Source organism: Carassius carassius, chromosome 11 (assembly GCF_963082965.1).
Source record: "Carassius carassius chromosome 11, fCarCar2.1, whole genome shotgun sequence".
Classification (NCBI taxonomy): Eukaryota; Metazoa; Chordata; class Actinopteri; order Cypriniformes; family Cyprinidae; genus Carassius; species Carassius carassius.
In genome coordinates, this window is record NC_081765.1 from 8,498,648 (window position 1) to 8,570,736 (window position 72,089).

The 72,089-nt window shown below is 37.6% G+C and overlaps 2 protein-coding genes across 4 annotated transcripts in view; both read right to left on the minus strand.

Annotated features, from left to right (window-relative positions):
* Positions 1-3,026: 3,026 nt before the first annotated feature.
* Positions 3,027-24,476, minus strand: si:ch211-141e20.2 (poliovirus receptor). 3 transcript variants are annotated; one of them, XR_009436498.1, is made up of 9 exons: positions 24,389-24,476; positions 8,555-8,896; positions 7,962-8,264; positions 7,454-7,559; positions 6,473-6,609; positions 6,095-6,185; positions 5,496-5,541; positions 4,436-4,863; positions 3,027-3,558 (listed from the first exon to the last, which is right to left on the minus strand). XR_009436498.1 is itself a non-coding variant. In XM_059561159.1 (8 exons), the coding sequence occupies exons 1-8, from the start codon at positions 24,471-24,473 to the stop codon at positions 4,711-4,713; spliced, it is 1,263 nt and encodes a 420-aa protein (XP_059417142.1). In that variant the 5' UTR covers positions 24,474-24,476; the 3' UTR covers positions 4,297-4,710. The 3 variants fall into 3 exon arrangements, 2 of the variants coding, with proteins under 2 accessions (XP_059417142.1, XP_059417143.1); XM_059561159.1 differs by lacking the exon at positions 3,027-3,558 and having other exon boundaries at positions 4,297-4,863; XM_059561160.1 differs by lacking the exons at positions 3,027-3,558; positions 5,496-5,541 and having other exon boundaries at positions 4,638-4,863.
* Positions 24,477-71,812: 47,336 nt separating this feature from the next.
* LOC132152387 (uncharacterized) overlaps positions 71,813-72,089 on the minus strand; it is a 1,885-nt gene continuing 1,608 nt past the window's right edge. Inside the window, exon 5 of the mRNA XM_059561161.1 lies at positions 71,813-72,089. This exon is cut by the window's right edge and continues 146 nt beyond it. The gene's annotated coding sequence lies outside the window, so the exon portion shown is untranslated.

The following is a 72,089-nucleotide window of genomic DNA, read 5'->3' on the forward strand; positions in this document are numbered from 1 at the left end:
CTCAGTAGAGCAGCAATGCCTGAGGGCATGAAACATCCAGTCATTTTAGCTAAAGACCAACATATCTCCACTCTCATTCTTCGCCACATTCATGAGCACATAGGACATTGTGGAAGAAATCACCTGCTTTCTCGAGTTCGTCAGCGGTATTGGATTACCAGCGCAAATGCTGCTGCTAGAAAGATTCTTTCATCTTGCGTCATTTGTAGACGTTTTAGAGGGAGGCTGGGTGAACAAAAGATGGCAGATTTGCCAAAAGACAGACTTCAACCTGACCTCCCACCATTCACAAGTGTGGGTGTTGACTACTTCGGGCCTTTTGAAGAGAAGAGAGGCCGCAGCTTTATAAAACGCTATGGTGTTATCTTTACCTGCATGGCCAGTAGGGCAGTGCATTTGGAAATGGCATATTCATTGGATAACAGTTCTTGCATCAATGCACTGCACAGGATCTAGTTTTGGTTTCTTAATAAGAAAAAAGTTTGTACCCTTGCTATTTGCTATTTGTACCCAAAAATACACATGAACTAGACGAAATGACTGGCAACATGGGCATTATTTTCTCTAATACATTAGAAGCTGTTGCCCCCATCAAATTGAAAAAGGTTAGAGAAAAACGTACTGTGCCATGGTATAACAGTAATACTCACTCTCTCAAGAAAGAAACTCGTAGTTTTTAAAAAAAAGTTTTTAGAATTGCATGGAAACACAGTATATGTCCAGCTATAGACCGGCTCTAAAAACTGCCAGGGCAGAGCATATACACAAACTCATAGAAAAGAACCAAAACAATCCAAGGTTTTTATTTAGCACAGTGGCTAAATTAACAAATAACCAGACGCCACATGATTCAAATATTCCATCAACGTTTAATAGTAATGACTTTATGTATTTCTTCACTGATAAAATAGATAACATTAGAAATACAATAGCGAATGTACATTCTACAGCGTCTAACACTTCAGTTTCATCCATCGCACCCAAAGATAAACTGCAGTGCTTTACAACTATAGGACGAACTAAACAAACTTATCACTGTATCTAAACCAACAACATGTTTATTAGATCCTGTACCTACTAAATTACTAAATGAGTTGTTAACTGTAGCCAAAGAACCGCTTCTCAATATTATTAACTCGTCTTTATCTTTAGGTCACATCCCAAAACCATTTAAGCTGGCGGTTATTAAGCCTCTTATTAAGAAACCAAAACTAGATCCTAATGAACTGGCAAATTATAGGCCTATTTCAAATCTTCCATTTATGTCTAAAATTTTAGTTAAGTTGTGTCTGCTCAATTGAGCTCCTGCCTGCAAAAAAAAGATCTGTATGAAGAATTTCAGTCAGGTTTCAGGCCCCACCATAGCACAGAAACTGCACTTGTTAAAGTTACAAAACTATACAGGTATTCAAGGGCAGGCTCTAAGATGGTTTAGATCCTACCTGTCCGATCGCTACCATTTTGTTTATTTAAATGGGGAGTCATCTCATTTATGACCAGTAAAATATGGAGTGCCACAAGGATCCGTCCTAGGTCCCCTTCTATTTTCAATATATGTTGCCCCTTGGTGGTAATATTAGAAAATACGGGATTAGTTTCCACTGTTATGCTGATGATACTCAGCTATATATCTCAACGAGACCAGATGAAACTTCTAAATTATCTAAGCTAACAGAGTGTGTTAAAAATGTATAATAATTTTCTCTTATTAAATTCGGATAAGACAGAGATATGAATTATTGGACCAAAAAACAGTACACAGAATCTTGTAGATTACAATTTGCAACTAGACGGATGTACTGTTACTTCCTCTACAGTCAAAAATCTGGGTGTTAAATTAGACAGCAACTTGTCTTTTGAAAATCATATTTCCCATGTTACAAAAACTGCATTCTTCCATCTTAGAAACATTGCCAAGCTACGAAATGTTACCCGTTTCTGATGCAGAAAAGCTAGTTCATGCATTCATGACCTCTAGACTGGACTATTGTAATGCACTTCTAAGTGGTTGTCCTGCTTCTTCAATAAACAAGCTACAGGTAGTCCAAAATGAAGCGGCTAGAGTCCTTACCAGGTCAAGAAAATATGATCATATTACCCCAATTTTACAGTCTCTGCACTGGCTACCTATTAAGTTCCGTATCAGTTACAAATTATCATTACTTACCTATAAGGCCCTAAATGGTTTAGCTCCTGCATACCTAACTAGCTCCCTAAGGTCACAAAATGCTGGACTTTTGGTATTTCCTAGGATAGCAAAGTCCACTAAAGGAGTTAGAGCTTTTTCACATTTGGCTCCCAAACTCTGGAATAGCCTTCCTGATAATGTTTGGGTTTCAGACACACTCTCTCTGTTTAAATCTAGATTAAAAACGCATCTCTTTCGCCAAGCATTCGAATAATGCATCTCTTCAATTTTGAGTGTTGCATCTGATCAAATGCACATTCTTATTCTTTAGCTTGGGTTAAACTAATTAATTTTACTTTGTTGGAACAGCAGCTATGCTAATGATGTCTCTATTTGTTTCTCTGTTTTAGGATTTACACAAGCTCCAGTCTGGATCCAGAACACCTGAGAAGAGATGATGCTGACCCTGAATCAACAACAGAACTAACAAATATTGCTACAAGTGTGACTGCATCATATAATAATTGCTGTTAATAATGTTCATTGTCTGGCTGACTACGTCTTGTATCATTTTTTCTGAAAAATCCTGTCATAAGTGCACAAACTGACAGTCACCAATCATAAGCTACTACTAAATATTTAACGTATTTTTCTGTAAAGTTGCTTTGTAACGATTTGTATTGTAAAAAACGCTATACAAATAAACTTGAATTGAATAATAAAACGTGTTGACCAACCTCTGAGAAACCTATCTGAATTTGTGTCTTTGGTTATAGATAGTTTTTTGTAATAACAATTTTCTATCCATACAGAGGCGGCATAAAATAAAAACAAAATATGGTCACCCTATCTTATATCCACAGATGTCTGTTAAACCTAAAAAGAATGGGTGGGGTTTAGGGATGTGTTAACAGATACCACAGACAGATGGCTGTGGGTTAACGGTTTAACTGTTTTTGTTCCTTTTGTTGTCCTCTCCGAATTTAGTTACTTTTCTCTTTTTTCAGTCTCTGAGGGCAATATGTGTCTGGACCTCAAAATCCATTTAATTTGGTCTTTTCTGTTTCTAGGACAATAGAGACAGGAGAGAAAAAAGGTATGAAAGAAATGGTGAGTGGGGGCCATATAGATCCAATATGTTACAACCATTTGATCATGGAAGTCTTTGGCAGAAATGCTAACATGTTCCAATACATAGGTCCTGTATTGGTTCTTTTTGTCGAGGTCCATTAATTACTAACGATTCCTGTGGCGTTTCCATACATTGGGATCATGTGATGCTGTGTTACACAGGGTCTTTGTATCTTGTAAAAAGAGTTAGTTAAATCAGGTCCTTTTTAGGGACTCAGGGTGTCGATGTCCCATTAGTTTACTCATGAGCGGGGGTATTTTGCAACAGACTTGTCCTCTGTTGTATGATCACATTATCACTTCACTTAAAGGGTTAGTTCATCGAAAAAAATCAAAATAATGTCATTAATAACTCACCCTCATGTCGTTCCAAACCCGTGAGACATCAGTTTATATTCGGGACACAGTTTAAGATATTTTAGATTTAGTCCGAGAGCTCTCAGTCCCTCCATTGAAACTGTGTGCACGGTATACTGTCCATGTCCAGAAAGGTTATAAAAACATCTTCAAAGTAGTCCATGTGACATCAGAGGGTCAGTTAGAATTTTTTTGAAGCGTCAAAAATACATTTTGGTCCAAAAATAGCAAAAACTACGACTTTATTCATCATGTTCTTCTCTTCCGTTTCTGTTGGGAGAGAGTTCAAAACAAAGCAGTTTGTGATATCCAGTTCGCGAACGAATCATTCGATGTAACCGGATCTTTTTGAACCAGTTCACCAAATCGAACTGAATCATTTTAAATGGTTCGGGTCTCCAATACGCATTAATCCACAAATGACTTAAGCTGTTAACTTTTTCAATGTAGCTGACACTCCCTCTGAGTTAAAACAAAGCAATATCCCGGAGTAATTCATGTACTCAAACAGTACACTGACTGAAATGCTGTGAAGAGAGAACTGAAGATGAACACCAAGCCGGACCAAAATGTATTTTCGATGCTTCAAAAAATTCTAACTGACCCTCTGATGTCACATGGACTACTTTGAAGATGTTTTTCTTACCTTTCTAGACATGGACAGTATACCATACACACAGTTTCAATGGAGGGACTGAGAGCTCTCGGACTAAATCTAAAATATCTTAAATTGTGTCCCGAATATAAATGGATGTCTCACGGGTTTGGAACGACATGAGGGTGAGTTATTAATGACATCATTTTGATTTTTCGATGAACTAACCCTTTAATGTCGCAAAGTCCTTTAGCCATTTGTTTCCTTGACAGGAAAGGGGTCCAGACAATCTTGAGCATTGTTTTTCCTCAGCTAATCATTAACGGTGTTCAGATAGCAAATGGGAGGAAGTAGGTTTTATAATTCCTTTGGCAGAAGTAGCCGATTCTGCAGTTATTGGCGTGACTGTTCACCGAGGTCCTACACTTTTTTTTTTTTTAAATCAAAATTAAAGAAAAACATGTTGATTCACAAAAAGGATGCGGCCATCTTGAGTGGATTAATGTATAGAGCATGAGCCTGAGACTATAAACTCATTCTGATTCATGTCCACATAAATTAAAGTGTTTTGTAACTGCACAGGAGAGACTGGATTACCACTTTCAGCCTGATCATCAGGGTCTTCCTCCGGTCTTTGTTGTTCTCCACTACCCTGTGGGAAAGTTTAGGCAAATTATAATCATGAATAAAATCTAAACAATTCACACTAGAATTTGTGGTCAATTAGATTTGTATTTTGGAAAGAAAGTATTATTCAGCCATGATGCATTAGATTGATCAAAAGCAACATTAACCACATTTATGTTACAAATTCAGCTTTGATATCACATGAATAAATTAAATTTTAAAACATATTCAAACTGAAAACAGTTATTATAAATTGTATTAATACTTCACTATATTATTGTTTTTACTGTATTTTTCATTAAATTTAGCCACGATTAGCATATCGGTGAACATAAGACAGTCCTTTTAAAAACATGAACAAAAAACAATGACTCTGTTTTCATATGATGTGATTTCAAATGTTCCTCTCTTTGGTGTGTTACAAGCTGTGAGATCTGTAAAGTTGTAAGACTAAAGTCTTAAATCCAAAGAGATATTCTTTATAAAAGATAAGCCTCATTCCCGCCCCCCTGAAACGGCTCGTTCTAACACGCCCCCACATATCTACATCACTATGTGGGAAGATTTGCATAAGCCAAAATGTTTTTGACTCTCTAATCATTAGGCCACAACAACAAATACCCACAGTTGGAACGCTGTGGTATAACAAAGACCCACCTGTTCTCCCTGATCACTGGAACACTGTAGTACTCTAATCCATTCCCTAAAATTAAAATAAATTTAACATAGCAGGACCAGTTTGACCACACGTTGCTTCAGTCTCCATGTTAATTTGACCAATAACCAAAATGCAGAACCATAAAAAGTGTTTATTTATTGTGTTAATTCTGTTTTTGACACAATGATAACAACAAACTGAACAAGCATTTTTTAAAGTCAATACTGTAATTTGACTCACAAAAATAAAATTGTGATTTTTTTTTTCATTTAAAAATGGATGTATATTTATAACACTATAATGTGTCTTATATTACATTGCCATTAAATTAATACAAACTATTTCAAACTAAATTAACATTTTTGCCAAGATAATGCTGATTGCTTGGTTTCTATTTCTGAGTTTTCACACATCAAAAAAATCAACTACACTTGTAATTGTGTCAAACAAACAGCTCATCACTGGAAAATGTTAAGTTTTTAAACGTATTTTATTATTGTAGGGCAATATTAAAATATGACCCAAAACAAACTAAACCTGAGATACAAAATATCCAACTCTCAAATCACACTAAGACAAATAAAGTGTTCAAACTCACCGCTTGTATCTGAATATCACACCAAAAACAACAACAAGAACAGCACAGCAGATGAAAAAACCAAACAGACCCCAACAGACGTTGCTGGTTTCTAGGAAAGAGGAATGGAGAGAAGTAAATGCATGCAAGTCCACACTTCTACTTTTTTTTTTGCATGCCAGTTCATTTTACTACCAGTTTTATCGAAGTGTTGCATGCATACTTATATCTTACTGTCAAACGCATAAATGTAAATGTTCTCTTAACACAAGTGAAATTGTGAAATTTTCAATTCAGTTCTGTTCAGAGCAACACACAACTTTTTCATAGCATAGTTCAAGAACATCAAACAACATGTACTATAAACTATAAGAACTATAACTACAAAAATAGACTCACCAGTATGAACACTGATATACAGTGAACCTAATGAACTTCCATATTGATTTGAAGCATTACAAATGTACAAGCCATTAATGTCAGGGGACAGTTTAGGCACCGGAAGCTTGTTGCCTTCATAATAGGGAGTACTTTCTCTGTTAATAGAGAAATATGCAAGATCAATATAAGTTCTGCTAGTACATAACAGTACACGTGATGGTCAGTAGTAAACTATCTGTAAAAAACTAAAACAAAGTTGGATAACATTAGAAAAATTCAACTAGCAACCACAGGCCAACACCTCAGCAACTTATCAGAACATCCATGCTTCTGTCTCTCTTTGAATCCTAAAAGCTTCAAGCATCTAAACCTACAACCTTTGCACTTGGCAGACAAAACAACATGCAGAATGTAGACATGAAATCAAAACTGACCTTATTTATTTTCTAAATGCACATTACTGGTCTTATTGTGAATGATTCAACCATGCATTACATTTTTTGACCTTGTAATCTTTAATCAAAATGTCACAAATTGCTCTCCCTGTGATACGACTCACTTGATGTCTATGACGTATGTACACCAATGTTGCAGTTAATCTACCTCCATTCTGATATGCAGTGCTCACTCTTCAAAATCCAATAAACAACCGATGGATAAAATCAAGTCCTTTCCTATGTTCTTGCTCCCTAAGATGTTTACTTTGGAAATATTTCCCAATATAAGCAGTAAAGACTTGGAACTTGTGAGCCTGGCAGTTCAGACAAAATATGCAAAAGTAACTTAAAATGATTAGCTTGTAGAATAAAACTGCCACTAAGATAGATATATTTTCATATAGCATGCCTTCAATAATGCATTACTTGCTTGATAATTTTCTGTCTGATTTTCAGCTTATTTAAACAGAGTGCTGAAATTAATTTGAACTGTCAGGAGCAACTCTTCGATTAAACACAAGCCATTATACACAGCCCAAAATATATTTTTTTATTTTATTACCTTGTCCAGATGTAGCTGGTTGGTTCTGGGTTACTATCCACTATACACCTGAATTCTTTAGCATTTTTTGGAGTGTCAGGAATTATAACCACTGACTCAGGAGGATCTAGAAAAAAAATAAGCAGCAAAAAATAACTATATATATCCATAAAAACAATGTACTATGTGTGAAACTAAACCCATATTTCTATATGAACTTTGGGTTACAGAGCAGGAATAAGATCAACATTTTGAGAATAGTGATGCCTCCATGTGTCAGATATGTGGAATAATATATATATATATACACACACACAAACATGTTCTCTCATGTCTTTGGTTATGGTTATCTTCTCCATTTTTTATTAGCTGTAATAACTGAATATTCATTCTTCACAATCAAAAAAGTTATTCAAAAAACAAGCCTTTGTTACTTGTACTTGAAACACAAAGTTTTGGTTTTATATGAATGGTACATAACAGTCATTTGTATTTAAGCTGTCGGTTGATACACCACATGTGTACTTACAATGAATGTTTATTCTGTAGTTCAGCACAAGTTCCTCTTCTTGGGTGTTGTGTTTCACAACACACTGGATGTTCTTCTTATTTAAATGTTTTAATGGGACACCAAGTAGGTAGGACACAACAGTAATGGTCCCATCTGGGTTTATTATATGATTGGTTTCAGTCCTAAGAGAGTTTTCCAGATCTCCTAATCTCCACATCACTTCTGCTGCAGGCCACGCATTAGAGGCAAAGCATGATGCCAACTTCACCTCTAGATATCCAGCAACAGGTGCCTCCCCTTTGACAGTACCCACAGGACGAGCTAGATTTGAAATGGGAAAAAAAGCTAATGGATATGCATCATTAAATGTGAACGGTGGATACTGAAAAGTAGCCCAGCCCAACCCTTTCAAAATTTAAATCGTTTAACTCGTTTAATTTTTACAGTTCTCGCATAGCACAAACCATTTCTGTAGGAGGAAAGTCTGAAATATTGAAACATAAAAATGAAATATTTTAAATAACTTACTGAGTTCCATCACTGTTAGGAATAAATTCACAGCGATATCTGCAGGCAATGTGCCATATAATAACATGAACAAGCCATCTTACCAAAAACGGTGACATTGATGTCAGTCTCTAATGGCCCACTAGGGTATAGGTTGAAGGTACATGTGTAGATCCCTTCATCCAGAAGCCTCATTCTGAGCAGCTGAATTGATCCATTTTTCTCTGCAAAGTTCCCAATAAATTGTAACCTGGTTATCAATCCATTCTTGTGTTCAGTTTTGTCCCCTTGGCGAATGACAAAGAACAGGGTTTCCTCAGGGTTTTCTCGTGTCTTTTTCTTCCATATAATACGAGTTAGATCATCATCTGTTTCAGTCAGATGACACAACAAAGTGGCATTTTCTCCATTTATGACTGTTGTATCCTGACCAATAACCTTTCCATCTGGAAAATATATATAAAAACAATAATTAACAAACATTTTAATAAACTGCGAAACCTGGAAGTGTAGAGGTAGAGTTCAATGAAAGAGAATGGATTGTAATATAAATCAGTAAAATTATGTGTACTCTTAAAGGCTAGATCTTACAATACTACACATATAGCTTACACATTAAAACTATGTTTGTATTTGGGTTTTAGCAGACAATGTGTATAGCTGAGATGGTTCACTACAAGAAAAGAGAATAAGGACAGACGTATAATAATAATAATAAAAAGCTTATTTGTATATTGGAATATACTTGATCAATCAAGTGTTACTTAAAAGCATCATCAGCTGCGCTCAAGGGATCCGCCCTTATGTTGTTAAATTTTGGTTATGTAACATTCATAATCAAATTTAATGCAAGATGCCCCGTTGAAATAAATTAAATGTACAGTATAGTTAATGTAAAAGTAAAGTAACTGCAAAAGTAAAATATAAATGAAAATTATTAAGACCAATGTGAATGGGGAGGACAATTTATAAATGTCTCAGGTTGTTCGACAAGAAAGACTTCTGCGTATAGGATACACCTGTGTATCTTTGCTCATAGCTCCTATTAAGCTTCCTTGCTCGTTGTTCCTTGCCTCTTCGCGGTGCAATTATAGTATTGAGATGTCCTTCAAGATGGGTAACTTTGATCAGTTTCCTGGGTTTAAGGCTGGAAGATGGAGGAGCAAGGAAATGAGGAAGCATAAATTTGAGTATTAGATATTTCCAAACACCATCTTGTCTTTGCATTTGACCATTTGTCTATTTACATTACGTATTTCCTGTATTTTGCCCAGGTGTTCAAGTAAGCATGAAGACCACAAGCGTGGATCGAACTTTTTATTATCGCAGTGGGACACACTTGTATTGCAGTAAAATTGCAGAGCTTTATTTTGTTATATAACTTTATATCATATATTTTAAATTTTTAAATTACTAGCCCATATAACTAACAGGTGACAATCTAAATACAATTTAATATGCAATGTTTCTAATTAAGTGATTAAAAAAACAGTTGCACAAATTACACATAGTCATCTTTTCACCAATAAAATGTGCAACACTTTATGTTTTATTTCCAAATTGCAATATCTAATTATTATTAATGTTTAGCTTACACTTGAGCCTTCGTTCTTTCAAGGTACCCTGCGTAGACGGATCTCCACAAGAATGTGAGTCTGTATACTTTGCTTTATTAAAAAATTGAGAAACAGCTATGGACAGCTTAGTTATCAGTTATGGTGAATGCAGGCTCCAGCATGTTTGCTTGATACACGAGAATGAATGAATTTCATTAAAGTGTGTGCTATACAGCAAGTTTGATTTTCTGGAAAAACCAACAAAGTTTGTTATTGCGTGTCAAGCATGTACAGCTGAACTTTTGTTTATATTTTCTGAGCAATGTAAATATGTGAATAACTAAATCGCTCAATTCATATACTAGTCAAAAAATGTCAACAGCGAGATACGTGATCATTTTAGTTCACGCTGACAGAAGGAGCACAGAAGTCATGTGAACTACTCAGATATTCTACACAAAAGACTCAACTAAGACAATAATTACTGTGTATTGGGTTAATATACACGTATATATACATATATCACTGATTCTTGAGAAGTGGGACAAAACGGTGCAAAATTAAAAAAATAAAACCTTGTACACGGACAAATGAAACTACATTTATGTATCTTATGTGTACTAAGCTTTGATTCAACCTCCCAACGTTTCTCTTTTTTTTGCATCGTGATGTACGTAATGACGTCACTGCGAAATAACATCACGTTATTGTGTTTTATTTCTCCTCTTTTTTTTCTAACTTATATCTTCTTTTATTTGTTTATGTTCTCCTGAAGGTGATTGTATATTTTAATCCTATTTTTAAAAAAAAGCAACTTTCAGCAACAAATCAACCTTCCTTTAGCAACTTTCTCTGAAAAATTGTTGGCAACACTGAGTGGAGTTAGGACCGAGCGGCAACCTCCCGCTCTCTTTCCTGAAGCCAACAAGGAATGACTAAAACTGTAATTCATCAGGCCGCTTGAGGCTGACTGCAAAAGGGAATCAGTCCCATAGACTCCCATAGCGCAACTTGCGCTCTCTTCATCAAGCTTTAAAACAAAAAGGGGACAAAAAGGTCATATTGTCTTTGTGCATGCATATAAATGAATATCTAAATGCATGCCTAGCCGCCTACGGTATATTTTTAGAACTTAGAAAAACAAGCTGCAGGCAATGAGCAGCTGGCGGGGGCTGGTTGCAGGACGACTCAACCTCAGCAGACAGTTTTTAATGTTTATCTGACAATACCCAGCAAACATTGGTCCGACGGCGACGTCGTGTGCCCGGCCAAAAATAGTCGAGGTAGGACGGCATAAATCGGTAGAAATATGTAACACAGAACATTTCCTAAAAAAGCATTCAGATATGTTTGTACATGTCTATAGTTCTATGGGGTTGCATGTATAATTGTTACTTTGAGTTTTAGCTGCGTGTAGTTCAATATTTACCCGTGTTGTGAATCGGTTGTTGGATGACGTCACTATTTGACATCTTTTACACGTGCATTACACGTCCATCGTGACCCTCTATGAAATCCTTGTTGAATATGCAAAAGCTGTGCTTACACCTTGATTAATACTGCAATAATTAATTTAAGTGCACCAAGTAGTTTTTAAGAGGTTTTAAAGAGGTTGTGAATAGACGTCCACTGACGTCTTTTACACGTCTTGTCACGGTTGTGAAAAGACTCCAAGCAAGACTAGCAGGAATTTTTTTTTTTTATACAAAGTAAATATATTTACTTTATCTTGTTTAAATAAATTATAATGACAAACTGCCCAGTGTGGTTAAGTGATTACCATGCTACAATTTAGTCATCATTTCAACCTGTTTTATGTATTCGTTATTATTTTTATGGAATCTATGCATATACATGTAAAACAGATATATATCCGGTCACCATTTGGTCTGAGTAGTATGCAATTGCCAAAACGGTGCTGCCAAGATGTAGACACAAAACATAGTAATATATTTCGTGATATTACAAAATCCCGCGATAGGATAGATTATCTCGCGAGATCTCTGGAACATCCAGCAGGCAACCATGAGGAAGAGGACTCGAGGAGGGAGATGTATCGATATATATTAGTGATGCACCGAAATGAAAATTCTGCGCCGAAACCGAAAATTTAGGATGCACTTGGCCGATAACCGAGACTGAAGCCGAAAATGGCTTCTTTTAAAAACGTATATATATATTGCTTGGATTTAATGGATCTGAATTGAAAAAATCACAATATAATAATCAAACTTTTATTAACAGTTACATAACAAAACATAAAATATTTTTTACAATAAATATAAATAATAATTATTCTTCAAGTTTTATGTTCCATCAAATAAAATAGTTTTCACAATTTTGGAGATTTTTGCAGAACAAATGTTACATATTGCAACCTTGGTGTCCTCTCGTATAGGGCTGTCACTTTTGTGAAAAAAAAAAATCCTGTTCGATTTTTGAGACATAGGCAAAGTTTTCATTGAATCGTTAGTAAATTGCCTATATTTGGCGTTGATCCGTTTTTCAACGCCAAATATAGGCAAATCCACCGACATCTAAACAGGCATTAGGGCGAACGTAAAGAGGGGCGCTTGAGACGCGCACAAGTGAGCAATGTGGACTGCCATAACATCAATGAAAAACATTACTGAAGGCTACATTGATATTATGCACTAATAGGCTGTGTGTGTGTGTGTGTGTGTGTGTGTGTGTGTGTGTGTGTGTGTCAGAACCTGCAGTTGCTGTGTGACGCGCGTTCGCTGCGAGCGTATAGTGACGAGCTGGACGCGCTCCGAGAGAAGGCCGTTAAAATCGATTCCGTTTTCGTAACTTGTGTTGGTTGGTCCGATCGATTGTGCAGCTTTTGTGACAAGCTTTTTTTGATTGTGACAGCCCTTTGACATGCTTAATCTTTGATAGGCAGACGCGTGATAACAGCTCGACCGTGAGTGAAACCTAAGCGCTTGCGCACGGATGGGAGGGGCGGGTGAAATTCATTTTCGGTTTACGTTTTCGGTTGTTTTGTTTTTTTCGGCCCGAAACCGATAATGCCATTTCGGCCGAAAATTTTCGGCGGCCGAAATTTCGGTGCACCCCTAATATATATTATATAAAATCTACTGTTGCGTAAGTACATTTTGTATTATTTGATTAACATGCTTGAGTTTTACTTGTTTGACACAAAGGAACCGAGAGAAATGATGCCCACGTTGTCAACTGAAGTTCACTGAGTATGGCTAAAATTCGCTAACGTTAGTAGGCTAAAAGTTACTTATATTGATGTAATTTTTATTGGTACGCTTTAATTATTCAGGGGACATCACAGCCCTCCTGTCATATCAGAAATGTCCTGTTCACTTTCTCACCGTTACACACCCAGTTAAGAGTGTTTCTCAACGGCAACACATTAAAACACAACATCTTTTATTCAATAAAAATAAAATCCAATGCATGTTGATTACCTTTTTCTAATGTTTCATTCATGAATCATTCATTTTGTTCCAAGGTTTTTATTTATTTATTTTATTTTTTTTAGCTGTAGACCATAAAGATATTTTGAAAATAAGTGCATGTCATTTATCTCAAATTTTTTATTTTATTTATTTTACAAATAAATATATTCTCTTCCCTCAGATGCTGTGAAGAGGTAGTCTCTGAGACTGATGCAGCGATGGCAGAACACCTGAAGCCTGCTCCAGGAAGAGATGAGGGTGGAGGTTACAATTTTTTCACCCTCATGTTACGATCATAATCATTTTTCCTACAATGGCAGTTAATGGATTGTGAGATTTGCTTGGTTACAAATATTCTTCCAAATATCTTTGTGTTTATAAGACAACTGTGTAAGTCAGTGACAAGATTAATAAAGACATGATAAAAAGAAATGTAATATTTGAATTCAAATGGTTCCTGCAAGGTGGTTATGCCACGTTCAAATATAATATTCTTAATATTATTTATATGATTAAAGTATTTAAAAATAAATGCAATTAATAAATACATTAATAAACAAATTTTGCGAAAATAGAAATTTTTGACAATAATAATGGACTTCAAGACTGAGTATTTCAGCACTTTTTATTCAGTGATGACCCTCATTAAATCATATTTCTGATGAAAATGGTAGGCCTGTAAACTTATTTCAGAAATACAAAATGGATACAAAGATTACATTGAAAAACAAATTTTTTAAAGAGTAACTAAACCCTAAACCAACTTTCTTTAGTTAATGATCTATAAGAATGGGGCTTTATTAGTGCTGTTCATTGATTCGAGTAACTTTTTTGACATTTGAGTATAAAGTGTTTTAATTCTACAATATATGGTGTAAAAACGTGTGAGTGCTGCACTCTTCAGGTTGAACGGTGGCTACTGCAGTTGATTTTTCCTATTGGATGTTGCGGTGGCAAGTGACGTAAGCGGTGGCAGGTGACGTAAGCGGTTTCCAGCTCACCACGCCCCTTGGTACGAGCTACCACGCCCTTGGCAGTATAAAACCATCTTGTTCCGTCAAAATCACTGTAGTGAGTCAGGAGTTGGAATTGCGAGTATTGGTAAGGACCAGGATAGACTAATATAGCATCTATTTAGCATAGCAATTATATAGTTATTTAGATCTTCAAGTTAGCATAGATTTATCTGTATTTAGTACAGTGGTCAGGATGGTATGGAGGTGTGTTGCTGGTTGCGACAGCACTGCTGGACTGCATAGTTTTCCAGCAGACTTTAAAATTAGGAGCCAGTGGTTGCATGCATTTGGCCTGGAAGACCGCAAGTTCCCGCCTAGAGCGGGAGTGTGCAAACTGCGTTTTACAAGGGATTGCTTCTCCAACGCAATGGAGGTGGAAATGGGCTTCTCCACACAGCTCGCGCTGAAAAGCGACGCGGTGTGGTAGGTAAGACCGCAGTTTGAGCCAGCGGCTCGAATTGATATGAACAGACACCTCGACACCCTCCACTTCAGGTAAAAGTGGGGGAGAAAAGTCCTCTACTTCAAATGATCGCTCTGTTGCAAAGCTACTTGCGTCATTACAGTCACTCTCCATTTTAACGTCTCTGACAGCAGCTGTCAATCAATCCGTCACTGCGGGTCTCGGTATCACGCCGCTCTCGCTCAGCCCCGCCCTAGGTTCGTCCATCTCCGCTGTGATCTGCCCACTTTTCAGCATTTTTCAAATATTGTCAGTGGGTGGAGTCAGGCTCTAAGCAGGGGTTTAGTTACACTTTAAATAGATTTTAATCATCTTGAAGATTCTTTTTTGTCATTGACCCAGTAAAGCAAACGTGAAAACAATATTGTCAGAACATAGAAAAGTATACAGGTTTGAAACATGAGGGTGAGTAAATGACAGAATTTTCATTTTTGGGTAAACTATCCCTTTATATAATAATTCAGTATTTTTTAATTGGTATTTTAGTTTGGTTAACAGATGCTAAACTGTTCAAAAACAATAAAATGTGCTAAATCAGAGCATGCTTCTTTTTTGCAAATGTCCACAAATAATGTGTTATTGTTTGTGATGTACACTTGATTAAGATGTTTTATGGATGTTAAGGTCTGACTGGACCGATCTAGAACTTTTGTCAAGATGTGTTAAACCTCAAGATATAATTGATTGCCTTTCACGATCTTACACAGTTGGTGTGTGATTATTTTATATGCAGGCTTATATATACATACACTTAAACTATGCAGCAACGCATTTAAACATGTAAACGACGACGTCCAGAAATCGATGCATTTGGACGTCCAGAAGACGTGCAGAAAAGACGTGCAGTTCACGTCCAGAAGACGTCAATGACGTCGGTTCAACTTTCATTTTGGAACTATTTTTCAACCATGACGGAACGTGTCGGACGGACGTCTTTTGACCGTTGAAAAGACGTCCGTCCGACACGGATAATGTTTGCTGGGAATTGATTGCCTTTCACGATGTTACACAGTGGGTGTGTGATTATTTTATATGCAGGCTTATATATATTCGATTTCGGGACTGTCACGAATTTTTCGGGACGTCTGGTCACCCTAGACTGACTCCCTTTTGCAGTCAGCCTCAAGCGGCCAGTTGATGAATTACAGTTTTAGTCACTTCCTTGTTGGCTTCACGAGAGAGAGCTGGAGGTTGCCGCTTGGGTAGGACCCGGATAGCACAAATAGCTGTGTCCCAAAGTTAAGTGTATAGACTACGGAGTGTGCATTTGAAGTGCGAATGCGTCACAGTGGCGCGACGAAGGCTGTCCCAAACTGAAGTGTGTGGACTCTTTTTTTTTTATTAAGTTCAAAAACGGAATGCAACAAACTGGCATTAATTAGTATACAAAAAAGATTCTGGTATGGAAGGCTCAACACAGTAGAACCATAATAAGCTCCAGAAAAAAATAAAAATAAAAACATATGTGGCCAAGTAGTGTAAATATACCTCGTTTCTATTTTGCATTAAAAATGTTCATGGCCCCTTTAAGAAATTCCTCTTTTCTCGCGATACTATTCACTTGCGCTGAAATGCCTGCGCGCGACCAGAGAAGCCATTTTGATTGTACAGAGGAGTTCCATGTGGTTGTGCTTGCATTGATCGAATTTACTGCGTTTTATAATCATCTTTCTTTGTAAATATAACTCACAAAATCTTTATTATGCACAAATAAGTTGTGCAGCGGAGTTTAAAAGAACATTTGGTGTGTACATTTGTTTATAGATTTATTTGAAGTGCATGTGTGACGAGTGAACCTTGTGGTGATTGGTAAAGGATTGGGTATGTATGTTTCATGATTTATGGTGTAAAATGCTGATGCCATGTTTATTTGATAAATCGTTCCATGATTTTAAGCTATATTCTGTGATGTATACAGTATAACTGTTTGGTTTAAAGCATATTTTGGGTACTGCTTGATTAATTTGTGAAACGTGGGTTGTGGCTTTGTTAATGTGCTTTTATTTCTCTTGTACCTCAGCCACTTCCGTATTCCAGTTTGTGTTATCGTATTCCAATTAGATTGTACTTTTTTTTTTGTTTGGAGAAATCGATTTACATCTGATCTGTTGGGAGTACATTACACTGTATCTCAGTTTGAATATTCTGTGGATTAGTGCATCGATCTAAAGGTTGAACTTGAGTTTTGTTTTTTGTGACATTTGATTATATGTCATCCTCAAATTTACTGTAAACTGTTTCCATGATTTCTGTTTTTTATTTTTTTAAATTAGTGAAATCAAATTTTTTCCTTGTGAAATCCTTTTTAACAAGGCAAGCTTTATTTCTTAATTATACTTTTATCTGTTTAATTGTGCTCCCATTGACCGCTGTCACTTACTTTAAACAGCAGTCAGAATAAAACCCCCATTTCAAAAAGCATATTTTGCTTCCGGTGTATATTTCTTCCATTACACCCGGTTACAAATATAACATAAAATTTCAAAAGAGACAAATTATACTATAAAATCATTTAAATAAATAAAACTAAATATATAATTACAACAAATTATATGATACAAATGTAATGATTTAACTGCTTTTGGATTTTTCAGTTTACTAAGGATATTTGAGAAGTATTTTAACTAGGAAATTTAAATATCCCATTTTTAAATAGACTGTTCCGGCTTAATATTTACAGACATTATTCCATATCGTGATTTGATGTAAATGCAATGACCTATTTTTTATTAATTCATTTAAAATTTGGCAAATTCCGTTTTTATGACTGGATTCCGTGATTCCGTCCACGTTTTCTGCATCGCGGAAATCATAGGGCCCTAGTTGTGGTATGCCAGCTCTATCTCGCAATGGACACATGCCACAACGTTCTCTTTACGTTTGCCCGCGCCCTCAAATTAGGGGTGGGCGGATCGATCTATATATCGATAGTATCGATGCCAACACTGGTATTGGTATCTGATTGATACAATTGTAATTGAATCGATATTTTAATTTAAATATCTCTCATCTACGTTCATTATACTTTGCTCGTGTCTTCTACCTCTACAATCCTGAACAAACGCTGCTTTCACATCCTGGTCCATCCATTTGCTACTCCTCCCCCTCCTGCTGCTCTGTTGTGATTCGTTGTGTCGTCACGTGACTCACTGACACAACGTGCCAAGGAGCAGCGAACAGAGTGAGCGAAGCTGATAGCACGTTGAAGTCCAGAAGGGAGGCTCAGGTAATGTAATTGCACAGGACTGGGGCAAAGTCATATTCTCCGATGAAGCCCCTTTCCGATTGTTTGGGGCATCTGGAACAAGGCTTGGCCCGACAAGAAAAGGTGAGCGCTACCATCAGTCCTGTGTCATGCCAACAGTAAAGCATCCTGACACCATTCATGTGTGGGGTTGCTTCTCATCCAAGGGAGTGGGCTCACTAAAATTCTGCCCAAAAACACAGCCATGAATAAAGAATGGTACACCCTCCAAGAGCAACTTCTTCCAACAATACAACAACAGTTTGGTGAAGAACAATGCATTTTCCAGCACGACGGAGCACCGTGCCATAAGGCAAAAGTGATAACTAAGTGGCTCGGGGACCAGAATGTTGAAATTTTGGGTCCATGGCCTGGAAACTCCCCAGATCTCAATCCCATTGAGAACTTGTGGTCAATCCTCAAGAGGCGGGTGGACAAATAAAAACCCACTAATTCTGACAAACTCCAAGAAGTTATTATGAAAAAATGGGTTGCTATCAATAAGGATTTGGCCCAGAAGTTGATTGGGAGCATGCCCAGTCGAATTGCAGAGGTCCTGAAAAAGAAGGGCCAACACTGCAAATACTGACTCTTTGCATAAATGTCATGTAATTGTCGATAAAAGCCTTTGAAACGTATGAAGTGCTTGTAATTATATTTCAGTGCATCACAGAAACAACTGAAACAAAGATCTAAAAGCAGTTTAGCAGCAAACTTTTTGAAAACTAATATTTGTGTAATTCTCAAAACTTTTGGCCACGACTGTATATATATATATATATATATATATATATATATATATATTTATTTATTTATTAAGGATGGCACGGTTTGCAGAAAAAAAAAAAAGAAACATTCGGTTCACCCCACACGGATCGGCACGTGCTGGGACCGCGGTTCAACTTAAATCTGACAAAGCATCTGCAATACGGTTTGCTATAAATTACACGAAACAAACAGGGTTCAGCTAATATATGTTTCTGTTGATGCATGCGCATTCTGGATTCCCAGACATAAAAAACGATGTCATTTATTCCGTCATCACCTGATAGCGCACGCGCACAAATGAGACCTGAACAGCACGTGTTAAATTAAAAATTAAATTTATGCATTTAGCAGATGCTTTTAACCAAAGGGACTTACATTGCATTCAGGCTAACAATTTTCTCCTGTCATGTGTGCCCAGGGATTCGAACCCCCAACCTTGCACTTGTTAAGGCAATGCTCTACCACTTGAGCTACAGGAACACTAAGTATGTACATACATACTAGAGGTGTGAACCTACACTGGTCTCACGGTTCGGTTCAATTACGATTATCAAGTCATCGATTCAGTTCGATTCGATTATCTCGATGCATCACGATGCATTGATGATGCACTGCATCCTTATTTTTCAATTTTGCTTCACATGTATACAATTTTGTCAATAAATACAAGCAGTCAGATATATGAACTGAACCTTTAATTTTACCTGAAACACGCTTCTTGAATGTATCAAACATCAAATAAAACTCAAGTCTGGGCACAGAAGACAACAGCAGCATTAGATTAGAACACACAAAAGTGCATAATGCAGGGAGTGTACTTAAATACTTATATAGTGCAGTGTACTTTCTTGTAAAACATTTAAATATTGACAAATGTATAAACATGAAATTAAATTACAAACCAAAATAAACAAGAGGCCAAACCTACTTGAATATAATCAATATACAAAAAACTAAATCTGCACTTCAGCAGTGTTTTTTAATACACAAAATAAAAAAAAAACAAAATAACAGCACTGGGCACTGGAACTTCCTGAAACATCACAAACTGCTCAGCATGTGGGAATTTGTAAATTTTTCTTTAAGAACACTAAGTGGTAGAGGTCTTCACAGTGACCCCGGACCCGACCCGGGACCCGTACGGGTTCGGGTCTATATTTTAAATCATCAGCCGGGTCCGGGTCGGGTCCGAATCTATTACCTCGGGTCCCGGGTCTGTTTAAAATTGTGTGTAATACCCGTGCGATCGGAGTCATTGGACTCGGAGTCGGAGAACACCCGGCCATGATCAAAGACTGCTTGTGTTTTTTGTAACTTGCAACTTGTAAAATTAGGAAAAGAAAAGAGGGAGCCAAAAAAAGTGATCTCTCTCTCTCTCTGCTTTTAGAAGCAGAGCTCGCAGACTCAGAGTTAATACAAGTGCACGCACGGTATTAATGCTTGCAGACTTGACACACTCATATTTAATATATTTCAAATCAGCAACACAATCTGAGGTGAACTGTCACATGAATGTTTTCTATGACGCTCAAACTGCGTTAAAGCATTTTAGGTTGATACAGCTAGCACGCATGTGCAGTCTCGAGCGCATTTCATGTTTCTATGGCAGCCAGTGAGGGACACTTCGACCGCCAAACCGCGTTTTACATTTTCTCCCATTTTTATAATATTATAAATGAACCGTTTAATCTTAAAGTTTTAGTCATTCAGATTCAGACTCGATGCAGAGCAGAGAGCACAGAGATCAGATGATAGCAAATAAATAACGTCAGCAGCCATGGCATTGCACGAGCGATCGTTATTATAGTTCAAAAGGGCAAACAGTCGAAGTTATTATGCGAATTAACTCGAGTCAGAATGTACATGTGCACAGTAGCATTTGTCATCCGTCACCGTGACATCAAGTGGACTTTTGAAACTGAAATAATGAGTGGATTCAGCTTGGACTTGGAATAACGAGAGGAATAACATGAATAACTTTCTTGTCGGAGGATTGTAATGCATCACAGGCAGTCAGGTACAAGGAGGAGAGACTACGGCTCTTTAAATTAGGTAAGACAAAAAGCTGTATTTTTCGCAACAGGTTTATTGATTTGTAATAGCAATTTATGGTGGAATATCTGATTTGCTTCTGAAGAAACATTTCTGATTATTATCGGTGTTGAAAACAGCTGTGTTGCTTCATTTTTTCAGGATTCTTTGATGAATAAAGTTTTAAAACAGTACAGTGTTTATTTAAAACAGAAATGTTTGTTTTAACTTTTGATAATTGATAAGACATTGATAATAATTAAAAATGTTTATTGAGCAGCAAATCAGAATGTCTGTCTGTCTGTGGTTCCCTCGTACTTTAAAAAAATCTACCATTGTGCCCATTCCAAAAAGAAACAAAATCACATGCTTAAATGACTGGAGGCCCATTGCTCTCACACCCATCTTCAGTAAGTGTTTTGAGAAACTCGTCAGAGATTACATCTGCTCTGTGCTGCCTGCCTCATTGGACCCACTACAATTTGCATATCAAAGCAACCGTTCTAGAGACGATGCTATTGCTTTCACCCTACACACTGCTCTCTCCGACCTGGAAATTAGGAACCCCTATGTGAGAATGCTGTTTGTGGACTACAGCTCAGCATTTAACACCATAGTGCCTGCCAAACTTGTTGTGAAGCTCCAGACTCTGGGACTAAACAGATCTCTGTGCAGCTGGATCCTGGACTTCCTGACAGGCAGAAGTCAGGTGGTCAGAGTGGGCATCAATACTTCATCACCGCTAACCCTGAACACTGGTGCTCCTCAGGGCTGTGTCCTCAGACCGCTCCTGTACTCCCTGTACACACATGACTGTACAGCCATACACAGCTCCAACGTCATCGTCAAATTCGCTGATGACACAACGGTGATAGGCCTGATCACCGACAACGATGAGACCCTGACTAAATGGTGTTAGGAGAACCACCTCTCACTCAACATCTACAAGACCAAGGAGCTAGTGGTGGATTTCAGGAGACAGAGCAGAGAACACACCCATCACCATCGACAAGACACTGCAGCGGGTAAGCAGCTTCAAGTTCCTCTGCGTTAACATCAGTGAGGATCTCACATGGTCCATACACACTGACGCAGTGCTGAAGAAGGCACATCAATGCCTCATCTTCCTGAGACAGCTGGGGAAGTTTGGAATGAGCCCTAGCATCCTCAGAACATTCTACACCTGCACAATAGAGAGCATCCTGACGGGCTGCATCACTGTCTGGTTTGGAAACAGCACCGCTGGAAACCGTAAAGCTCTGAAAAGGGTTGTGCAAACTGCCAGCCACATTATTGGAGGTGAGCTTCTCTCGCTCCAGGACATCTACACCAGGCGGAGTATAAGGAAAGCCCGGAGGATCATCAGTGACTCCAGCCACCCATCCCATGGAGTGCTCTCTCTGCTGCCCCTTAGGAAGACGTCTCCGCAGCATCTGATCCCGCACTAGCTGACTGAGGGATAGCCTTTTCCCTCAGGCTATCAGACTAATGAACAGTCAGAACTAATACACCCTACAGAACCCTACAGCATACTCCCACAATATGGTTTGCCACACTGCACTTTAACTCCAACAGTCCAACACTGGACTACACATACACACTGCTTTTAATACAATACCCTACCCGTTTCCGCTGGATACCATCCAAAGCACACCCATGACATTTCTGTATCCATTTCACGTACACTCTGTTTCACCTTAGCATATTTTTATTCTTATTTATGTTTACATAATGTGGAACATGTACATTCTGTGTGTAGTGTATAATGTTTAGTGATAACTGTATGTATTTACATACTGCGTATAATGTGTAGTGTTAACTGTAAGTATGTCTAATAGTACACTGTGTGTACTGAGGTTATGTATGTGCATATTGCACATTTTCACCTGTTGAAGTCTGTATGGTTATATGTTAATTATTTCTGCAATTTCTGGAGCAAGCTCAAAAGAATTTCACTCACCAAGGCACATGTGCTGTGGTCATGTGACAATAAAAGTGACTTGATTTGACTTGGATCATGTGACGCTGAAGACTGGAGTAATAAAAATTAGCTTAGATCACAGAAATAAATTACATTTCACAATATACTCACGTAGTTTAATACTGTTGTGTTAAATTGTAATATTCCACAATATAACTGTTTTTTACTTCCTTTTGATCAAATAAAGACAGCCTTGGTGAGTAGAAGAGACTTCTCTCAAAGATGTAATAAATCTTACTGACCCCAAACTTTTAACGGTAGTATAAATGACAAATATGATGTTCCACCTACTGAAATGGTACTGTGGCATGTGTATTCCATGCTAAAGAGATGCCTGTTCCACAAATAATAGATTTACAGGCATCACATGAAACACTTCATCAATAAACTGATTTTTGAGAGCATTAGTGGCAGTCTGTTGATTTTTGTTTATTGATTGGTGAAGTGTATCGTGATTGAGCACCTGCCTAAAGTTTTTGGATGTGCGTTTATTAAACCTACTTGTGATCAACTCAGATATATATAGCAAAATAAGCACAAATGGTGGCAGCAGCTGCTGTGGTGCTTGGCCTGTAATACCAAGAATTTATCAAAGTCCACTAAAGGAAGTGGAACTTTTTGGTATTTTACTTTGAAATAGCCTTCCTAATAATATGTGGGGCTCGGGCACACTTTTTTTTTTAGTTTAAATTAGATTAAATACATAGTTTAGTATTCACACAACACATCTAATAACCATGCACTCCAGTTATATGTGATTAAATACATAATCTTTTGTCTGATATTATATGAACAGCAGCAGCTATGCTAAACTTTCTTTTGTTTTTATTTACAGTTTCTATGTATTTTTTGGTATTTTACTTTGAAATAGCCTTCCTAATAATATTTGGGGCTCGGGCACACTTTTTTTTTTAGTTTAAATTAGATTAAATACATAGTTTAGTATTCACACAACACATCTAATAACCATGCACTCCAGTTATATGTGATTAAATACATAATCTTTTGTCTGAAATTATATGAACAGCAGCAGCTATGCTAAACTTTCTTTTGTTTTTATTTACAGTTTCTACGTATCTCAGGATAGCCATCCCAAGGTTTCTAGAGATTACACCAGCTGCAGACTGAATCCAAACTCACTTGTGAAGACTTCAGATGACGCCAACGCTCATTAAGACTACAGACGACGGCGACTGTACATGAACACACAAAACATTGGACACACAAAACAACACTAGACCAAATTCGTAATATCGCTTATATATCCGGAATCTGCTGTGTACAAACAGACGTCTTTAAAAATGTCCGTTTTACACATTTTCTAATCTAGATCCAAAACACCTTAAACAGCTTTTCTAAACGTCTGTTTGACGACCACATTTCAGATAAGCAAATACTCTAAAAATGCGTCATGCAATGCATAGACGTAAACATAGGCTACTCACCTGACATTCTGACGCAGACGACGGACAACGAAAGTACAACAAACAATATCACCGTTTCTATTTTCCAAAAAGAGTAATGGAGCATGTCGAGTTTGGACAGAGTGCGTTCGTTTCATCGAGGCTGGGCTGCATCTGGGGCGGGTGTCGCACAGCCCTACAGTACCTCTGATTGGTTCGATCGTCTTTCATAGGCAAAGTGTGTAGTTGGTGTAGGATCTATTTTTTACAGTCTATGTGTAGGACCAGAATATTTTGTTTAAAAAGCTAGAAACAGTGTGCAGTTTTATAAAGCCATCATTATAATGCACAGAAGAAGAAAAAAATAACATTAGCCTGTATACAAATATAAGCATTCTTAATCTCTGTACTAATTTATTTATTTCCCCCCAAATTATACATTTATTAGATAAAATGCACAATATAATTAATTTTTTTTTAAAAATGTCTTTATAAAAGTTATTTTTTGTATTTAATCATATACTGCATTGTGGTGCACTTGAAAATCATTTTGACTCAAATGTGTCAACCTTGCAGTATTTTTAATGTTTTTCTTATTTTCTACAAACTTATAACAATTAAAATGTTTTGTAGTTTAATAACAAATGGCTAAGTCAAACCATACAGTAATTTGTATATTTTCATTTCAAAGATAAAAGTAGATTGCTTTTGCTGAAAAGCAAGCTCAAAAGAATTTCACTCACCAAGGCACATGTGCTGTGGTCATGTGACAATAAAAGTGACTTGACTAAAGACTTCAACTGATTCTGTGTTAAAAGCAGAGGTGGGTAGTAACGAGTTACATTTACTTCGTTACATTTACTTGAGTAAATTTTTTGTGTAACTAATACTTTTCAGAGTATATTCAAAGATGGGTACTTTTACTCTTATTTGAGTAAATTTTTTTGAAAAAATCTGTACTTTTACTTCGTTACTTCATCTTAATGCAATAATAAATGTTATAAATGCTTCAGTTTATTCCAAACACGCCGTCTACTTTTCTCTGGGCAATGAGCGATATGGAGGGTTTATTGGGTCAGATTATAAACTAAAAGTCTAAAACTAAAAGTCTTAATCCAAAACTAAAAATCAAAATTTGAGATTTAAGTCCAAGTCGATAATTAATTTGGTATTTAGGATTGGGCATTTGGTATTTAGGATAGGGCATTTTGTATTTAGGATTGGGCATTTTCTATTTAGGGTTGGGCTATTGGTGATTTAGGATTGGGAATTTGTTATTTAGGAATGGGCATTTAATCATTTAGCCATTTAGGATTGAGGATTGGGGATTTAGGATTGGGCATTTGAAGATTGAGGATTGGGCATTTGAGGATTGAGGAGTGTATGCAAATTAGTAGGCGTGGCCCAAATACTGGAGGCTGGGTTTGAAATGGCTGGAGCGCAGAGGCACCTTATGGACAGCAGAGGGAGCTCCCAGTGCTAAGGAGCACACTGTAATGAAACCAAACGGAGCGAGTGAGTGTGAGCGAGGACTGTGGGTGCTTCTCAATTCTTATTTGTGCATCCTCGTTTCCTCTCCTCGCTTCCTTTCCTCGCGTCTCAGCTCCGCCCCCTGTAGGATGCGAGGGAAGGTTGCAAGGAAAAGACGCGAGGACGGAGGGATCGAATGAAAGCTTTTTTTACACATTGGAATCCTTGATCACTCGAGCGTCACTTCGTTGCGTCATAAGCAGCGCTCAGAGGATCTGCCCTCATGTTGTTGAAATTTGTTTATTTAAGAAATTCATAATAAATAATAATAAAGAAAGATACCCTGTTGAAATATGTGAGGTGTGTGGTTTATATAAACTGCAAAAGTAAAGTAGAAATCAAAATTATTGTGACCGATGTGAAGGGGGAGGAGAATTTATACGTGCGTCACGTTTTAGTCGATAAAACTCTTCCGCATAGGATGCACCTGTGTATCCTCGCTCATGACTCCTCTGGAAGCCTCCTCACTCCTCGATCCTCGACTCCTCGCGGTGCAATTAGAGAATTGAGATGTCCTTCAAGATGGCTGAGCTCGATCGGTTTCCGGGTCATAGGATAGAGGACGGAGGAGAGAGGAGACGAGGAGGGATATTGAGAAGCACCCATTATCCCTCGCTCGCTCCTCCGTCCTCCATCCTATGACCCGGAAACCGATCGAACACAGCCATCTTGAAGGACATCTCAATTCTCTAATTGCACCACGAGGAGACGAGAATCGAGGAGGGAGGAGGCTTCATGAGGAGAGATGAGCGAGGATACACAGGTGTATCCTATGCGGAAGTATTTTATCGACTTAACGTGACGCACGTATAAATTCTCCTCCCCCTTCACATCTGTTGTAACAATTTTTATTTATATTTTACCTTTTCACTTCAAATAAACCATGCATGTCATATATTTCAAACAGGGCATCTTGCTTTATTAATATTTATTATGAATGTCTTAATTAACAAACTTTAACAACATAAGGGCAGATCCCTTTAATTACAGCTGATGACACTTTGAAGTAACGCTGAAGGGAGCGAGGAAAAATCATTTCACTTGATTCAAGTCCTCCATCCTCACGTCTTTTCCTTGCGTCCTTCCCTCGCATCCTGAAAGGGTGGAGCTAAGACACGAGGAAAGGAAGCGAGGAAAGGAAACGAGGATGCACAAATATGAATTGAGAAGCACCCCATGAGGAGGCAAGGATCGAGGAGGGAGGAGGCTCCATGAGGAGCGATGAGCAAGGATACACAGGTGTATCCTATGCGGAAGTCTTTTATCGACTTAACGTGACGTACATATAAATTCTCCTCCCCCTTCACATCTGTTGTAATAGTTTTTATTTATATTTTACCTTTTCACTTAAAAAAATCCATGCATGTCATATATTTTAAACAGGGCATCTTGCTTTATTAATATTTATGAATGTCTTAATTAACAACATAAGGGCAGATCCCTTTAATCACAGCTGATGTCACTTTAAATTAACGCTGAAGGGAGTGAGGAGAAATCATTTCACTTGATTTAAGACCTCCATCCTCACGTCTTTTCCTTGCGTCCTTCCCTCGCATCCTGAAGAGGTGGAGCTAAGACACGAGGAAAGGAAACAAGGAAAGGAAACGAGGATGCACAAATAAGAATTGAGAAGCACCCTGTGTGATAACTTCAACTTAATGACAGCTTTGTAACATTTGTGGCCTCAAACACAAAGTCACCAGTGAAAGGAGTGCTATCGGTCTGACGAGGAGAAAGCAGCAGACAGTACAGCAGGTAAGATGCTAATATTAGCCACTAGTTATATAAGCTGATATTGCTAACATGCTTTAGTAGGGTTTATATTGGGATGTGCTGTTTGGTTTTTTTTAAACTGCGGTTAACCCCTCTGACATTAGTAGATTTGCCACTAGATGGTCTTGTTTCTGTTTGTATTTTTTGCTATATAGCCTATTTATATTTTATAAAGATTGTGAGAGAAAATAAATTAGGTTTGTTCGACTTGAACCGGCGCTGCACACTGCAAGACCGATCGGTTTATGACATCAAAGTACTGCGAGAGCAGAGCGATTCAAAAGCTTAAGTAGGGTCTACTCTCTTTGATGTCATATATGTCGTGTGTGTGTGTGTGTGTGTGTGTGTGTGTGTGTGTGTGTGTGTGTGTGTGTGTGTGTGTATGTATGTAAATACTCAGACCGGCCCGTCTGGCACAAACAACCATGCCACGCTCAAAATTTCTTAAATCACCTTTCTTTCCCATTCTGACATTCAGTTTGGAGTTCAGGAGATTGTCTTGACCAGGACCACACACCTAAATGCATTGAAGCAACTGCCATGTGATTATGGAAGCATATGGGTAGCATTATTCAATTTGGGATGTAATATTCAAAATGACAATGCAATATGTAAAATTACAATGCATTTCTGTATTTACATTTACATTTTCCAATACATTTGTGCAACGTTTGGTGCAAAATGAAAATTAAATTACATAATTTTCATTTGCCATTTCATACACCAGTTTTAATATGTCAAATGAATACTAATTGTAATGCTTCATAAGTTGCAAAATGAAAATGTATTACAGAAATGATAAGATATGTATAACATGTTCAAGCAAAAACTGTGGCAAAATGATCATTTAAATGCTATTTTTCTTAAATGCATTAACACTCACAGTCAAGACACTTACGATTGCATTTTCATTCAGTGTCCCGCAATGAATGTAGCAAAATTCAATGTGCACATTGAAAATGCATTCCGAGCCGATCACGTGTCCGCCCCCTCCCGCCATGTCAATCACTGCGTGAACAAGGCAGGGCTTGCAGAAGGTCAGAGACTCAAATCTCAAGAAGAGGATTCAAGTGAGAGAACATGGACAAGACAGTTGGTCCGTGTACGTTTTGATCATTTCGGTTTATGGCTTCAATATTTCATTCGCACTTGTGAGCGGAGCTGAAACGCTGCTTTCATCTGATTGGTCGAATCGCTCCAGCTTCAGCTCGGTCTTTTCATTCTTTCAGGCAGAATAAGAGTCAGTGCGAGTGAAGCACTGTAATGTCTGAAACTACACTCACTGTTAATTAGCATAATATTTGAATCAGATGTAGCTGGGCACATAATTCGTGCTGCTGCGACCTGCAAATTATTTCTAGGTTGTAGTATTGTATGAATATTGTCCCACTGATAAAAACAGTGCAAAAAGTTCTCTCTCTTTGGATAAAAGTGAAGTGGAAATAAAAATCAATAATAGACTGAAAAGTTCCATGTCTGTAACATTTACCACTCTCATATTTTAAGTCATAAGGCACTAGGTATGTGTGTGTGACATTAATAAATAATTGTAAAAATGAATATAGTTACATTTCTAAATAAAAATATTAAAATTAGCTCTATGCTGCTCAGTGCTCCTGTAGCCTACCCCAGAGCGCCCTCTCGCGGCTGTAGACGGTAATGTTTTCTCTTGGTTCTGAATAAATGCGACTTATATGTTTTTTTCCTCGTCATGACGTATTTTTGGACTGATGCAACTTATACCGAAAAATACGGGTAACATTATTATTATTATTATTTATTATGAGAGTAATTGACACAGACTAGAACTTTAATGTTTCACCAAATTCAGCTCAGATCTTCAGACTCGTCTGACTCGTGTTGCTGTATAACTGGCCAGACTTACCTTCCCAAGAAATCCTATTTTATTTTATTTCATAAATTTAACTATATTTATTTCCACTTCACTGTTAATCCAAGGAGACAGAACTATTTGCACTGTTCTTATGTGGGACAATATTAATACAATACTATAACCTAGAAATAATTTGCAGGTCTCCGCAGCATGAATTATGTGCCCAGCTACATCTGATTCAAATATTATGCTAATTAACAGTGAGTGTAGTTTCAGACATTACAGTGCTTCACTCGCACTGACTCTTATTCTGCCTGAAAGAATGAAAAGACCGAGCTGAAGGTGGAGCGGTTCGACCAATCAGATGAAAGCAGCGTTTCAGCTCCGCCCACAAGTGCGAATTAAATATTGAAGCCATAAACCGAAATGATCAAACCGTAGACGGACCAACTGTCTTGTCCATGTTCTCTCACTTGAATCCTCTTCTTGAGATTTGAGTCTCTGACCTTCTGCAAGCCCCGCCTTGTTCACGCAGTGATTGACATGGCGGGAGGGGGCGGACACGTGATCGGCTCGGAATGCATTTTCAATGTGCACATTGAATTTTGCTACATTCATTGCTGGACACTGAATGAAAATGCAATCGTAAGTGTCTTGACTGTGAGTGTTAATACATTTAAGAAAAATAGCATTTAAATGATCATTTTGCCACAGTTTTTGCTTGAACATGTTAGACCTATCTAATCATTTCTGTAATACATTTTCATTTTAATTTTGCAACTTATAAAGCGTTAAAATTAGTATTAATTTTACATATTAAAACTAGTGTATGAAATGGCAAATGAAAATTATGTAATTTCATTTTCATTTTGCACCAAACGTTGCACAAATGTATTGGAAAATGTAAATGTAAATACAGAAATGCATTGTCATTTTACATATTGCATTGTCATTTTGCATATTACATTCCAAATTGAATAATGCTACCCATATGCTTCCATATGTGATTGGTTGATTAGATAACTGCATTAATGAGAAATTGAACAGGTCTTCCTAATAATCCTTTAGGTGAGTGTATACATATACATATATACATACACACACGACATATGACATCAAAGAGAGTAGACGCTCCTTATGCTTTTGAATCTCTCTCGCAGTACTTTGATGTCATAAACCGATCGGCCTTACAGTGTGCAGCACCGGTTCAAGTCGAACAAACCTAATTTCTTTTCTCTCACAATCTTTATAAAATATAGGCTATATATATATATAAAAAAAAAAACAGAAACCGAAACAAGACCATCTAGTGGCAATGTGAAAAGAGTGTATCTACTAATGTCAGAGGGGTTAACCGCAGTTTAAAAAACCAAACAGCATATCCCAATATAATAATACCCTACTAAAGCATGTTAGCAATATCAGCTTATATAACTAGTGGCTAATGTTAGCATCTTACCTGCTGTACTGTCTGCTGCTTTCTCCTCGTCAGACCGATAGCACTCCTTTCACTGGTGACTTTGTGTTTGAGGCCACAAATGTTACAAAGCTGTCATTAAGTTGAAGTTATCACACAGTCTTTGCTCACACTCACTCGCTCCGTTTGGTTTCATTACAGTGTGCTCCTTAGCACTGGGAGCTCCCTCTGCTGTCCATAAGGTGCCTCTGTGCTCCAGCCATTTCAAACCCAGCCTCCAGTATTTGGGCCACGCCTCCTAATTTGCATACACTCCTCAATCCTCAAATGCCCTATCCTCAATCTTCAAATGCCCAATCCTAAATGGCTAAATGATTAAATGCCCATTCCTAAATCCTAAATGGCTAAATTACCAAATGCCCAACCCTAAATAGAAAATCCCCAATCCTAAATACAAAATGCCCTATCCTAATTACCAAATGCCCAATCCTAAATACCAAATTAATTTTCGATTTGGACTTTAAGTTTCAAATTTAGATTTTTTGTTTTGGTATAAGACTTTTAGTTTTAGACACTTAGTTTATAATCTGACCCAATAAACCCTCCATATGAGCGATGCTCATTCGCGAATGATTCATTCTTTTGAGTCAATTCTGTTCAAAGGCTTGATCAAACCATTTGGCAAACGAGTGAATAGGTTCATGAATCAGTTTGAATGATTCGTTCAGTTCCTGCCGCATGCGCTGAGCGTCTGAAGCAGTTCACTCAGAGTTGTAACGTTTAAGAACAGAAAGATCGTTGATGACGTGGCTGGCCTGGATCTGCACTGAATTGAAAGCAAATCTGCAAAGGCTATTTGCTAGCGATGGAGATCTTTATTAGATGAACCCCGTGTGTGCTGTCTACTGTTCAACAGGTAATAACTTGGGCTACATTCGATTACAGTACACGATACCTCTGACATTAGTTTGTTGTACGTGCAGGGCCGGCTTTGCCGACAGGCGACACAGCCGGCCGCCTGGGGCGCCATCTGCTGGACGGGGCGCAAATTTGCAGAATTAAAAAAAAAAAAAAAGTTAATTAAATGTATGTATCGTATTATGAAAGCTGCGCACACGCTGTACACTTTTACTGTGCACTGTCCACACACTGCTTGTATTTGTCCATTTCTTTCACTAGATTTACAATCCTAAAAAACGGCTCTCTCGCCTTGGGCACCAAATAAGAGCCGGCCCTGTGTACGTGTGACTTATAACAGAAGGGAACCACGTTGAATGCAGCTTCCAAAAGACAAAAATAGCCGATTAATATTTTATTAATATTAATACAATCACACACCGGCGTAAGAACGTTCAGTGAGTCATATCATCAGCTGCTAAATTCAGATCTGTGATCGCTGGCTGGCGGTGAGCCAGAGACAGACGCGTTTTTACAGCACTGCGCATTATAACCAATCACACATGATTCTGTTGAGCTTTTGAATGCAATGGCCAATCAAAGGAGATGAGTCATCGCTAAAATGCCGGTGCTTCCTTCACTCGCTCCTGACTGAATACCTCTTTCTGGCAAATTCTCTCGTCAGAAACAACAAAGTCCAGATGTGTGTACGAATCGGTAAATAAAACTTTGATTTCACAGTGTTAATAGTTTCAGTGATTTTAATGGGAGTTTTTGAGAGTGACTGAACTCTAGACTGTCAGTGAAAATGATTTTTGATAATGTAAATGTTTGCTCTCTTTATGAAAAATTAGTAGCAGTTTTTATATCACATTGACTTTCAATGTTAAATTCACATTTAATATAAAGCCAGTCGTATTAAAAATATGTTATGGCATGACACCTATATCTGTTAAGTAAACAGACAGGTGTTCTTTAACTTAACGGTCATGTGAGGAGTTTTCTCTCTTCTGTGTCAGAGGTTATTTATACATATATAATACATACTTTAAAATACACTTTATTTTGTGATGCAAATCCGAATTTTCATCAGCTGTTACTCCAGTTTTCAAAGTCATGATCCTTAAAAAAATATTATTTTAATATATTGATTTATTACCAGTGCTGGAAACAGTTTTGCTGCTTAATATTTTTTTGGAACCAGTGACATTTTGTTTAGGATTATGATAAAAAGAACATCATTGATAGTAAATGAACATATTGGAATGATTTCTGAAGGATTATGTGACATTGAAGACTTGAGTAAATGCTGATGAAATATATATATATTTATACACACACACATACATTACATACTTTTTATCTATATAAAAATAGGCTCAGTATATATGACCCAAAGTAACTAGTAACTAACTACTTGAGTAGATTTTTTATCCGATACTTTTTTACTCTTACTCAAGTAACTATTCAGACTAGTACTTTTACTTGGGTAAATATTTTTATAAGTACTTTTACTTTTACTTGAGTGCAGTTTTTGGGTACTCTACCCACCTCTGGTTAAAAGTTTTATTAACAGATTTGGTGAAGGCCTTACATAAATGACATTTACTTCACACCTGTATGAATATAAAATACATGTTTAAAAAAAACTGCTGAAAGCTACACAAGGGTTTACTTGTATATGTGTTTAGGGATAAACCTCAACACAAGCAAGCACATGTCATAGGATTTCTGTTGTAAGTAAATTATTAAATACATTATTAAAGTAAATTCCTATATGAACAACAAATGGCAAACAGAGATTTATACACCATGAACAAACTCAGTGAAATCAGTCTAAATGTTGGGAGAAGAAACATGCTTCAAATCGATGGGACCATACTGTTTATACCCATTGCAGAATAAGCCATTAAAGAATGACCACATGTTTTTAATATTAGTAGAATATCCACCACCAACATGATCTTTTTTTACAAAACCCTTTATCCATGAAACATGTTTTATTATGTTGTGCTTGGTTTGATTATCTTGATTTTTAAAAGTGTGGATTTCAGGAATAGAATTGAGTAAAACTGGTTAATAATACAACATTTGTATCAAATAGTAGTCTAGACAAGTTTTTTATTTTGCATTTGATTTGCATAACTATTACACTGATAAAGCACACTCTGTTGGTCATCATCCACCATCCCCTGCATCAGATTTCTGTAATACATCAGATTCTGAGGATGTTTACTTCATCTTCATGTCTTCATGTATGTCCTCATATATAGCTTGAGAAAATGCAAGTCTCCCTCATTAGAAGAGCTTCTGCAAACTAGGAAAATAACAGGCTAAGGTGCAAGTATCAAACTCTGCTGATTTGTAACAGATATATTAATTGCAAGCAAACAGCTTCTTCACATGAACTGTAAATGGACTGCATTTATATAGCACTTTCAACAGGCCACATGGCCATTCAAAGCGCTTTACAATTTGCCTCACATTCATCCATTCACACACTGACTGTGGTGTGAGCCATTCAAGGCACCATCCAGCTTGTCGGGAGCAGCTGGGGTTAGGTGTCTTGTTCAAAGACACCTCTACACTTGGTCAGCCGGGGATTGAACCACCAACCTTCCGGATTGTAGACAACCTACATGAACCACTGAGCCACTGCCGCCCCTCAACTGTAGGCTGCCATGCACTTCCATTTGACACCTTTTTTAAGGAGAAAAAAAAAGTTAAATAGTTGTTACTTCATCAGAGTCTTTATATTGTTCTTAATTTCTCAGCTTACAGTCTTACAATACAGTGAGTTTGTAGCAAGTTTGTGCCACCATATGCTACACAACTTCAAAATACATACTTCTCAAATGACATAATTTTAATAGCAAAACAGAGGAATATAAGAAAATATTTAACAGCTGCTGGCCCATTTACTTGTAGCGTATCTAACGATGGGCTGCCTCTGGCAAATCAGTGCTGTAATCGAGTAAACATTTAAAACAGCAAACAATTAATAACATTTTGTGCACAAACGAACAATTATATTCTACGTTTGCTTTTCTTCATTCGAAGTTGAAACGTAATTAACCTACCTTGTTGAACAGTTTTTGTAATCCGGTGAAAACGCACGAATATTTTCTGAGCCGTTTTAACACAAAACAGGAAACTCATTAATATTCATGTATGCTCCGCCCAGCGTCACCGAAAATCTCAGAAAAACTGAATCTTTCAGAACACCGGCCCACCACCCGCCAAGCATGCAGTCATCACCTGTTTTTCTCCCCCACTAATCTGTTTCACACTCCAGTACTGTAGGTGGCAGCAATGCACCTTTAAGTTGGATGCCAGCTGCACTCAAGCATGTACGTCCAGGGGGCAGGGTTTCATATTTTTTTGAAGCACCTCTGGGCGCCGCCATTGGCTAGCGGACCCCCACCTGCTGTTAGCATTCCATTGACTCCCATTCGTTTTGGCATTACTTTGACAGCGAATAACTTTACATCTGAGGCGTTTAAAGACTCGATTTGTCCATTCATTATTTAAAAAAAAAAACACGAAAATGTATAAAAGGCTCCATTACCTTGTATCCTACGTTATGGTCCCGTAGAAGCAGTTTTTGTAAAAAATAGGCTAAAGATTGCGTCATAACCAGGGACTTTCTGTTGCACAGTAGAGAAATTACCATATGGAAAGGATGAGAAGCTCGCAGGCAATCTTTAACTGTCTATGAGGCTATCGGGGGGACGTTGGGGCATGAAGTCAAGGGAGATAATTAATCAGAATACTTACAAAAATGTGCTCCTGTTCACGCTCGCCTTTTCTGCAAGATTCGGTGGGTGATTCAGATTTCTCTTGACACAGCGATTAGAAGACTTACAGGTTGCTCACGTGACATCTACGTCATCAAGCTCAGTTTGAGTCTACGTAGTATGCCCGACCCCCAGGAAGTGCGTGCTTCTAATTGACTTTACTTGTGCCCGTTGAATCCAACGGGGTCGCTGTGTCCATTTCTTTTACTGTCTATGTGTACGTCTGCAGACTGCAAGACGGGGGTGTAACTTGAAAGAGGCATAACTTGAAGTAGGAGGCGTAACTTGAAGTTGTCCAAATCACACAGAACCACGCGTGATCTCAAAATGATAAGTTGTGGGCAATATGGCGGCTTTAATTAGGGCACAGAGTAGAATAATGATTATCAGATGATGTATCAGTATACACAGTGGAGATGATGGCAATAGCAACAGCACTTCAGTGGATAGAGGAGACTCAAATCAAAAAGGTTATACTATGTACAGATTTGTGTTCTGCATTAAAGTCATTACAATCATTCACATCCCATAGTAGACAGGATATAGTTAATGAGATATATGAGAATCTGTATAGATTTAAGAATATGAAAATCATGATAATATTTATGTGGATACCAGCTCATAGGGGGAAAAAGGGTTATGAAAAGGTAGATTCATTAGCAAAACAGGCATTGGTAAGTGAGGAGATCATGAATATCTCACTTAGTAAATATGAAGCAAAAGCAGTAATTAAAGCATATACTACTAAGGAGTGGCAACATAAATGGGACACAGGAAATACAGGGCATCAACTTTATAAAATACAACAAGAAGTAGGAGTAGTGAGAATAACTAAACAAAGCACCAAAGAGGAAAATATTTTAACAAGATTAAGGGTTGGGCATACTATGCTGAATAAAAATAATAAATAAACATCCTACAGGATTATGTGAGCACTGTGAAATGAATGAATCAGTAGAGAATGTTATTTGTGTTTGTCAAAAATATAATAATGAATGAGAAACGATGAAAAATGAACTTCGAAAGATGGGAGGGGATAACCTAAATCTTAAAGGTCCCGTTTTTCGTGCTTTTTTGAAACTTTGATTGTGTTTACAGTGTGCAATATAATATGTGTTCATGTTTCACGTGTAAAAAACACAGTATTTTTCACACAATTCACCTATCTGCGCTGTTTTCACTGTCATAAAAACATGGCCGAGGACTTCCTTGTTCTATAAAGTCCCTCCTTCAGAAATAAGTAGCGAATTCTGATTGTGCCAGCGTTTCCTGTGTTGTGATTCGACAGCAGCTGAGCGCACGCTGCCATCCTGGAAACGCAATTGGACTAGTTTTGAGAAGCAAGTGGGCAGGATTTGTTTTGAAAACTGCTGGTAATCACTGACGAGATGCGCATGAAAATGGCATTTGATTTTTTTGCACAGCCCTAACATCTAGTTAACAAAGCTAAACAGCGTTGCCCTTTGTGTAATAAGTTACAGAAACTATTAAACGCACCAACTTAAATAATAAAATACACTTACCATTTGTGGTCCATAAACAACGCCTTCTCCAGACAAGGAGGGAACTGCTCTATCTTTCAAGAATAATCTTTGTGCGAATCCGGCATTAGGCTAAACTGATCGAGATTGAGGAAGATCGCTGTCCTCAGCAAAATGTGCAGCACATAGTTTTACATGTGGATTATAATTTTCGGGAACCGAGTTAAACATAAACTGTAACCATTAATCTCCAAGTACAGCGTCCCTGGGAAGCCCAAACAAAGGTGATTGGACTCCGAGATGAAAATAACAGCGTTTCGACGACATGGCGACAAACACAAACGCAGCTCATCCTCTTCTCCGCCGGAGCGCAACAAGGCCATGGTTAATGTCTTTGTGAACTTTTATCTATAAAAGAATCCACTGATGTTAAAATTTGTGATATCCCAGTCAAATCTGAAGTTAAATATCTAGGTATAATTACATGTAAAGATCAGAAAAAGAGATGAAAGCTTAATTTTGAACCTCTTATTCTCTCTATCCGATGCAAATAAAAATCTTGGTTACAGCGTGATCGGTCAATAACAAGTACAGTGTTACTTTCTAAGGCAGATGGGTTATCTCGGGTTATCTATCCTGCAATGGTACTGGATGTTTCTGTGAAAATCTGTAGAATGCTGGACAGAATTATAGTCGACTTTGTTTGGAATTTTAAAACTCAATTAAAAAAAAGTGTTATGTTCGCTGATCGGGCTATTGGGGGGTTTGAGTTAGTGGATTTTTCTACTCTTAATAACTCATTCAAGTGAAATGGATAAAAACATTTTTAAACAACCCCACATCCTGTTGGAATTCTATTCCAAATCATATATTTAATTCTGCAGGAGGTTTACATTTTCTATTGCGCTGCAACTTTGACATCTCTAAAATACCTTTATCTTTATGTTGTTTTCATAAACAGGCTTTAGTAAGTTGGTCATTTACATATAATTATCATTTTTCTCCACATAGCTACTTTATTTGGAATAATAAAAATATTAGATATAAAAATAATATAAAAAAAAAAATTCACAATTGGTTTGATAAAAATATACTTTTAGTCAGCCAACTTTTAGATGATCGTGGTGTTCTTTTTACTTATGAACAATTTATGCAAGAATTCTCTTTTCCAGTCCCCCCAAGAGAATATGCCATTGTGTTTGGTGCAATTCCTGATTGTATTATACCTTTAATAAAATCTGGCCCTAAAGGCTCGTTAGACTCTCCTCTTTTTGACAACACTAACTTATTTGTTGACCAAAGTCTTTTCAATACCATGTCAAACAAAGACATTCGTTCAATTATTAATAGATCTCAGATTTCTTTGCCTGCTTGTATGAGTCTTTGGAATAATATATTTAGTGATATATAATGGGAAGAGTTTTGGCTTCTTCGACAAAAATTCCTCTTACCTAATAAAGTTGTTGAAGTCTCTATTAAAATTATCCATAATTGTTATCCAATAAATTATAAACTTGCTAAATTTAACAATAGTATTTCACCCAATTGCTCCTTTTGCCTTCAGTATGAAGAAACGATTAACCACTTGTTTTGGGACTGTACCTACTGTAAAGTCTTCTTGATTGATTTTTCCAATTTTGTTAAAAAAAGGTTCAAACTTTTGTTTAACCCCAAAAATTTAGTTTTTTTTTGTTATTCTTTGATTTTAGACCCTTCTCACTGTAAATGTATTATCAATTTATTGCTTTATCTTGCTAAATTTTACATTCATAAGTGTACATTTTCAAAGAAAACTCCCTACTTTTTTATTTTCAGGAAAGATTTTGATTTGTATGTAAACTCTTTAAGAAACTCTAATAATTATATTGCATGTAATACTCTTTCATGGTGTAAGTTTTATAAGCTAACATAGTTTGCTTCTGGAGTATTGTTTGTAACCCTCATTGAATTTTGTTCTTACTTTATCTTTGTAATTGTATTTATTTTATTTTTTATTTTATTTTTTATATTGCATTATTAAAAAAAGGAAAAAAAAGAATATTGATTATGTTTAAGGGAGGCAGGGGTTTTAGGCAGGATTTGATGCATGATGTGTGTGTAGATATTAATGTTAGGGGACAATGTTAGAAATGTGTACATTTTAGTAGGAAAACTTATTATCTGATTCACACTCCGGAACAGAAGAGGGCAGAGACTGTAGAACATGTATTGCTAGAGTGTGAGGCATACAGCACAGAGAGAACCATACTCTTAGAAAAAGTCAAAGAATTAGGATATACACTTGTCAATAGAGGGTTTATTTTCTTTTCATGCATCAAAACCATCAGAATGGCCTGTTCTCGTGAGATACTTAAAAGAAACAGGGTTATTTGATAGAATTTAAGAACAACCAAGAACAATATCACATTTTTATTTTTTTTTATATATATATAGCGTCTAAAGCTGCATTGAAGCTCCACACCCCAAACAGTTGGTGGCAGTAATGCACCAAATTGGTATGCCAACTGCCAATAAATTTAAAGAAGAAGAAGAAGAAGAAGAACAGAGGGCGGTAATGCACCCATAGACATCATATAGTAATGTATTTGATTTTACTTAAAGGATAGTTCACCAAAATCAAGAACTTCATAATCAAGTAATCACTTGAGTAATCATTTACTCATTTTCATTTATTTCCAAACCTGCAGGATTTTATTTATTCTGTGGAACATAAAAGTTATTCTAAGACTTTCCTATAATCCAATACTTTTTCCATGACCCTCAAATATATGATTTTTGGCTTCCGATAAGTACAATGGCTCATTTCATTGAATTTTACAAAAAACTATCATTAGTAGTAATATTTATAAAACATATCATATATTTATTCATTTCAAAAAAAGGAAAAAAAGAGAGATGAGATGAGATAATATGATAAACGGCCAAGTATGACCCATACTCAGAATTCGTGCTCTGCATTTAACCCATCCAAAGTGCACAGTGAACACACACCCGGAGAAGTGCCACTTTGTCACTTTAGTACTTTATCAATTTATTTTCTGGGATTTTTCCCCCCATTTTAATTGGTTGACTTCTGCTGTTTTCAGATTTCATTACTTAAACATTGATGTACTCTGCTTGCTCATGGAATAAAGCAAAGTATAAAAAATTGACACATCTTTATTTAATATTATGGGAAGAGGTCTTAAAGCCATCACAGTACACTGAATCATAATTTTGGATTGTGAGAAATTTAGATAAATGAAAAAAATACTAAGAATAAAAATCAAAGTATATTTTCATATTATGATCCAACTGTTTTGATGACTGTTTTGAATACAAAATAGATAAATTTTTAAAAAATGGTTATTAAATATTTAAACTTGAGTAAAAGTTACAACAAGAAAACCATGTGATGTTTTTAGATGAAAGTTTAATCATTTAATAACAAATATATTATCAGTTGGAGTTTTTGTAAATGTTTTACAATAAAATCTTTAATATTTAACTGTTTTAAAATTAGTTAAATTTACAAATAATAGAGTTTAAAAGATTAAATATATTTTGTAAATATAAACATTTGAATTTTGATGGCTGCAAAATAATAATAATAATAATAAAAATAAAATAAAAATAAAAATTAAAGTGAAAGAACACCTCCTGCATGAAAAATAACCAAATTAGTAAGTAACCCCTGAATGAAATAACCCAAAAATTAGTCAAAAGCTTAGAATATCTCCAACACAGTCTCACTCTCTACTCGTCAAATGTCTGACGCATGGTCAAGGGATCTGGCGTCACTTTTTTGACACACTGTATATACCTTTGGCGTTATTTTTCAACGTGCAGGTTAGTCCGATAGACTTCTATAGAACTCAGCAGCGTCTTGGGTCAGCACACCGCAACGAGACTAAATAAATAATAATAAAAATGAATAGGTTACAAAAAATTATATATGACAGAGATCATTTTTATCTGGCCCTCCAACTTGTTTTTGAGGTTTAAAAAATTCTCGCAATCTGATATCAAAGTGCTCTCTGTACAAAGGCTTAGCGCGTTCATCAGTGGTGAGTTTAACAACACTCAACTTCAGGTAAAACAGCATTCAACGGTGAGTTTAACAACACTCAACTGCAGGTAAAACAGTATTCAGTGGTGAGTTTGACCAAAGCAATGCTCAACTGCAGGGAAAACGGCATTAAAAGGTGAGTTTAACAACGCTCCAAGGCGCGTGCAAATAAGCAGTTTAACCGTTTTCTTACAACCCATTCTCGCTTATCGCTTATTCATAGTTTATCACAATGAAATCATGTTCAAGTCTCATTCAGCACACATCGCGAGTTCGGTGAGTATATGTAAATACGCTCTTTTAATGCCTGTTATAAAATGTATTCTGTCTTCTTTATTAATCAGATTAGCGCCATATTGTTTACTCGCTGTATTATATCAGTCATCCGAGGCTGTCTTTGAGTTTCATTGATTTTAACTAAATGAACATACCTGCTAACTAGTGTGACGTGAGGTGCCATAGACTTTCAATATATTCATTTCAGGTTCAAAGATGTAAATTTGTAGTAAAATCATGCTAACCATGACACGTACAATAGTAACAAATTAAATGTGAAATTAAAACCCAGGAACGGGACATTTACCATGTTTTTTACCACGGTAACTGTAGTTTTACTATGGTTTATTAATAATCAATACAACAATACAACAATCATCAAACTAACTATGGTTGTACAACTGTAATGGTCGTTTGCCCCATTTTTGCCACATGCCCTGTGGTGTTTCTGGAGAGGTATTCCTTCAGAAATGGAGAAGACAGAAAGCTGCCGAGGCAGACATTTGCAGCAGTAAGTCTGTGATAGTTTGACCTTTTTTATCAAACTGCTATTATAAATTGCACAGAATTTGTTGTTTCTTAAACTTTTGCACTGTCCAAATACCCACACTTGCCATCTTTGCAAAAGACCACTTGATTATTTATTTGCAGTGGTGGCCAGTAACAAAGTAGCTTTACTTCGTTACTGTACTTAAGTAAATTTTTCAAGTATCTGTACTTTACTGGAGTAGTTTTATTTTGAGTAAGCATAAAATCGTACTTTTAACTTCACTACATTTCATAAAACATATCGTTACTCCCTATAATATATCACGTGCTCCGACACGCAGAAGTGGTGTTTGATTCATCATGAACGAGTCTTTTCAAAATAAACTTAAATCGGATCGCAAATCGCACCAAACGATTCGTTTGCGAATTAGAATGATCCGATTGCAGCGTACTGTCTATGGATTGCAGCTGTTCTGGAGTCGACCACTCACCGATTCAAATGAACCGTTTAGTGCGAGTCTACAGAAGTAAGAACCGGGAGATCTTGTGAGCGCGCGTGCGTCTGATGTTGCTAAAAGTAAGTTACTAATGTCGAAATTTTGGATTAATTATTGTAACTGAAACTCATATTTAGGTCAAAATTGTCAGTTGTTTGGGAACTAAATCCGCTGTAAAGAGTGATCTATTTAAGCCCACTGAAATGCTCGAGTGCAAACGATGCAGACACATCAATTTTAGGAAGAAAAAACAACAACAAAATAAAAAAAAAAAACAAACATTAAAATTGCACAGATTAAATACAATAACTCATGCACGTTCAAATTCCCCGCTGCCGTAATGTTAACAGTTTTATTAAAATGCTACCATCCCTATGTGACGTCTGTTTTTATATTGTTTATCAACAGTAACGTTTGGATTAACTTGACGAGTAGATAGACATAAATGTTTATTCATAACCATACTGAAAATAAGTAAATATTGTTAGCTTATGCTAACTGTCTAGCTAACAAGCTTGCTGGTGCTAAGTTGAGGTAATTTTTATAAATAATGTCCAAATATTTTTATTCAACCACCTATATATATCTATATCTATATCTATCTATATATATATCTATCTATCTATCTATCTATCTATCTATCTATCTATATATATATATATATATATATATATATATATGATGTTCAGAACATGGTAACTACAGTAATTATCAAAGTGGGAAGAGATGCACCGTTTTGCCGTTTTGCCATATATATATATATATATATATATATGATGTTCAGAAATTGGTAACTACAGTAATTATCAAAGTGGGAAGAGATGCACCGTTTTGCCAGGGGTGTTTTTACACCACAGACAAGGTTTGAGAAGGAAAAAATCCAGGGGCATAGCCATCTTTTCAGAAGTGAGGGGGACAGAAATTATATATATATAGGCTATATATGTAGGCTATATAACATTTCTTTAATCTATATAGCTTACCAATCAACAGTTTTTGAACAGTAATATGTTTTATGTTTTTAAAGAAATATCTTCTGTTCACCAAGCCTGCATTTATTTGATCCAAAGTACAGCAAAAAACAGTAATATTGTGAAATATTTGTATATTTAAAATAACTTTTTTCCCTATTTCAATGTATTTTAAAATGTAATTTATTCCTGTGATCAAAGCTGTATTTTCAGCATCATTACTCCAGTCTTCAGTGTCTCATCCTTCAGAAATCATTCTAATATACTGATTTGCTGATTATCAATATTTAAAACATGAGTATTTTTTTTCAGTATTCTTTGATGAATATAAGGATCCAAAAATTAGCATTTATGTGAAATAAAAAGCTTTTGCAACATTGTACATTATATATCATTCAAAAGCTTACAGTCAATATAATTTTTGTTTTTTGGAAAATAAATTATAGAAATGAACACTTCTACTTAGCAAGGACTCTTTTGTGGGTTCGAGTCTCAGGCCGGCAACACCATGACTAAGGTTCTCTTCAGCAAGACACCGAACCCCCAACTGCTCCCCAGGCGCCGCAGCATAAATGATGCCCACTGCTCCGGGTGTGTGTTCACAGTGTGTGTGTGTGTGTGCACTTAGGATGGGTTAAATACAGAGTGCGAATTCTGAGTATGGGTCACCATACTTGGCTGTATGTCACGTCACTTCACTTTAAATTGATCAAAAGTGATGATAAAGACATAATTTTCTATTTAAGATTATTCCAGATTTCTATTTCAAAATAAATGCTGTTCTTCTGAACTTTCTATTCACCAAAGAAACCTTTTTTTTTTTTTTCTGAAGGATTGTCTGACTGGAGTTATGATGCTTAAAATTCAGCTTTGAAATTTCAACAAATTACATTTTGAAATATATCCAAATAAAAAACAGTTAATATAAATAGGTTAGTAAAAATATTTCAAAATTTTTCTGTTTTGCTGTACTTTGCATCAAATAAATGCAGACTTAGTGAACAGAAGAGACTTCTTTAAAAAATATTAACAAGCTTACTGTTCAAAAACTGTTGACTGGTAGTGGATATAAAAGGCAACTTAAATTTTTCTCAAATTTCTAACTTTTAATTGGCTTAGAAATCTATAACTGCTGGACAATAACAAATAATAATGATTTGTTTATATACTACAAAATGTTTTTGTCAATTAGCACTGCATTGTTCATACTTTATTTATCACCTGCTGAAGATGACTTGAAAAACCATATATTGTTGCAATCGTATGTTTAAAGTCTTCGTGTTTCCAAAAGTTTCTGGCCATTTTTTTTTTTCTGTGTAAAAACTGCTTTCATACAGCGATAGATGGACGCTTTTGCCCATATTAGGAATTTCCTGATATGACTTTCTGCACGAGAAAATATGAAAATATAATTATATTTTCCTTTAAAATGTTCTTCCTAACTTCAGGCCTTATTATCATGTCATATATAGTCCTAACTGTGATGTTCTGTAAAACAACAAACTTTAAAATACTTTGTTCTTACTGGTGAAAATCAGATGGTCATCTCTGTTTTCTCTCAGGTACATCACAGTGTAAGCTTTCACAGTGAACATCACTCTCATCAGCGTAGTCCATATCAACAACAAAAATATATCTTGACTCCATATAGTGGTTATTTTGGAAAAAAATCCCAGGTATTTTGAGCAGTAGGATTATTAAAAATATGTGCGAATATAAAATTTAATTAAGTAGCCTATTTATAAAATCTCAGTACTTTTTTACTTAAGTACATAAAAAATCGAGTACTTTTGTACTTTCATTTGAGTAAAATTGAAAAAGGAGTACTTTTACTTTTACTGGAGTAATATTTTACTATATGTATCTGTACTTTTACTCAAGTACTTGATTTGTGTACTTCGTCCACCACTGTTTATTTGACGTATACATTTATTTGACGTATACATTTATTTGACGTATTTCCTGTGTTTAGCCCAAGTGTTCGAGTGAGCATGATGACCAAAAGTGTGTGTCGAACTTTTCATGACCTGATGACTGTGGTTCCCAATCCTGGTCCTGGAGAGCCCCAACACTGCACGGTTTTGGTGTCTCTCTTATCTGACAAACACACTTTTGAGGTCTTGGAGTCTACACTGATGAGCTGAATCAGGTGTGTTTGAACAGGGAGACATCTCAAATAAGCAGCGTTGGGGTTCTCCAGGACCAGGATTGGGAGCCACTGCCTTATGGGACACACTTAAGTGTTTACAGAGATTTTTAATTTTTTTTTTTTTATTATTCAACTTTGTATTTTAAAATAAATTCTAAATCTCTTTTCATTAGTCCCTATTACAGAGGACAATTTAATTTTTGGTGCTTCTAATTAAGTGAAAAAATTATTTTCGATATCTAATTATTATTATTATTAATATTTCACATACATTGGAAGGGTTTCCGTGACCCCTTGTGAGATCTTGTCAAAAAGTCTCACAATTTATTCCAAAACATGATGCATGATGGGATACACTAAGCCTGGTATAGAGCTCCGGAGCAGTATTGGAGATAATGTGTGTTTAGTGTTCATTAAGGGCACTGTGCTTTGGCATTATTAAGACTTGCACACTACTGATAACAGTCCTGTTAGCTTGTAATAATTTTTAAAATAATTCATATGAATATAGCTTCTTTTTAATGACTTGCTTTTATTAATTGATGCATTTAACATTTAATTATACAGCATCTTTACAGAGGCTGTATAATTACACACACACATACACACAGTAATGTATAAGTTGCATGTAATGTAATAATATTTCCTTTCTTTCTGTCTTACAGGATTGTTTGCAGATCATGCTGTTCTTCTTTTTCAGAAGTCTTTGGTGAGCCAACCCTCACAACCCCCATCAAATGCTCTGGTCTGAATCTTACTTTAAATTAACTTAATTATATGTTTAATGAGCAATATTAATTGCACAAAGAAGTAAGTAGAGATTATCTTGTTTCACAGAAGAGAAGGAAGACCAAGGAAATTATTTGCTCAGGATGAAGAATGAAAACTTGTGATGTGGCCATCTTGTGCTCAAACAAACAGAAGTCCTCTGGTATGTGTGTGTTGAAGCAATGCTGTGTTATTGACTTTATGATTTTATCACACAGGACTGTTCATGTCAGCCGTAATTATTCTTTCTAATATGTTTTTTTTTTTTTGATACAGCTATTACAATTGTAGCATGTTGGCAAAGTGCGACTGGAACATTTTTAAACCTAAGTTAAAAAGAGAAAAACACCACCTGTTTGTCTTAAATAAAAGAATACAAGTTTTATAAAAGTGGTTTACATTATTTCATTGTTTCATAAATGTTTTGTTATAAATTATGGATTGATATTTGATTGGTTTGAAGCCAGACCTTACACTGCACAGACTAAAACACATTTGTCAGGAACTTTGGAGAAAGATTCAAGAGGGAAAAAAAGACATTTATTGCAACAATAGATGAATTATAGAGGCAAAAATTTCTGTCACATGCTACGGGGTGTCTCATGAGCAAGTCCTTTGCCTTAATTCTTGCAGAATGAAATTTTTATTGCAGTATTTTAATTTGTACGGATGATCTCATCAGCCAAATGAGGGGTTTTGACCAAGAGATGCTCTTGAAAGGACTGAAAGAAGAGGATGTGGTAAATTGTCTTCAGAGAAAAAGCTTCTCAAAAGGTCTCAAAGCAGCTTGAAGAATGGTATGTATACAGTACTACAAGGATCATAGTTGCTCACCCTGCTAAAATTACGCAGAACGTAAGCTGAGCTCTCTGTCCATTAAACCATATCATCTGGATTGTTTGTGTTTTTTGTTTTACTTTGACCAGGTCTGGGAACTATCTGAAAATGGGATGTTAGGACTGAGAGATCCTCTGACTGAGAACAGGCTACACCACATCAGTGCTGGATATCAGCCACAAACTGTTTCCAGACACGAGAGAAGATGATCATGATGGGGAGATGAAACCAGTTTAGATGTTATGATAAGGAATCTTTATTTTTTGAAACAGTATCACATGTCTTATAAGTATCACATGATCTGTATCACAGTTGACTGGATAGGACTGTGTGACTTTTAAGGACATTTCATCACTCATATGTGTGAACTGATTAATTTATGATATTAATGAATTTTTGATCCATTATTATTTTCCTTGAACCGTGTTTGTCTTGATGCTACTTTATCAACTTTATAGTCTATGCTTCAATAAAATGAAAATGGTGAACATTGTGTGTTGAAAATTCTTGGTAAATTCATAATTTTACTAGGTAGGCTCATATGTGTTTATTCTACACTTGAAAAACTACATATTATTAATTACCAGGATTATTTTTTACTTAAGACATACATTTGTTTTTATCAGATTAATTACATCTGGAACAACAATACACCAGAAAGTTATTATTGTATATATTTAATCACAAATATGCCTTTTTTTAATATATATATATATATATATATATATATATATATATATATATATATATATAGGGAGTTAATAGATGAATTATTTTGAAAAGCCATTTGCTTTATTGTTACAAACACTTGACGGATAACTGAGAATGTAGCAGGAATGATCAACGTGGATCTTGTTCTCCATTAAAACCAAGAGCATGCACATTAATGATGTCCAGCATCTGAGGAGCAAGATACGGGGGTGAGGAGGACATTTTTAGTTTATATATAAAGTATTCTTATATATATATATATATATATATATATATATATAGTATTCTTAGTACTCCATGAATTCTTCCTTGTGTAATAGTGAAGTATCACAATGTGTATGCATTGTCCTTGATTACTGCTTAACAGTGGGGAATAGATAATGGCAAGTTGTTGCAGGTTTAGCCATTATATTTATTACTGTTAACTTCAAAAATAAAATAAATAATCTATTATTTTTATTATTAAATAATTTCTTTATAATTTTTCCATGTTTCATCAGATGGCCTCACAATGTCCTGTCAAAAGCTTTACTAGCCATGATGTAAAAATAGAAAAGTGAGGACTGTGAAAACTGTCAGATATAAATGTGCCTCAGCTCAGTTTGTTGTCCATGATGAGGAGAACACATATATGTAGGTTTTACTGCCCTTCTACCCCCAGGGGCCCAGTAGCACCCCCCGAAAGAGCCCAAAACTGTACATTTCAAATAGCTGTAAATCAGAGTCCAATTAACGAATCAAAAAGAAAACCGGAAGGATTATTACTTATGCTATGCTCATAAAATAATGTTGGGCACAGTTTTCAGAAATAAATGGAAATGTGTCATAAAGGCATTTTAAATATTGCTCTCTCTAAAATACCAAATTTCACTCTGTCTTTCAATTATATCATAGATGTTTACACATTGAAAATATTTAGATATCCAGTTTTGACTTAATCTATAACTAATATGATAATTGCAGCAAAACGTACTTTTGTAACATGATGCGCTGTTTAATATGGGTTAAAAGATAGTCCAACCACAGACAATCCTTCGGTGACAAGGGACATTGACAGCCAATGAAATCAAAGCTGAGCAGCGGCGTCACGCTTCCTTATCCATTTATGACCGATGTCTTTCGTTTTTTGGCTGAAGGGATAGATTGGTTAACAATCAATAACATTTGCTACCTATTAGATTGTGTTTTATTAACGTCTACGCCTTCCTCCAACAATAATGCAAATGCTCTAATTATTGTTGTTCAGCTTGACAAAAATTGGGCAATATTGATGAGCACATGGCCAGCATTCGCAGTTCTATCTAACCGATTCCTCTCATTAAATATAAGATTTTTTTTCAAAGACAAGTGCATTTTCTAATCAAATGATTAGCTTCTAACATTACCATTGTATGTTATGTTGTGTTTAAAGTTATAAAAAGTATTCACTTTTGTGTTTCTGTGATTTGCCATTCTCTACCATTTGAACTCTAGCAATAAAAACAGAAAGAAAAAACTAATTCAAAGACAAAGTGCCCATATAACTGCACTGCATCCTCTGTCAATAAGCTTGTTTTGCCACTATGAAGAATAAAAATACTTTGCAAATACTTTATAAAAAAAACAATAAAAAAAAAACAATGAGTAAATACAGATAGTCTTTAAGTGAACACTGGAGAATTTAATTGACCAAGTGATACAACACACCGTTTCAAACTCAGAAAATGAAAAACCATGAAGACATGCATGTGAAGTGTGCAATATCATCTATAAAACTCCATCAGCACAGCATCAAATAAACACTGATTGTCCGAACAATGGAAGAAAGATAACGTGTTCAGGAAAACAAACACCTGCTACATAAGAAATAAAACTGAAAATAACATCATTCACTTTATGACTGGAACTAGAGGATGGCTGTGCATGAATACGTCCTTTACGAAAACTCCTGATGAGAACCGATGTTTTTTTTTTTTTATGATAAAAGCACCAGAAGTAAAGTTTACTGTATGAAGCTTGAAAAAGAGGACACAATGCTTTATCAATACAAAAATACTATTTTCAACCATTGTTTTGATCACTGGTTCTGTATACAGTACAGTATATGGGTTGCTGGAAGGTCACAATGCATTCATTATAAGCTTAGAATTAAAAAAAAAAGTGGCATTTTCTGCAAAAATCAAACCACTGCAAAGTCTAAACACTGATCAAGGGAGCATTTCTGTGTGTGGTGGCGAGATAAAGAGTTAAAGAGGTGAGTCCTTGTGCATGATGGAGAAGAACAGCATTATCTGCAAACAGTCCTGAAAGACAGAAAGGAAGGAAATATTATTTAATTACAAGCAACTTTTTTTAGACCATAAAAGCAGCCTCTGTAAAGATGCTGTATAATTAAATGTTAAATGCATCTATTATTAAAAAGCTAGTCAATAATAGCAAGCTATATTCATATTAATTATTTAAAAAAATATTACATGCTTAAAGGACTGTTATCAGTAGTGTAATTGATCTGGTCACGGAAACCTTTCCAATGTATGTGAAATATTAATAATAATAATAATAATAATTAGATACTGAGAATAATTTGGTAGTAAAACAAAGTTTTGCACGTTTTCTTGGTGTACAGAAAAGTATATTTATTTTGTACATCATTTGCAACTGCTTTTTTTCACTTAATTAGAAGCACCAACAATTAAATTGTCCTCTGTAATAGGGACTAATGAAAAGAGATTTAGAATTTATTTTAAAATACAAAGTTGAATAATAAAAAAAAACTTAAAAATCTCTGTAAACACTTAAGTGTGTCCCATAAGGCAGTGGCTCCCAATCCTGGTCCTGGAGAACCCCAACGCTGCATTTTTGATATGTCTCCCTGATCAAACACACCTGATTCAGCTCATCAGTGTAGACTCCAAGACCTCAAAAGTGTGTTTGTCAGATAAGAGAGACACCAAAACCGTGCAGTGTTGGGGCTCTCCAGGACCAGGATTGGGAACCACAGTCATCAGGTCATGAAAAGTTCGACACACACTTTTGGTCATCATGCTCACTCGAACACTTGGGCAAAACACAGGAAATACGTCAAATAAATAATCAAGTGGTCTTTTGCAAAGATGGCAAGTGTGGGTATTTGGACAGTGCAAAAGTTTAAGAAACAACAAATGCTGTGCAATTTATAATAGCAGTTTAATAAAAAGGTCAAACTATCACAAACTTACTGCTGCAAATGTCTGCCTCTGCAGCTTTCTGTCTTCTCCATTTCTGAAGGAATACCTATCCAGAAACACCACAGGGCTGACTGCTTCCTTTACATATTTTCAGCTAAAACTAATAATAATAATAATAATAATAATAATAATAAAAATAAGAAGAGGGGGGGGGGGTAGAATAAAATAGAATTATAAACAGAATTTTTATGTTTTGTGAGCAAAATATTTAAAATATAAACTGATATGAATGAACTGCAAGAGGGGAAAAATGTTTCTTTTTATTTGTTTACTTTTTTGGATTTACATAAAAAGGTATCAAAAGCATGGTACAGTAAATGTGTGATATATGTTATATAAAAGCACATCAAAAACGACCATTACAGTTGTACAACCATAGTTAGTTTGATGATTGTTGTATTGTTGTATTGATTATTAATATACCATAGTAAAACTACAGTTACCGTGGTAAAAAACATTGTAAATGTCCCGTTCCTGGGTTTTAACTTCCAATTTAATTTGTTCCTATTGTACGTGTCGTGGTTACCATGATTTTACTACAAATTTACATCTTTGAACCTGAAAAGAATATATTGAAAGTCTATGGCACATCACGTGACTGACAGAGTTTAATCACACTAGTTAGCAGGTGTGTTCATTTAGTTAAAATCAATGAAACTCAAAGACAGCCTCGGATGACTGATATAATACAGCGAGTAAACAATACGGCGCTAATCTGATTAATAAAGAAGACAGAATACATTTTACAGCAAATTTACATATACTCACCGAACCTGTGGCACATGTAAACTGATGTCAAGTATCGCAAGCAGGGTTCGAATTACGGGGGAGCTAAGGGGAGCTCGGCTCCCCTGAAAAGGACCTGGGCTCCCCTGAAAGCCTACTTTGAGACATTTAGGGGGAGCTCTAAAACACTGTCCATTTTTTTTGTCGCATATAGATTTTGATTTTCTGTACATTAAGGTTCCTGAAATAAATGATGATATAAAAAATTTGTCAATGTTGTGTGTTTATTCGCTCATTACATTAATTACTGTTTCCGAACATTATTTTCCACTGTGTCTCCTGCTGTGACCATCCATGCATGGCGGCGCTGCACTGAAATTACTACGTTTACGTCACCTCTTGAACTTCTCACTGAGTTGGTATTTGAATGTTAGCTTAACTTCAAGTTCAAAACATACTTTATTTGTTTTTTTGGAACACCCTGTGGATACTAATAAGAATGTCAAAAAGAAAGCAGCCAAACCTCAGTCAATTTGGATTTACAAAACAAATGAAGAGGAGTGATGACAGCGCACCAGCTACAACTAGCTTACCGGTGATACCGCCGCCACCGCTAAAAGTTGCTGCTAGTGACAGCACCAGCACCGAGGATAGCGAGACTTTGGCGCCAGAAACCACTGCTGCGACCTGCAGCGGACCAGGCGATCATGCAACACCTTTCAACTGGACAACAAAGCAATGGAGTGAGTGGAGAATCAGGAATACATGGCTCTACTCCATGCATACTGTACATCCTAACTTCTGATTTTTGGAGGCAAAAAGCCTGTTGTTCGCCGAAAGAGCAACGGGAGTACATCTGTCAGAGGAATGGATGAATTGAGAGGTCAGCAGCGAGTCACAGAATAACCTGCGGAAAAAGATTTACAAGCATCTGGACAGTTTGGCACACAAAAGAGCGGTTGAGATTTCGGAGATGAAGGAAAAGGATGTGCTCCCAAACAAGGTACTTGAAGTAAATGCTAATTTACTGCAAGATTAAGTGTCAGATCTGCTTATATGGTGGCCAAGGAAAAAATGGCCTAAGCTCCCTGCTGTAATGTCCCTTCAAAAACTTAATGGTGCAAACGTGGGAAATGTTCACAAATCAGACCATGCTTGTGCTGAAATAATCGGACATATCGCCAGGGAAATGAGAGCTAAATTTGTTTCAAAAATAAAAGAACTGGGATCACGAATCAGTATCACGATAGATGAGAGCACAGTTCATGGTCTGGCTTATATGATCATTTATGTGCGGTGTGACATGACATGACAGGAACGAGGAAAGTGGATAATGTTTTTTTAGATATCGTTGAGCTTTCAGAAGGCACAGATGCCGAATCGATGTACAAAAGTTTGAGGAAAAGCTTGAGACAAGCGGGACTGGATGATGAGTTTCTGGGAAAAAATGTCATCTGCATTGCAACGGATGGAGCAGCGGTACTGATGGGCAGAGTCGGCGGACTCATCACTAAACTCAAACAAGATGTCCCCAAAATTTCAGTCAATAAACTGTCTAGCTCACCGACTTGAGTTTGCTGTCAAAGACTCACTTAAGGAAGTAGCTGGATGTAACCAATTTGAGTTTTTTATCTCAAAACTTTACGCCCTCTATAACCAGTCATCAAAAAACGCCTGTTTGCTCCAGGAGGCCGCTACAGGTTTGAACATTCAAATCCTAAAAATAGGTCAAATCTTTACAATTCTGGGTGGCTAGTAGTTTTCGCACTGTGAAGGCAGTATGGAACGATTATCCTGCACCGGCGCACCAATTCAGAACAGCCATGGAAGACACATCACGCTGCGACAAAGAGAGGCAGAAATTCAGGGGCCTGCACAAACTCCTTACAAGCACAGGTTTTTTTGGCTGATTTGGCATGTATGAAGGATGTCCTGCGAGAACTACAAAATCCGTTGCTAAAACTGCAACGCAAACAAACATCTTTAGTTGATGCAAGTTGCTACATTCAGCAGACCATTGACGTCTTGACAGCCATGAAAGCAAGTGGAGGAAAATCCACACAAAAAGCCGAACAACGCATATCGACTGGCCTGTTCAAAGATGTTGAGCTTTCAGAGAGCAGGCCGAAGATAATCCGTCTTCAGTTCAATCAGTCTATTATCAACAGCCTGAAGAAGAGACTGCCCGAACCGGACCTTGTCCAGATGCTGAAACCGCTGGATAAACGCTTTTGGCCACAGCAACATAGAGCCCGTATCCTATATGGGGAAACTGAGGTTCGAGCATTGGCAAAAACGCTGGGAGAACCGGCCCGAGAGGCTATCGAGGAGTTCCGGGTCTTTAAATTGCAAAACAGAGCACCATGGAAAATGCTTGTCAAACTTCAAACAGCAAGTCTGACCTACTTGCCATCCTCAGCTGAGTGTGAGAGGGGATTTTCTGCCGTGAATTCTACTGACAGCAAGTATCGCAACAAGTTGCTTGAACAAAGCCTCTCCTCGCTTCTCTTCGTGGATCTGAATGGACCCCCTTTTGCAATTTTGCAAATTTCGCAATTTGACCCTCTGCCTTTTGTATCATCTTGGATTAAAGCCAGTCACCGACCCTAAACATCCTGGGTTACAGGACGGAAAGCAAAGACAGAAGACCCCAGGCCTCTGTGGTCACTTCTGATTTAAGGTAAGAATCATGGAATTACTTACTTGATCTGTGCGTTTGTGAGGATTGGCCCTAATCCTATTTAATATTGATGTATTTTTTTATGATTGTTATGTGAGTTATTCTGTTTTTATCATGATTTGCATGATGTAGGCCTAAGCGCGGTTGATTCAGAACCGTGGACAGAGCTGTTTGCCCTAACACTGACAACACTGACTGACGCTTGCGTTTTAAAGTAAACGGTTTACTAAGTAAACAGTAGGTTTACTGTAAACCTATTGTTTTAAATGCCCTAACATGCACCAAAAGCGTTAAAGTCAGTCAGAGAGGATCGGAAAATAGGGCTCCCCCGATAAACTATGAATAAGCGATAAGCGAGAATGGGTTGTAAGAAAACGGTTAAACTACTGATTTGCACGCGCTTTGGAGCGTTGTTAAACTCACCTTTTAATGCCGTTTTCCCTGCAGTTGAGCGTTGCTTTGGTCAAACTCACCGCTGAATGTTGTTTTACCTGCAGTTGAGTGTTGTTAAACTCACCACTGATGAACGCGCTAAGCCTTTGTACAGAGATCACTTTTATATCAGATTGCGAGGATTTTTAAACCTCAAAAACAAGTTGGAGGGCCAGATAAAAACGATCTCTGTCATATATAATTTTTTGTAACCTATTCATTTTTATTTTTATTTATTTAGTCTCGTTGCGGTGTGCTGACCCAAGACGTCAAATTTAAACGCTATTCCTGAGATATTCCTCATAAAGCACAACACATTAAATCAGACGGGGCCACATATGGTGCAGCAATGAAAAAAAGGCCCAACGCTACAAGTTTTTATTCGTAACTTCTCGAAACATGCACATAATTGGATGTCATTATTTTCAGGAAATTCTCCTGATTAAAAAGAGTTTACCATAATCTGTCATAGATCTAAAGATATTCATCATCGAATTATAAACTCCAAGTGTGCACATTGTGTAACTGTTTCGTGAATTTATATGCTGGTCATGTCATAACACATGCTCTGATTGTGGAAAATGTCATATCATTATTTACATCAGATTCTCACGATTGAAATGAGTCTAAAATCAAAAAAACCCAATTCATCTTTCGTGTCAATAATAATACCTAAACCCATGAATTAAAGAAATCAGTTGGAAATATCCTTTGAACACTAAGCAGAATATTAAACCTAGAATTTTTCTGTATTTTATCTTTTATATAACTATATATAATTAAAGAAATAAAATCTTATTTTTTGTGCCATGTACACTAATATGTCAGAAACATCATACAGCTCAGTTAGTCATTGTCATATGTAATTTGAAAGGTCTCATAGTAAAATAAAAAAAGTGTAATTATTTAGGACTTTGACTAAACTTGAAATTCAAAACAAAAATTTCTAAATTTCAAGGACTAAGAGAAAGGCTACCTTGGTTCCAAATGCTGTAACTTTTGATTACTTCATGATATCACCATAAAATGTAATTCACATACATGAATGAATCATGTAGAACATCACCAAATTTTCTCCTACCTTATTTCAGACAGGAACCACTTTGGCAAGTTTACTAGAGTATATTGAACACAATTTATCTTTGGCGGTATGGTTCCTTATGGGGGTTCTTGCTCCCAGAATAATTGAACATACAAGAGCTTTAACATTAACCCCCTGGAACCATGAATTTAGATATACATAACAATTAAGACTTTTAATAAAGTCTTTAAAGCAAAAATGATAATTATCTGATAATAGATAATTGTCGGAAAGAGGGGCTTTGTAAACAACACATTTGAGGGAGGCAGGGCATAGAGGAACTACAATAGTGTGCAGTATTTAAAAAAAAAAAAAATTTTTTTTTTTACGTTAAAGCATGTCAACATATTGTGTTACACCAAATAAACAAAATAATGGTCTTTAAGATAGTATCATATGATCCCTTCTGGGCCTGCACTATACATACAGTCGGCATCTAGTCATAGCTGGGGGCGTGGCGAGGCCGGAGTCGGCGTGGGGGAAAACACTTTGAACATTGTGTGTATCTGAATGACAAAAATGCACATATAGAGCGCTCATTCCCAGAGACGCGTAGAACAATTTTAGTCTCTTTTAACTTTAATATTCATATACACAAGTCCATATCGATATTTGATTCATTTTACAGCCCTAATATAGAATATTAATTCAAAAATAGCCAAATTCCGTGACGTTCTGCTTTATACAGCAAGTTTTATTCTTGACTGGATTCTGCGATTCATTCGTTTCGCAAACACAGACGGGGTGAATTTATAAATGAAAGTGCAGAAGTTCTGACACAAAACTAAGCTGTTACGTGTCCACAAGCATTTTTAAGTGGGTAAACGGGTTTATGTTCGACACTAGGCTAACGTTACATAGTTTTGCTTAAGGTAGAATGATAAGGCTAATTATATATACATGCCATTTTCTGAAACAACCTTACACAGTTTTGATAGCGTTAATAATGAACACAATGTTAACGTAGCCTGCCTGTGATGAATGCCGACTGCACACATTTCCACAACTTCCCTTGATCATCCTCACAACTTATTGCTTGTAGCCATTTTGTCATCCTTTCTGGTTCTGTATGTTTACTAGGAATGATGTAGAACTTCATTTCATAATTTGTTAGTTTATTGGTGGTACAGAAAATGACACAACAACTCTTCGGCATGATTGTCCCGTGTATTTCAATTGGCGCCAATGCAATGTTTTCCCCCACGGGCTAAATTCACATCACGTGACGGGGCGTTCCCAGACCAACCGGCTGTATCCATGTCAGCCCTTTTCCTTCACTAGCGACACCCCTGCTAACATGTCTTTATAACACTGGGACTGGGGCTAGAAAAAAATTAATTTCTCCTAAATCACTGAACAAACCAGCTCGAGTTTCACATAGGGATATGTTTCCTCTAGTTTAGATTTACAGAAAATGTAGGTTTAGATGACAGCAGTCAATCTGTATGGCCTACAGTCATGATGAATTTCCATTTGGGGGAAATCAGCAACTAGGTGACGCTGTTTTTGTTAATAACGCCACAGCCATGAATAATGTAGCCTGATTACAATTATTGTTTCTTGTTGTTTTGTCTTTGTTGTAAGCCTCAACAAGTATTAAGTTTATAGTGTTATAATAGGTTAAATGTAAGTATTATTTTGTGTCTGTAAAGTTTATTTAATTTTTTTAATTCATCCTGAAACTTGGCATATATATTCCACATACCTTCATAGCAAAAGATTTCCAATTTAAGTGTTTAGCAGGGATCTTTTTATTTTTATTATTATTTATTTTTTACATTTGTTTTACCCTATACGAGCAAAATGCCAGTAACAAAGGAAAAGTGCTGACAACGTCTTACTATGGATACGGAGTCGGACAGAAGTTGACTTGGTTGATGATTAATAGTAAATCATTCAATACTAGCCATTTCAGTTGAGATATAAAGACTTTAGTAATTGAAGCTTCCACCATGGAACAGGAAATCATACAACTTTAATTTTTCTTCAAAAATTGCTGTAATGTGGTACTTTTTCGTAAAAAAAAAAAGAAAAAAGAAAAGAAAATACAAAGAAATCCCTTGACTAATTAACTTAATTTTTAAGACCAAGCAGATTAAAGGGGGTGTACAATGGTGTTTCATGTATTCAGAGTTGTTCACAGTGTTAAAGAGATGGATTCTCATGTTAAACATGACCAAAGTTGTAAAACATTATTTAGAAGAATGACGGAGAATTTCTGTGCCGAAAATCTTACTTCCGGATTGTTACAAGTTTCGGCTTGTTTTTTTTCGATCGTGGATCTAATGACGTAGACGAGAACGGAACATATGCCGTTTCTCAATATGTGTACTTGTCTGTACTTGTGGACTTGTGAAACGTCATCAGTTGCTGCCCAAGTACTGTTCCAATTCAAAGACCACATCTAGCCAAGTCCAGTTCAAATCCCCGGATGTGTTCTTGCTCCGCCCCTTTTACCGAGGATGCATGGAGAGGTGACTTGTGCGGACTTGATACGGGCCATAACCCAGAATTCAGTTCGAACCCGGTTAGCATCAATGGCGGAGGAGAAAACTCACAACTGTAAGTAATCAGTGTTGGGAAAGTTCACTTTCTACATGAACTAGTTCAAAGTTCAATTCACAAATTTAAAAATGAACTAGTTCAGTTCATAGTTCAAACTACAAAATTTTGAACTAAAGTTCACAGTTCCAAAAATGAACTAGTTCATAGTTCTTTTTTTCCATACGTTGCTGCGAGCTCTTATTTTTCAAAATTATTGCCACATCCCATAAAGAATCACAGACAGCAATTATTTTATCAGTTTTAACAATGAAGCTATGCGTCAGATTTCATCTTCATTTCCAATTTTGAATCCTTATTCAACCAGGGATTACATTAGCATTGAGGGGACAGCATTTCCCCATTGTTGCTTTAATGCTTTGTCTCCCATTCTCACCGACCTTGTCATAAACATCATAAAATTATTTTAAATGATCATACGCCTTCATGATGCTGTCGTTTGCTGTTTTTCTTTTTTTGATGACGCGTCACGCATGCGGCGGACGGCGGTGCGACACTGGTGGCTGGTGTTGCCAGATTGGGTGTTTTTCCGCTACATATTAAGACCCGTTTACGGTGTGTTTTAGCCAGGTTTTCGCCTGGAAGGCTCTATAGAAATCTGGCACCCTATTGAACGAAGTTAATCTGAGAGAGTGTGCCGTTCACAGACACCAGAATGAACGAGTTCACAGTAACGTTCATCAGGCATTAATACAGCACGTTCAGTTCACGTTCACCCAAAATATGAACGAGTTCATGAACTATCGTTCAATGAACGCGTTCAGGCACAACACTGTAAGTAATACATTTAGAAATACTATTGTTGATGAAACAGATGATTCTTCTGCAAAATCTGACTTTGCTGCAGCCTGGAATTGAACTACTGGTTTCGTCTGGTCAGAGGAGAACTGGCCCCTCAACTGAGCCTGGTTTCTCCCAAGGTTTTTTCTCCATTCTGTCACCGATGGAGTTTCGGTTCCTTGCCACTGTCACCTCTGGCTTGCTTAGTTGGGGTCACTTCATCTACAGCGATATCGTTGACTTGATTGCAAATAAATGCACAGACACTATTTAACTGAACAGAGATGACATCACTGAATTCAATGATGAACTGCCTTTAACTATCATTTTGCATTATTGACACCCTGTTTTCCTAATGAATGTTGTTCAGTTGCTTTGACACAAAGTATTTTGTTTAAAGCGCTATATAAATAAAGGTGACTTGACTTGACTTGACTTGTTGTTTTAGGAAAAGGGAAAAGTTTCCTAACTAACGTTTGCCTACTTATATCAAATGCGAACCTTATTTTAGAGTGCTCTTGTCATTTTAACCAAATAGTTTGTCTTTATTTAAATTTTTTAACAAATTATTTTATAATTGTATTATTTTTCATTAACTTAAATTAAGCATTATTTTTTATCAAGGGACTGCTGAGGAAACTCGGGCCTTGATAGAGTGGCGGGCGGCCAATGAAAGGCTTTTCACCGGGAGGCGCAATTCCTCCAAAAGTGGATCGGAGTGAGTATTCATTTTGAGTGCTTGTATAATTCCCTGCATGTCTGAAGGTTTGGAGCTAGATTTGGACAGTCTTCATCCATAAAAATGAATACGCTATTTAAGTGGAATCATGTAAATCTTTATGGTTTTGTTTTGCCTATAGGCATTTTGTTTCCACTTCTGGTTTGGCCATAACTGCCAAACAGGCAAAGAAAAAATGGAATAACCTAACAGATAAATACAAGGTAATCTGCCTGTTTCTCTACTCTCTGTTACTGCAAGAGGCTTACCAAGATGTGTGTAAAGACTTTCCGGTCATCTATGAAACCTAACATAGATGCATTGGCCCTTACATTTTATCTTTAAAATGTAGTTTACTCTGTTTGCATTGTTTACTCTGAGACTGTAAAAAGAATAGTTCACACCAAAATGAACATTCTGTCATTCACCCACAAATTTAAGTTGTTTCACACCTGTATACACTATTTATTTAATCTATTATTATTTTTTTGCTTTACACAAAGGAAGAATATTTGTAACCTAACAGTTCTGGGGCACCACTGACTTTTTTTGTATTTTTTTGGTGCCTCAAACTGTTAGGTTACAAAAATTCTTAAGAATATCTTCCTCTGTGTAGAGCAAAAATAAAAAATGTCTAAAAGTGTGGAACAACGTGAGGTGAGAACATGACAGCATTTTGCTTTATTTCAGGAGCTTAGGGACCCACCCACAGGAAAAGGGGTAGAGGCCGGTAGTGTGACTGCTGCCACCTGGCAGTGGTACACTGCAATGGATGCTGCACTCCAGGGGCAGCACTCAGTTACTCTGCCAGTAGTTGTTGCATCAAACCTGACTGCCACTATAGGTGGCTCAGTCAGCACACCAGGTTCTACCCCTTCTGTGGAAGCCAGGAGTAGCCAGTAGTCAAGAAAGAGGCGACGGGACAGCCAGGCTCTTCTTGAGTTTCTAAAAGAACAGGCAGAGAGGGAAGAGGAGAGGGAGAGAGAAGCATTGGCGATAGAAGAGGAGAGAGAGAGGGCGGCAACAGCCAGAGCAGAGACATACCTTTCTCTGTTTGAAAAACTTAATACATTCTAAATTAATGTTGTATTTAATGATAAATGATTTTATATAAATGATTTGAATAAAAAAAAATTAAAAATGAATGTTTCAATTTCAACCCTGGCAAATCATTGTTGTAGCAACAGTGTATTCTTTATATTTACAACAAAAACACAAATAATAAAAAATAATGTAATATCCAATGTCTATAGTGGTATACAATTATTTACAATCATGCAGTTAAATCTCAAGAAGAACATACCAACATTAAGAAAACGTATAAATGTATCTATATCCATCTACTTGCACATTTATTCATACCTATCTTTCTAATTAATGTCATAGCTAATATTTTAACTGTTTATGTTCCTCTTTTAATGAACATGACAACATCTGGAAAGGTATACTGTCTAGATGTAGTCATGTTCAGTTAGACACCCAGGCAGTTCCACGGGAGAAGAAAGCTGAGCAGCCAGACGTCCTCGGAGATGGTTCCCTGATAGGTCCCTCTCACCCACTGCTGCATTCTCACCATCCTCGCTGTCTTCTTGTCCTTGGCTTTCCTCCGCCTCCTCCTCCTCCTCCAAGAGATCACCTCCCATCACACAGATGTTGTGGAGGATACAACAGGCACCAATCACCTTTGGGGCGAACAGTGGCCTGATCTCCAGGGCCTGCAAGAAAACTGCATGCCAGCGAGTTTTTAACATCCCAAAAGTGCGCTCGATGATGTTCCGTGCTTGTGCATGATGCCTGTTGTATCGGGCTTCAACTTGGCCTGTTAATCAAAAATCGTGTAGAAAATGTGTAGTGTATTGCAAATTCATGACGTGTCTGTCTGACATCAAAAAAGTGTTCTTGCGACAGGCTGGCGGTATGGGGTCATGATTGCAATAGGATGCTGCAAGCAAGGGTATCCACTATCTCCCAAAAGATAGTATCCAGCTGGTGGATACAGAGCCTGCTGGTACATTGGTGATCTGCGCAGCACATGGGCATTGTGTACAGAGCCTGGATTGCCAATATACACATCTATAAATGTGTCTTTAGCATCACAGGTGCCCTGTAGAATGATGGAAGGGAAGATCTTTCTATTTATGTTGCATCTTTTTTGTGGCATTGTAGGAGGAAAAATCCTGATGTGGCACCTGTCGATGGCACCAGCAGCACAGCGGAATGCCTCATGGCCAGCAAGGCGAGTAAAGCCATCCCCCACCTCATCCATTTCCTCTGCTTTTGGAAAATTAATAATTTTCCATTATTTCCATTTAACCTGTCATCATCTCCTCCACAACATTCTGAACAGTCCTAAAAAACTGTTGAAAGTGGCATGCATGCTGAAGTTATCTGATGTGACCCTGTAGGATGCTCCACAGGCAAGCCAATAAACTGTAACAAGTACTTCAATTTCGCGGCTCCTTCCATGGGCTTTTTGACGGGGCAGCATCTGTACCAGCATGTTGATGCTGTTCCTGGAGAGCCTGAAAGCTGGCTTTAAATCCTCTCTAGAAAAAAACTTGACCAGGATTGGTACCTGGTCATTGATCTGTGAATACCTGCGAGTGGGACTTTGTTCCTTTTAAAATATATAGATAATATATTAAGAATGTTTTTACTTTTGTTGTATTATGTATTTGTTATATGTATTGCTTTTAAAAAGTTTTTACTATAGGTACTGTTGTTGCATTATGTATTTATTATATTTTTGGATTTTTAAAATGTTTTTACTATATTTAATGTATTTATTAATATAGGCTATTTATTCAGTTGTTTTAAGGATTTTGTCTCAAATTTATTAAAATCTGCCATAATTAAATTTCCCTCTAACATTTGCTCTTTTCGTAAAGTATTTCTTTATACTCTATTTCGGTTTCATTCATTTATTGATAAGCTCTAGCACAACATTCATCCCAGAGTCTAAAAGTTGTAGCCTATATGATTATTATAGACATTAAATTGTCCTGTTTGTGTTATTGCAGTAATATGGTGTGCACCTAACTATATAAAGATGATAATTGAGCACCACAAAGACGAATAAAAGGTGTGTGAAGTGTAAGCTAGTTATTTTAAATGTTATCAACTGTCAGACCTATTGTACTTGTCAGTTTATTCGGTACACTGAAAAATCTAATGTAGTCTCATGACATCCCTGCAATAGTTCACATAACTTTTTGTGAGTTAGTACTTTGTAGTCTGTTGATAGGGTGCCTATATGATACATTATAATACATTTTTATTATTACTTTTCATTTGGATATACCTAACTAAGTCCACATAAGTATATGGGCAGTTTATGAAGAAAGAATAATTAGAAAAACGTACAAAGCTGGAGAGACATGCTAATATGGCACGTCTCTTCTCCATCCTCCGCTGCATCCTGGCTTTTCTTTGAAGTATTTGTCTCCTCCGTTTGGCAGCCTCCTCTTCAGCATCTTGATAAAGAATAGCAATTGCAATGGCAATCCTAAGCTGCTCCATTTTGATTTACACTGATTTACACCTTTCAACTGTTTTTCCCGCTTTTTTTATTTAAATTGTAGCTGAGTGGGTTTATTGCTAGATTGTTCTTAATGAAAAGAGGCACTTGTTTCCACATATTTTATTTTAAACGACGTAAATATAATCAGTATTAATGTTACCTGAACCACATATTAATATGTTTTAATAGTTTTTAAAATAAAAAAGAGACAGTTGTTTAATATTATATTCAGTTTCATTATAAATATAAAGTGAAAATAATCAGAGTAGGTACATATTAGTTTTTTAATACTAATATATTTAATATATTGAAAATAAAAAAGAAGTTAATTCAAGTAAAACATGCATGCTGAGTGACGCTATCAAGTACGCTGCCGTTCCATTTGTAGAGTGACTGGACTTGCGTCCTCCCGTCTTCGAGAGTTTGTTCTTCTGAGTCGAACTTGGCAAGTCCAAACTCGGAAGGACGGAAGTTCAGACTCTGCGAACTTGGTATTGAGAAACGCCCATAGAGCGGAACATCTCGGTTACGTATGTAACCATGGTTCCCTGAATAGGGAACGAGATGCTGCGGTGACGTCACCGGCTATGGGAACACCCCTCGGTGTGACGAATGTCTGAAGCCCTATACTATCTCGCCAATCCTATTGGCCAAATAGCGCCTGGCACCACCCTTACGCATGCGCACGCATCATATACCTGGGTGCCGCGCGCTATTTCGCTCAGATTTCATGAACTGAAGAAGAAGAATGCTATCAAGGTATGGCACGGCCAGGACCGCAGCATCTCGTTCCCTATTCAGGAAACCATGGTTACATACGAAACCGAGATGTTCCCTTTCATAGGTCACTTCGATGCTGCGGTGACGTCAACGGCTATGGGAACGCTATACCATAACGCCTGATGTACCTGATAGCTGGGATCCAAGGAAGCATCTGCTCAAGCGGAGAGAACCTGGGAGCCAGGGGCCATCCTCACATCCAGCCTGTAAGACTTGATAAAAGTTCTTGGTGAGGATCAACCTGCCGCAGCACAGATATCATCCATAGAAGATCCACTGAGAAAAGTTCGAGAAGAAGCCACTGCTCTCGTGGAATGAGCTTTAACTCCTAAGGGCGAAGCAAGTCTGCGCGCCTCATAGACTAAAGATATTGCTTCCACCAGCCAATAGGACATGCGCTGTTTTGTAACAGCATGGCTTTTACCCTTATATTCAAAACAGACAAACAGCTGGTCAGACTCACGCCATGGGGCTGTACGATCCACATAAGCCTTTAAAGCTCTCACAGGGCAAAGACTTAGATCTCCTGACCCCGCCTCAGCAGGGGGTAAAGCCTCCAGGACCACTTGCTGAAAGCGAAAGGGATTAGATGCAACCTTAGGGACATAATTAGGCCTCGGTAACAACAACACCTTCACAGAGCCCGGTGCATATTCATATTCTGAGACAGAGAGAACCTGTAAATCCCCAACTCTCTTGAGGGAGGATAAAGCCATAAGAAGAACTGTCTTCAGAGTCAGGATTTTATCCGGTACAGTTTCCAAGGGCTCAAATGGATGCCCTGATAAACCTTGCAACACAATGGATAAATCCCATGAAGGAACTCGCACGGGGCGGAAAGGCCTCAGCCGTCCCGCACCCTGTATGAAACGAGAAACCAGTGGATGACGGCCCACTGAGGCACCGTCTATACATTCGTGGTAAGCCGAAATGGCTGCCACGTAAACCTTTAGAGTGGCTGGCATCACTCCATCCGAAAAACGGTCCTGAAGGAACTCCAGTACTGAAGCAACTGGGCAGTACACTGGATCCATATTACAAATTTCACACCAGGACGTAAACAGTCTCCACTTGAAAGCATATAAGCATCTCGTAGAAGCTGCTCTAGAATTCAGTATAGTCTCTGTAGTTTCAACAGAAAGATCGGGACATACTAACTCACTCCGCTCAGAGGCCACGCCCACAGTTTCCATAGATCTGGCCTCGGGTGCCAAATCATTCTCTGTGCTTGTGATAATAAATCCTGTCTGAGGGGAATCTCCCATGGAGAGCCCGCTAACAGACTGATCAGGTCCGCAAACTACGACTGTGTGTGCCACCGCGGAGCCACCAGCAGCAGCTGTTCCACTCTGTCCAGCCGTATTCTGGATAATACCGCTGGGATCAAACGAATCGGGGAAAAAGCATACAAACTGGTCCTGGGCCAATTGTGAGATAACGCATCCAAGCCCAGGGGCGATGGAGGGCATAGGGAGAACCATAGCGGGCAATGCGTAGTCATGTTTGTCGCGAATAAATCCACTCTCGCTTCTCCGAAAATTTGCCATAAGAGGTTCACCGTTTCGGGGTGTAACCTCCATTCCCCTTGCTCCAGAGTCTGCCTGGATAGCAAATCCGCTCCGAAGTTTTTTTGTTCTGAGAAGAAATTTGTTCTGAGACCAAAGAAGAACATGTCTCGCCAGCCTGCACAGGGGGCGAGAGCGTAATCCTCCCTGATAATTCAGATATGACACAACCGCTGTGTTGTCTGATCTGAGCAGCACATGACGGCCGATCAGCAGATTCGAGAAATACTGGAGAGCCAGAAAAACTGCCAGTAATTCCAACCTGTTTATGTGCCAACTGCGTTGTGTAGCTGTCCACACTCCGTGGGCTTGGCGCCCTTGACAAACAGCTCCCTAACCTGTCAAAGACGCATCCGTCGTGACAGTCTCTCAGAAAGCACAAATCACCAGCCGGACCCCGGCTAGAAGAAATTCGGTTGACATCCATAGTTTCAACGACATCACACACCTCCGTGTCACCGAAATCGTCTGATGCGGAAGACAACGGGGTGAAATATTTCGTCTTTTCATCCACCACTGAAAGGGGCGCATGTGAAGTAATCCCAAATGAATTACGGGGAATGCTGCTGCCATTAGACCTAAAAGTCTGAGGCACAATCTCACTGTCACTGTGCGACCCGCTTTGAAGCGCCGCACACATGACGCAATTGACTGAGCGCGCGGGAGAGAAAGCTTTGCTGTCATTGCACGAGAGTCCAAGACTATTCCCAGAAAGGTTATCCGTTGAGAGGGAATTAAAACACTTTTCTGGAAATTCGTGCGTAAGCCCAGGCTGTTTAAATGATTCAGCACAAGATCCCAATGAGAGTGTGCTTGAGTCTGCGATTGCGCTAATACCAGCCAATTGTCTAAGTAGTTCAAAAGGCGAATGCCCTGGAGCCGCAACGTGGCCAGAGCTGCGTCCATGCATTTTGAAAAAGTACGGGGAGCCAGAGCTAAGCCAAAGGGAAGAACGCGGTACTGATACGCTTTGCCCTCTAAAGCAAATCTGAGGAACTTCTTGTGTCTCTTGATGATCTGAATATGAAAGTATGCATCCTTCAGATCGATCGTGACAAACCAGTCGTTTGGTTGAATTTGAGACAAAATAGACTTTACAGTCAACATCTTGAATTTGCTCAGCCTGAGTGCAAGATTCCAGAATGGGTCACAAACCGCCGTCTTTTTTTGGTACTACAAAATAACGGCTGTAAAACCCTGACTCCATCTGAGAGGGGTGTACTTCCTCTATAGCCCCTTTGCTCAGCAGAGTTGACATTTCCGGTCGCAGCACCGCTATTTCCATTTGTTTCACAACCGTGGAAAGAATTCCGCGGAAAGGAGGCGGGCCTCTTCGAAACTGAATGGTGTATCCGTGACAAATTGTGCGTAACACCCATTGAGAAATGTCGGGCAAGCGTTACCACGCGGTCCGAAACAATATTAGGGGTCTCAAGATTTCCGCTTCCTGCAACGCTGTCATACGCGTTAAAATGTCCGGGCACGAAAAGCTTGTGGCGTTCGTGCACAGGGGAAGTGCATGCGTAAAAGTAATTGCATTTCGTTGTGTATAATCCTGAAACATGCCCACGGCAGGAATTAGGCCAACAGATTGAACATCGGGCTCTGCCGCTAGCGAAAAAGCGGCGGCTGTGTGAGCCGTCATAAACGGGTCGTCTGTGCAAGACCCTTGAATTGTCCCTCGAACTCTGAAAGCTGGATTGCGCAGAGTGTCTGAGGGAACGTTTGGCGTAACAGCTCGATCCAATGCTGTTCGAGGCGCTGTTTGCGGCGAGACAGTCAGTGTTTGAGCATGGGGACTGCAGTGAGAGTGTTGGATGCGCAAAAGCGATCCAACAGCGCTCTCTAGTGGAGGGCACAGTCCCTGGCAAGCAGCGAGAACATCAGGAGCTGCTATTTGGGGCCCGAGAACGAGAGGCATTAGCCGTCGAACTCAGGTTTAACCTCTTGCGCTGACGTTGGTGAGCTGGTGGAAAAACCTTAGGGCCCCAATCCTTACGAGGGGGCACCATAGGTGAAGGCTCTTCCCGAGAGGTGGCGGTGAGAGGAGGTCGAGCGAGAACGCGCGGGCGCCTGCCGGCGTTCAACCTCCCTGGGTCTGCGAGGAATCAGCTGGCGGAAAGCGGCTGATTGCCGTTTCGCTGGCCGGAATTTTTGCACCACCGAAGTGACAGCCTCTCCGAACAAACCGTCCTTAGAAACAGGGGCATCCATGAGGAAAGATTTATGCTTTTCTTTGATGTCGGTGAGATTAAGCCAGAGGTGGCCCTCAACCGTAATCAACCCAGCCATGGAACGGCCCACTGCTCGAGCAGTATGTTTGGTAGCACGTAGCACCAAATCTGTTGCTCGCCGTAATTCCTTCACTGCCTCGGGTGTGATACCCTCCCCTTCATCTAGTTCCTTTAATAGCTCCGCTTGGTAGGCCTGAAGGACCACCATAGAGTGGAGCGAAGCAGTAGGAATGTAGGATTTCCCAACTAGGCTGGACGTGACTTAACACGCCTTAGAGGGAAGAAAGGGGCAAGACTTCCATGCCGCGGCCGAATTAGGCGCGAGGTGTTCGGCGAGAGTCTCTTCCACCGGAGGCATCGCTGCATTGCCATGGTTCGCCATATCGGAAATGGTGGCGAAATCCGCAACCACGGCGTTAGTAGTCCGCGCTGAGAACGGCTGTTTCCAGGACCTCGAAACCTCTTGGTGGAGGTCCGGGAAAAAAGGTAAAGGCCTTCGGGGCTGTGCAGGTGTCCGACTAGCTAGAAAACGGTCGTCCAGCTTAGATGAAGGTTGGGACTCGGCCTTCTCAACCTCCCAATCCAGTCCCAATTTACCCACCGCGCGAGAAACCACATCCAACAGCTCGCTGTAGGAGGGGGAAACACGCCTCTCCTGTCCGCAAGGAGGGAAAGGGCCAGTATCGGCCGCGAAGTCCTCAGACCCAGAGGCCGCGGTGGATAAAACGTCTTCATCATAGCGTCCACAACCGAAGGAGATGGCACTACATGCATCCGGTGTGGACTGAAAATCCTCATTAGAGAAGACGACAGGCTCAATAAAACTTTTATTCTGCACCAGGGTAGGGGATAGCGAGCGATGTGGAGAATATTCCAGCGCTGCACTGCGCTGTCCTCGAAAGCCATGTCGCACGTGTCACCCCAAGCTATCGCCTCGTGCGGTGCCTCGGCAGTCGCAGAAGTGACATGGCGGGGGTTAGACACGGGGGCGACATCAGAAAATACTTCCACCCTGAGCGCAGTACTCTGAGCCGCAGGCCATCACAATGGGGACAAGAAGAAAAGGCCGCTAAGCGCTGCCTGTGCGTGTTGTAAACCCAGACATACTACGCACCTTTCATGAGAGTCTCCCTTCGTGATGTACCTGGTACACGGCTCCTTACACCTTCGAAAACTCATCGCGTCCGCGAAGAGGAGTTAACACTGCTCGTAGAAAACCGCTGAAGAACGCGAGATGATTCCTAGGGCACAGATGATTCGCTTCCCTGAAGGAATGAAATCTGAGCGAAATAGCGCGCGGCACCCAGGTATATGATGCGTGCGCATGCGTAAGAGTGGTGCCAGGTGCTATTTGGCCAATAGGATTGGCGAGATGGTAAAGGGCTTCAGGCATACGTCACACCGAGGGGTGTTCCCATAGCCGGTGACGTCACCGCAGCATCGAAGTGACCTATGAAAGGGAACTCTTTATATGAGCATTTCACCCGGAAAAGCGCAGACGTTGGACAGAGGAGAGCGAGACCGCGCAAATCAACACGCTTCAAAAACGTCGGCAGCGCTGCATAGGATTTGTTTGAGAATGCCTCCAAATAAGTGCGTTTTTTGGATGTGAGGGAAAGTTTACTGTGTTCAGCTTCCCCAAGAACCCAGCGTTACATGAACAGTGGAAGCAGTTCATTTTTCAGAGGCAGCAATGGAGTGTATCAAGTGCCTTTGTTATTTGAGTGATGAATGTTTTATAAACAAGGCCCAAGTCGATGATGGATTTGCACATTGTTTGCTATTAAAACATGGAGCCATCCCTGTGATAAAAGACCCCATTCATGTAAGAACAATTGCATCAGATTTCTGTATTCTGTTGGAAATCAGCACATAAGTGAATATATGTTAATGGAAACAACACGAAACATCAGTATTATAGCTCCACTCACGGCACACCTCCAGGAGCTCGGCTTGTCCCGGAAAGATTCATAAAGCTGTTTTTTTATTTTATAAATGTGATAAAACTAAAGACTTTTTGGATATATGAAGGATGCAGTACTACTCTATAGATACTCAAGATTAACATGAGATTAGGTGAAACTGTGTATGTTATGTACCCTTTTAAGTATTTTACACCCAGTTTGCAACTATAAATAAAAAAAAAAAATCTTCATCAGTGGTTTTCAACCTGTGAGCCACGATGGTATTGCAGGTGGGCCGCCAATTACAATTAAAATAAATAATAATATTGTTAATATATAGAAAAATGTCTAAGTCATAACATAATAACAACATCATTTCATATATATATAATTAAATAACAAAAAAATAGATATTAAACTGTAACTATGCTCCCACTATTCGAGCTAGCTGATTGGTTTAAGAACAAACCGCCCATTTATCTTAGATATTTTTGCTGCGTATGCTACAGAACAACAGCAGTTGTGCCAAGCGGTGCCAGCCCAAGTTATTTTCTGTTCATTGCCAGTTCATTCAATAAACACAGTTAACAATAGCTTCTGAGTACTAAGTTATTAACCCAACAATAGCGGGTCAGTTAATTTTTTTGCAGTAGGCCGCGCAAACATATGTGTTTGGTTGTGTGGGCCGCGAGTTGAAAAAGGTTGGAAACCACTGTTCTACATTATAGGCCAACATATTATACAATACTCACAGCTCTTAGGTGTAATTTGGTAAACAGTTCAATTTCAATTCCAATGACCCAGGGCCTGTTCTTCATACGTCGCTAACTCAGTTAGCTGGAATTGATTGTTGATGATTTGGCATGATCGTGGATTGGTTGGTTCGTCGAAGCTCATCCAGGAGTTGCTGTCATTGCTGTCAAACTTAAACCTGCTCTGTCTGGAGCAGGCTTATTTCATGTAAACAGGATTAGAGTGCATTTTTGTAAGCAGAACTGATACTTAAATTCTGTATATGTATGTATATATGACAGTTTAGAGGGGATATTAAAAAAAATAAAATTAAATTGAGTGAAAGTAATGAATCTCTTTAAGCTTCTGCTATCTAAATAGTATGCAAATTCAGCCACCTTGTGTTTTTTATATACAGCAGCTTCGAAAAAGGCATGTTTAACTTTTTTTCCCTGTGGTATAAACTTTTCATATGTCACTGTTATAAGTCATATAACTAAAATGCCAACAGCCAAACACGACACTTACAAATTAATACAATTTATGAACACACATAGAAAAAAGAGAGAAAGATGGGACACCTTTTTTCACACATATCTATTTAGTAATTTTATTTCTGACCATCAAGTATCAGTCACTCTCAGTGCCAACTGGCAGGAAAACATGGTATTCTAACCATTCTTACAACAGATCAAGTGTTGACAGTTCATGCAGCTATTTCCACACAGTGGGGTGGGGTGCATGTGATAACCTCCCGAAGCTGAGATGCGTGTTATCATGTGTCAATGATAGCCAGAGATATTGTCAAATCAAAGCATCAAAAATTGGCAATATTAAAAGGATTTAGCATTTCCAATTAATGTAGGCCTGTTCTTCTTACTATTAGGCCTATTATTATTATTATTTACTTTTATTATTAAATAACATTGTGTTGCAATAATTTCAGAGTGCATCACCGTATGATGTGTTGTGAGGATAATTCAAATTAGGCTATTAGTTTACCACTCATTGAAAATGTTTTTAATTAAAAAAAATATGTATACATGGCCTATAATTAAAATTATTAACACACTGCAGTCATCAATGACAATTAAGAGCAGCTTTATTTCATTCACAGGTTTTCAAAAACAACCTGTTTAACGTGAAATATTGTTCTTCTTATGTTTTTCTCTATACGGGCCATTCAAATCAGATGATGTATGATTAGAAATGTATGATGACACATGTAAACACAAAATACAAATATTTACATTAGAGGTTCTTCGTTTACTGTTGCATTTATCACATTTTACATCATTTTATACAATTGTTGTAATGCTGTAAAACTTTCAGTTTGACTGTATATTAC

Coding starts and splice junctions, on each gene's coding strand:
- si:ch211-141e20.2 (XM_059561159.1), bottom strand. CDS start 24,473: ATGCTCCATTACTCTTTTTGGAAAATAGAAACGGTGATATTGTTTGTT. Junction 8,265..8,554: donor CATCAATGTCACCGTTTTTG/GTAAGATGGCTT, acceptor TTTCAAATCTAG/CTCGTCCTGTGGGTACTGTC. Junction 4,864..5,495: donor CCAGTGATCAGGGAGAACAG/GTGGGTCTTTGT, acceptor ACTTTCCCACAG/GGTAGTGGAGAACAACAAAG.